Source organism: Phodopus roborovskii, unplaced genomic scaffold (genome assembly GCF_943737965.1).
Source record: "Phodopus roborovskii unplaced genomic scaffold, PHOROB, whole genome shotgun sequence".
Lineage (NCBI taxonomy): Eukaryota > Metazoa > Chordata > Mammalia > Rodentia > Cricetidae > Phodopus > Phodopus roborovskii.
The window spans coordinates 8,688,580-8,760,668 of record NW_026126689.1 but is presented as its reverse complement, the minus strand read 5'-3'; positions in this window follow the sequence as shown (position 1 = coordinate 8,760,668).

Genomic DNA, 72,089 nt, shown 5'->3' with positions numbered 1-72,089 from the left:
CATGATGTATACACCACCCACCTACCAGTCTCTTAGTATCTATCTTATCATATGTACAGTTGTGACCTCTTCTTTTAGTTAAAAATGGCCTCGAAGTATAAGAGTGATGTCAACAAGCATCATGGCATAAACTTAACAAGTTGATTTTGGTACTTTGTGGCATGGATTGAGGTATGAGTAAAAAGGTGGTACATGAAGCATATAGTGCTATTAGCCATCCACTTGTGGTTTTATTGCTACCTTGCTAGGGCCTTTACTATGATGCTTTATTGTAAGGAGTATGGGTTTTTCCTCCCGCTGCCAGGTCTAGTCCCGCTGCTGCGCCAGCCCCAAATAATACACAGAGACTCTGTATTTGATACTATGCTGTTGGCCCAGTTACTTGTTTCTTATCGGCTAGCTCTGCCTTAATTATTAACCCATTTCTGCTGATCTATGTATTTCTCTTACCGGGGAGCCAGCGGCATACTGCTTTCTTCAGACTCTCCATCTTGACTCCTCCTTACTACTTCCTATTTCCTCCTTGTCTCCTAGTCCCTCCTATCTTCCTTTCCTATTGGCCAACAGTGCTTTATTATTAACCAGTATGAGAAACATATACAGAATGACATCTCCCATCACTTTATTTAATTCTAAAACATACTATGCATAAAATTATGATTCTTGTTTTTCACAAAGAAATATAGACATGAGAGCTTAAATTGCCTCTTAGGTTTAAACCAGATTTGTCTGTCTTCAGAGTAGGTGATAAATTTAACCTATTGCCTAAAATATGGTATTATTACAATTGAATGAAATGTTCTCTTCTTACTTCTAACATTGCTTCAAATGTAAGCTATTCTCAGTGACTGTGAGGTACTCTGTAGGGGATGGAGGCACACCTTTGTTCTCTCCCTCTCTTTGTTTCTGTGAATACTCAGTGCCATCCCACACCACAATATCTTTCTCTCAATGATCAGTTCCTATTTTATAACTTACAGACACAGGGTTGTTTTTTAATATCTAACATATTCCAACAAGTTGCTGTGCAACACTTCAAAATGATATAACTTTGTATTCTTACATGAGCCTATCCAATTCCCTCTTTTAATGTTTTTGTTTTTATAACTAAACCAACATTTTCCCTCCCTCCTCTTCTTAAAGTTCTCCTCCCCACCAACCCCATCCACTCCTGTTCCTCTGTTTCTCTTTGGATATGGGAGGGCCTCCCATGGATATCAAATGTCCATGGTGTATCCAGTTGCAGTGAGACTAGCCAACTCCTCTTCTATTAAGGTTGCCTGAGGGAATCTGGTAGGAGAAATAGGTCCTAAGAGCAGGCAACAGAGTCAGAGACAGCACCAGCTCCCACTGTTAGGAGTCTCATGAGAAGACCATGTTGCACAATTGCAGGACCTAGGTGAGTTCAGTGCAGGCTTCCTGTTAGCCCTGTGAGCCCAGGTGAGTTGGTTTTGTGGGTTTTCTTGTGGTGCCCTTGACACCAGTGGCTCCTGAAATCCTTCCTCCCACTCTTCAACAGGATTCCTTGAGCTTTGCCTAATGTTTGGATGTGGGTCTTGTCTTGCCTCTAAGATGTGCTGAGGTGACAATGGCACAGGAATTGTGGGAATAATCAACGAATGACTGGCCTAGATGGAGACCAATACCCTGAGAGGGAACTCACTCTTGAAGGCTGGTGCCCAGAGTCAGGACACACCACAGACCTAAGAAAGAACAAAACACGATTGGAAAATAAAATAAAATAAAATAAAATCAATGGAACGATTCCCAATAATATTCTATCATACTCACAGATTGGTACCTACCCCAACTCTCATCAGAGAGGGTTCATTCAACATTTGATAGAAACAGATGCAGAGACCCACAAGCTTATTTGACTTGCTAACACCAGCAATTTAGACACTGACACTATCCAACTTAGTACATGATATCTTTAACTGTATTTTACAAACAAGATCTTTTTATGGATTACCTACCAAAAGCTTGAGATTGATGTAGCCATTACTCGGGTGACAGGATTAATGTTCATCTAAGACATTTTTAGTTCAAATATAAAAGCAGCCAGGCATGTTAGTGCCCCTAAAACATTACAATGACTACTAAAACGTGAATTGTGATCTTGGTTCATTCAGTGAAAGCCCATTTGGTTTTGAAGGTTCTGAGTGAAGGTCCTATAAACCATGGGCCATGCAGGTTTCCTTGGTCCACAGTAAGGCACACTTCCATGGGATGCCTTCTTAGAACTCATCTCATTTTAAAATAGTTTTGAAGGTACAAAGAAAAGGATATGTTTGGAAACACAGTGACACATTTATAGCTTTGTCCAAAAGGCAGTCTAAGCCAATATTTTCTGCATGTGGCAACATACAACATTAAGTGTCTTCTCAGTTTCTGTTCGCGAAAGTAATTTTGCTTTTCTTCTAGAAGCTTAGTGTTTCTCAGTGATAATCATAAATGGTAAAGGGTAAATTCAAGGAACATTATTCAAAGGCATTTTGACCCATGTCCCATAATCCCTAGTAAGACTGTCTCTAAGAAAGTAATTTAAAAATCATCATTGTGCTGGTTGTGGTAGCACATGCCAGTAGGATTTGCTGAAGGAGGCAGAGGCAGAAAAGGGGTCAAGACCAGGATACAGAAACCCACAGAGACAGCTGACCTGAACAAGGGGGAGTTCATGGGTCTCCAGACTGTTAGCTGGGAAACCAGCATTATATTGACTCAGACCCCCTGAACATGGGTCTCAGCTAGAAGGCCTGGGCAGTCTAAGGGACCTCAGACAGTGGAACCAGGATATATCCTTGGTGCATGAAAGGACTTTGGAAGCACATTCCCCATGGAGGGATACTCCCTTAGCCTAGAGGCAGGAGGGAGGGCCTAGACCCTACTCCAAATGACTTGATAGGTTTTGATGATCCCTCCTGGAAAGCATCATCCTCCCTGTGGAGTGGGTGGGGGATGGGATGGGAGGGGGAGTCAGGGAGCTTGGGAGGGAGGGTGAAGTAACTGGGATTAATATGTAAAATGAGAAAAAACAATAAATTAAAAAAAGGAAAGTGTAAAAATCATCATTGATAGTATTATTACTGTGTGTGTGTAGCGCCATGGTGTGAATGTGGACATGAAAGGGTAACCTCCAGAAATCGGTTCTTTCCTTCCACTGTGGGTTCTGTGGAATAAGCTTGGGTCCTCAGCCATGTATGGCAACTGCCTTTACCCTCTGAGCTGTCTTAGCAACTCCCATCAACTAACTAAATAAACAAATGACCAGGGTATAATTCAGTGATAAAGTGTTTGCTTAAAATATGCAATGCCAGATGTTCGGTTCCCAGTATGGAAGAAAACAGTTAGGAACATAATTACTTCCTTTAGAGCAGTGGTTCTCAACCTTTCTATCACCAGGGCCCTTTAACAAAGTTCCTCGTGTCCTGGTGATCCCCCCAAATATAAAATTATTTCATTGCTACTTCATACCTCTAACTTTACTACTGTTGTGAATCCTAATGTATATACCTGATATGTGATCCAATGGGGTCATGACTACAGTTGTGGACCACAGCTTTGGGGAAAGTTTCATGAAAGTGTTAGCTTGTATGCCCTGAGCAAGAAGAGATGGGATTTTGCTGGGATATTGATGACAGACATACTTCACTGAGTAAATAACCAATTTGGAGGCAGAGCTAAACCTTTCTTTTTTACTGGCAAGGATTGAGTGTATAACTGAATGCAAGGTTTATGTATGTTAAGAAAATAAGTGATGAATATTTTCTCTCTTAAGGAAAATAAAGAGATATGAAATAGAAACAGTAAGTGAAAATATAAGGCTAGTTCCTGTTGCTTATCAGAGCAAGCTAATGAAATGGAAAAGATTATAAAAATTCTGTAAGAAGCAGGCTGGGCATCACAGACTTTCAAGTAAAGCAAGATTTGACATGTACGGGACTCAACACACAGCAAGCCAAAGGCCAAGTCTTACAAGTCATTTTTTCCCCAGACCCTGTAATAAGAGAAAAACCAAAGTTTCAGTAGACATAGAAGAGGAGATAAGGTTCAGATAAGGAATTGTTTATAAATGACAGCCAGTTGACACTTTGTGCTTCTTTCAATCTTTCTCCAAATGTCATTTCCTTTAGTGCTTTTAAAGGTCAGTACAAATGTCCAATGACAACATTTATGCAGCAGATGTGAGAATTTACATTTATAGAAAAAAATGTGTCAAAGGTGGAGTTATTTATCATTGTCCATGCTTCCATGGGGTTGGGGCATTCGGGAAAGTCTCAGATTATATTGGCATCTCCCAGCACTGTAGACTCAGCCCTGAGCAGGTACATGGCCAGTGTGTATGGAGGTAGCCCTACATTTCCAAACCTCCTAACTGAGAAAACTCATCTGAGTCTCACTTCGGTAGGAACATTTCTCCCTTGCTGTTATTTAGAAGAACAGTGCTAACCAGAGCCTGCTGCTCTTTCAAGGACAATCTCATTTCCTTGAAGGCAATGAGTCTGAAATCAGTGTGATGGCTAGCGTAGGCTCATCTGCCTGAGAAACCCAGCACAGCTGTGTCCAGGGTGCATTGTCAGACTTGTTTGATTTTTCAAAGAACCGGCAGAGCCAAGATTCATGTAATCCTTTTCATATCAGTTTATTCTTAGTGCTCAAACACGCCACACCGCTCTTCTTTCCTGCTAGGCAATTAGAATAGTGCTTCAGCTTTTCAAAACAGCGTACAGATAGTTTTACCTTTATGTCCTGATTGCACAATGCTCAGTCTTCTCAGGAGGTTAAAATGCAATGATCTCTTTTAAAGTTCGTGGTAGGGCATCAGACTAAGTCTTCTACAGGGCAGACAAAGGAACGAAAGCCAGGTAGACAATTTAGCAAAATGATAATCAGAGTAAATTTTCTGCTCTCTCCCACCTGTAATAGCTGCCTCTGTTTCTGGCGTTGGCCTCTGCTTTCCTGAATTATTTTATTTGATCTTACAATGAGCCAGTGAGGAGGGTGTTTGTTGGTTTCTGAGGCAGAGCATGCAGCATTCCTTTGTGATCCTTTTGTTTCCCACCCTCAATCTTCAGTCTTTTCCGAAAGGGGTGGAGGTACCCCATCTTCTGAAGGAAGTACCTAGATATGAACCAATCAAGTTTCAGGTTTCAGCCTGGACCTCAGTCCTCGTGCCCAGGTTCTGCACACAACACAGCAACACTGAATAGCCAAGTGCTTTCTGCTTTTGACGTTGACAAGGAGTCTTTAGCCATGGCCTGGATTGGCTTTCTGCAGATCACCTTATTTCCCTCCAGTGTTCCTTTGTCACTAGAGAATGTAGTCTTATTTTATTTTTTTCATGATCAAAATGCTATATTTGATTGACATTCATATTTTGGGATAAAGATGAAGCAGACCTGTCTTACATTGCTCTGACATAAAAAAGGAACACATGTTTTCAAGGTTGAAGATGTTGAGTGAACCAAAGAAGGTTCAAGTGTTTGCTTCATGGTCTTTGTGGGCACTGGATTTGGCTTCAGATTCTAGGCAAACATCATAATGCCATCTTAATTGCCCTACAGTTCACACAGCCTTAACATCATCGCCATCGCAATTTTACACTTGAAGAAACTCAACAGCAGGGAGTTTAAATAACTTGCCCCAGCTCACAGAAGGCTAATATGTGATGGAGGGCAGGCTTTCAGCTTAGGGTCATCTGACTTCAAAGTCTACTTATAATGTCTACTCTAAAGTAGTTTTTTTTTTTTTTTCAAAAAAAAAAATCTAAAAGAACCATCCAGAACACTTACAGACACCCAGCTGATGGGATAGTTCCTGATACAAGAAGGAAGACGAGAAGTAGCTGCTGTGGTAGATGATATGTTTTCATTAAGGAGCTAGCAGTCCATAATGAGGCGCAAGCACTGGAAAGGAGTGAAAATAATGAGGGCACAAAACACGAAAGGGGAAAGGCAGACAAACAAAACGTAGTGTGCTCTCGGTGGGCGTCTTGTGCCCTGACACAATTATGTTATTGCCCTGAGCAAAACCAACAAGAATCAGGAGTTGGGAGCTCCATTCACAGCTCCATCTTCTTCAGTTCCTCCTGATTGACCCACCCAGCTCTCCATCTAGACAGAGCACAAGGTTCCACTTCCCTTCATTTCTTCAGCCAAACAAAAAGGGGAGAAAGACAGAATAAAAGCATGGCTGCTCATGTACGATATACTTAAGAAAGCCACGAAGTGATTAAAATTTAGAAAACTCAGGCATTATAGTCAATGCACCCTAATAGCCATACACTTCAGGAATTTGTCCCCAAATCATAGCCTACTTCTGTATCTCTGCCAATTTGTGAGCCTTCTTTCTGAGTATTTGGCTTCTCAGTTGGCATGCAACTAAGTAGGGGAAAGTTGAAATAAAATGAATTCTGTAGGAGCTACACGGCCATATATTAATTTGTGTCGAATTCAGATATAACAATATATGGTAGTTTTTTGTTTGACCCAAATTTCCTGGAACACTTTAAACAGTAGATGTTATGACAGACCATGATGCTATAACATTTTTACATTTAGATAAATGTGAAATATCTAACGTGTATCCTGGCAGGCAGTTGGTTAAATATATATAAAGCTTTCCTGTTTAAATAGCCTTTTGCCATGTTCCAGTATACAATGTCTTGCAAAATCCTAAGCACCATCCATTATTAGGCAATAAGTTCAAATGCAGAGAACCCTGGCGTGGCAGTGAGGAGTGAAATACTCAGTCTGTGTGTCCAGTGCTGGGTTGACGATGGTTCAGTGGAATGGAGTATGTCAGAAATGCTGTTTGGAAAAGTATCGTATCTTTGTCATTTTAATTTTTGTTCAACTACGGGCCATTTCCTGCAAACCCTGTCACTCACTCCCCTCTTCACTCTCACGCCGAGGTCTCCCTAAAGCTGTACTTTTCCAGGGAGATCTGAACAGTGATGAAGGGGATGCCAGTGCCACTTCCCTCGCTTGTTGGGGGTGTTTGAAACAGAGTGCGCATACCTACCTGTCACTGTTATAAAATATGCCTGTACTCTCTGAGACTGGCAGGTGTATTAATCCTCTTATGCCTCATGCACATTCCCTTGTTGGACTTCTTTTCTTTTCAAACCCCTGTGAGATGAAGTCTTAGGTTCCTCCAGTTGCTCCCTACCCCAGGGCATGAGTTTTCAGCAGTGCATTGAAAACAGATACAGTTGGCTTGCTCCACCATGCCCCAGTGGTTTCTCTTGGACCAGTTACTGAAGATCTCCAGTCTGCCTGTCTCTGCTTCAGGGTTTGCTACATCCAGGCCTCCAAAACCCCATGGTTTTGTTTCATGGACACAGGGAAGTTTCTTCCTTGACAATCAGCTCTATTTCTTTAGTATCGATTTACCATTTTTGTAGGGTTAGTTTATGTGTCTATGGCACTCACTGACAAATAAAGTCCTCAAATTCCATGGGAAATTTGTCTTTGGCTTTAATTAGTTGAAAAACAGGCAGGCACACAACTTCATTCTTGTTATGAGTCTGAATCACAGTCCAAGTTGGTTTTTAAACAAATTGTTATCATGGAATCAACTCTATGAGAAACTACCCTTATTTGGAGTTGATTTTGAAACCAGTTTCCAATCCATATTAGTAAAAATACATATTCTAGCATTTCCTTAAAATTGATCCAAGTGATCTTGAAACATCGTTAATAGTTGATTGGCTTTGCTACGAAATAAAAGGAATTTCACCCCAAATTAACAACCTGGACATAGATAAATAATGCATTAGAATTAGATAGGCCTTGGCATTGGAGTGAAGCTTGAGGATGGAGATATTTTTTAAATTAGCTTAAAGTCACACGACAGGGCAATATTGGAACTTGATTCCAATTTGGGCATTCTAGTTAAGGAGTCAGTGTTTCTAAGCAGTGATCTAAGCAGTCTAAACAGTCACAATGTTTTCTAGCAGCGTTTTTCTTTTATACTTTGTGAGTGTGTGTCTGGTAATGCTAACAGATTCTAAGCCTCTGTGAAGTAGGAATTACAGTTTTGGTAGGTTTTTTTCATATAATCAAAAAGGAAAAGTACATCAAAATGGTGTTTGGCTTTTTGTCACCAGCATGGACGGCTGGCATGACACATCCAAGCAGTTTACATCGCTCCTACAAGCACTTAGAAAATCTGGACATAATTTAAATAATTATGCAAGTGTAAAACCTTGAATGGGAATGATCAGCTTTTGAGTTAAGAAGGGGAATGAAGGTCACAGAGGAAGAGGGAGAGAGATTAGATGAAACAATTTAATAAAGCATTCTAATCACATAATCCTTTTGTAGGTAGCTAGGATCAAGGCTTAAAACACTTCCAAGGAAAGTAACAATGTTGGCTTAGAAGCAGACTTCACGTTTTCTGATCTAACCTGGGTGAGTGGGCCCTAAACATGAGATGGACCAAAGTCTCACGTAATAGTCAACTTTATTCAGAGCATCGGACAGTTTATACTCTGAGGGTTAAGAAGACTCACCTAAGTAAAGTGTGCAATCACAAGGACAAGACTCACATGGCAAAAACATGTGTTTCTGTAGAGACACATGAGTAACAGCAGCTGAAGTAAACCTACTCCTATCTGCTACACCTGGGAGGAGCATGAAATTGCGTTCTGAGAACATTGCTGTGTTTTGACGAAAGTGAGGTCACAAGACTCTTGTCATGTTTTCTTGGAGTTTTCTCGAAAGCACTCAAAATTCCCCTTCCAGAACTCCATTCTTGGACCATGTCTCAACAGTGAAGAAATAAAAACTGTATAAAATCCAGTCACACAGATGAATAAGATTTCCTCACCAGATAGATGAAGGAAAGTTTTCAATGAACTCATGTAAGAGTTGGAAAGAAAATTCCATTTTTTGAAGGGTCAGAGGAGTACATTGACTCCTTCACATAAATAAAATGGAATTATAACTAGATTCATACTAGTGAAAATCAGTGAACATGATATAAAATACTGAGATTAAAAAGAGGGGACATTTTATTCCCCTTCCAAAGAATGTCTATTAAACAAATGAGAGTATTCAGTACATGGCAATAGATACTCCAAAACAGTATTTGAATTTTGAAAAGAAATAGATTTTCCATACCCAGGTAAAGTATCATTTAATTAATTTGTGTACACTGAACGTTTTCGATAGCCAATGTTAGGCCTTTCGTATTCTCAAACATTTGCTAATGAAAAGTTATTAAGTGATAGAATTGAAAGAAAAGTTATTAAGTTATAGATTTAAAGGAAAGAGGGTATCCCAACAATATAGACAAAGAAGTAAAACACAATAAATATTTTTGTTACTTTGGCTCTGATGATATATCATAGGTTTCATTAAAATATATTGCTTCATATTATTTCTGAGTCTTTAAGTATATATAAAAGCCATCATCCTGTCAGTCATTTTGAAATTCACTTCTTTTCACTCAACATTAATTTTTCATCCCTCTGTCACTGCAATGGCTAAAAAGAAAATGAAACTTGTAGAGTAGCATATATCAACTCAATGGGTAATATTCATTTAAAAATCACCGAAACAAAACTGAATTTTAAAACTTATTAAAATCTAGGTAGCCAGTATACAAGTTTTGTTACTTTTTTTTTAACTAATTTTTGTGTTTCAAAATAGAGAACAGAGTCTTTTGAAATTATAATGAACAGAAGAGGGAAAGAAAAATATGACAGCTTCACTGTGGAGAAGGTTGGCAAAAGCAATCTTGTCAAGATGATGACATTGAACACGTGATAACTTGTGCACATTAAGTTCTCCCTAATGTGATGTGACAAGACTGAATGTATCAGTTTCTTTTCTTAAACCTATGACTTTATTCTAATTGAGATACCATGGGGGACATTTCCTAAGACATCCAGCTGGCCAGTCATCCTCCAGTGTGCCAGACTCATTATAACAAGGCTGAGAAACTACCAGAGAGGAGGAGATTGTAGAGGCATGGTGACTCAGGCTGGTGTAGACCCAGACAAGATCTATGACAATGACTGAAGTGAAGATCCTACTCTAGAGTCAGTTTTCTTTGTAGTAATGAATAAATATGAATTTATAATTTGATAGATGTGACAAGATATTGTAATACATTGAGAGTATTAGGTAAGAAGTATGGGAAACTTTTTATTTTCTTTGCAATTACCCAAACTCAACTGTGTTTAAAAGACTGAAAAAATAATTCCTTAAAAGTAGTCCAAATGCAGAGAAGGAGGAGTGTAAAGAAAATGGGGACAAGACCAGTCTACAGAAACCCACAGAGACAGCTGACCTGAACAAGGGGGAGCAAATGGACCCCCAGACATATAGCTGGAAATCCAGCGTTGGACTGATTCAGACCCCGTGAACATGGGTCTCAGTTATTAAAAGGCCTGGGCAGTGTAAGGGACCTCTGACAATAGAACTAGAATGTATCCCTGGTGCACAAAAGGACTTAGGGAGCACATTCCCCACGGAGGGATACTCCTTTAGCCTAGAGGCCAGAGGGAGGGCCTAGACCCTACTCCAAATGACTTGACAGATTTTGTTGATCCCTCCTGGAAGTTATCACCCTCCCTGTGGAGTGTGTGTGTGTGTGTGGGGGGGGCAATGGGATGAGAGGGAGGGAGGAAAGGAGGGAGGGAGAGGGAACTGGGATAGATATGTAAAATAAGAAAAATAAATAAATAAATCAAACAAGTAAACATTTCATTGTTGCAGAGTTGCAAGGACTGTTTTGACACACAATGTAAACACAGTTTAAACACAAAAGCACAGGATCAAGTTTTTCTGTTTTGACTGTGCACATATCAGCTAGTTAGCCTCCATCATCTAAATAATTAATCCCTGGGAAGCTGTAGTCCCTGGGATATTTAACAGCCTGCAGAGGTGCCATATTAGCTCCTCATGGACTAGCTCTTCATCTTGACTCGAGTTAGGGAATTACTTTTCCTTCCAGCAAGCTGGAGGCCATTAAACTATTGTCATGTCCTCAGTGTTGGACCGAGCACAAGGAAAAAAGCCAAGTTTTGATTGTGGAGAAGAACAGTGTTGCAGTAGGCTGACAGATGCCTCTCCAGCATCAAGCATGAAGCTGGCTTTTACACAGCACCCCGGGGAGAGTACTCTTCTTAGGAGCCCTGTCGAAAACTGTTTAAATTCTTCACTCTGGGTTAACTGTTGCTTCAGAGAACAAGAATTCTGATAAAGGGATGCGTTGAATCAGCACAACCTTGCCAGGTTTGCAGGAGCATGGGGACATGCATTTCAAAAATACTCAGGCAAGACTGGAGTCAATGCTAAAGAGAATCAGCTTAGGGGAAGGGAAACATGGCAACTTCAGTCTATGCACCATGAGTTTTGTGAAAAAGGATGATAAGGGTCTAAACCTTATTCTGTGTGTCAGAAACTGCCTTTGGGAAAACTTCATGTTGCTCTTACTCGGCTGCCTTTTTACAAGTCTTAACTAGTGAGGACCATCAGGTGTAACTTCTGTTGTTGTTTTTGATTTTCACTGGTGTACACAGGTACCAGACTCATACCAAACTCATGCTGAGTCATCTGCATTCATGCTGTGTCTCTCAGCAATGGCAGGCCAGGACACTCACTCACAGCAGCAGGGAAGGGATGGTCCTGGACATCAGTAGAAATGGTTCTGATGAATCCACTCACTAGACTGCCAGGCTCCTCTCGATTGTTAACAGAGATCATTTGGGCCCCACAGGGAAGAACTGTTTGGGGCTACTGTTTTAATCCAAACCACTCTAACAATCTATGTCAGCAAAACTTGTTGGTTTTGACCAAAGGTGTTTGGCTTCTGCAGTCATGTGCTAGACATCAGGTGATGGTGTCACCATGAGGGGGTCCCAGTGAGAGCTCTTTTCCTGGATTGATGATGGCCGCCTTCTCCTGGTGTCCTCTATGCATTCAGGAGGAGATGCTTCAATGACTCTTCCTCTTCTTGTGCAAACATAGGCTTACTGTGAGAGTTCCTCTCATGACCTTACCCAACTTACTCACCTCCTAAGGACCCAGTTCCAGATAATACAGGACCAGGCTAGGGCTTCGGCATATAGACTCAGGGAGTTGTTCATAATAATCATCTGCTGTCAGTTGAAGTCTCAATACATATTCATAAGATTCTCATTGCCTTCTTCCTTTCAGTAGAAAGGCGTGGACTCTGATGTTGACCCAGATCTGGGGTTCCTAAACAATTTGTTGTCCTTGATCCAATTTTCAGTTCTCACCTTTGACTATTTCCTGGGTCAGTTTCTAAGACTTTTAGTGGTATCTTGCAAGGAGCATTAGGGAGGAATGAATATATGCTCCTTTGTTCTCACTGGAAATTGCCTTTCGCTGTGAGGGCTGCAGAAAACTAAGCTAAGTGCACTGTGCTTTCATGAGCTCCCTGCAATCACAGTCACAGTTCAAGTCTGGTAGTTTCCACACTGTGATCCCAGGCAGCCACAGCCAGCTCTATCACCTACCAAGCCCTTGAGCTTAATATTATCTGCTTATAAAATTGACTTCTACATTGTGCTTTTAAGCTATTTGATTAGTTACGAATGGGCTCACTCGATCATGGTACAAAAGGTGGAAAATTGCTTTTGAAGGTCAAATTTTGTCTTTTTTTTTTTTTTTTTTTTTTGTCTCACTCATAGGCATTCAACTGTGACTGGCGTTTGTTTCCTCACTAGCAGAGAGCTGTTCTTTGCTCTTCCTCGAATGAGTCACTTCATTCTGTTATCTTTTGATTTATTCAGTGAATTAAGACATCATTTGTGTACATATGCAAATGTTTTAACTGGATTTATTATCCTTGGAAAGACGTGACAATGACTATTTTGACTTATTACTTTCTGTCTGGTTATGATAATCAAACATTCTGTAAAGAAGAATTAAAGCACTGTAGGTGGTTCAAATGAGCAGGAGACAGAGCTTCCAGAAAAGTCTCTTCCAAAGAGAGAACGCTTCCCTCCCTTCCTACCCATGCCACCCACAACCTTCCTCTACTTTTAGACTGTTCCTAAACCAGGAAGTAGAAGTTGTGAGTGGGAAGGGGTGGAGTGTGTGTGTGTGTGTGTATGTAACCAACAAGGGAACTTATTCTCTTGATGAATCATAATGATCGTACTATAATCACATCTTCCCACGTACAGCCCTGAATTCCTGTGCCGGGTTTCGACTCTCCTTGCAAATGAGCGAGCTAAACCCTTCTGTTGCCTTCCCCAGCTTTGTAAGCAAAACGGGATCATCAGAAAATTAAGAGTTCGAAAGAGCCTGAAGACGTTAACTTTTAGCCTGTCTCTGACAGAAAAGAAAGGCCTAGAGGATGATGGGAACCGCTCAAGTTCACACACTTAATGGAGACAGGGAGAGGGCTAGGGATGACAAAAAGCCATGCTCAGGGATTCATTTTACAGCACCAGGCAGTTTCGTTTCCATTGTGGCCACAGTGAGCTCACACGCGTCAATGAACTGCGTTCAGTGTGAGCAGGAGTAGATGAGAAGGGTCTTCTTGCTGGATCTGAGGGTGCGGCAGATGCCAGCCAGGGAGGCAAATGGATGCATGAATGGCTGCACACCTGCGACGAGTCATATCATAGAGCATACTCTGAATTCTTAAGTCACCCCCACTCTGTCTTAGCTTTCTTCTACCTCTCGTGGTAGAGAGTTTGTAGAAGATTTTTGCTTTTATCCTGAAAAACCATTCCATTAAAATAGTACAGGATGTCTTAGCTGAAAGACCAGAGCCCGTCAGGCAGTCAAGGGAGGTTCTCATTTTCTTCTGTGTCCAGCTCTAGAAGGCACCTTGCTATTTATAACTCGGAAAACACTTTTGAATGACTCCTTCATTTAATGTTTTGTTTCATCAGGACACATTCATCCAAGGCATTGTTTATTAGAGCAAAGCTACCCATCAGGTATTACCAGGGTGATTGGCTACAGTAAGGACAGTGGCTCCCTAGTATGTTAAATTAATCATAGCCAAATCTATTCAATTACCTATACATTAGAAGATGGCTGGAACCAGAGACCAGAAAAGGTGAAAAGCCCATGTGAGAAACCAGGAATGACCACTGGCTGAGAGACAAGATTAGTAGCAGATAAATTAACCGGGAAAAACATATCTCTCATGAAGTAAAGGAAGGATAAAAATGCAGAAGACCTACCAGTACCCTCTGGTTTTCATATAGACCTGGTTATAATTTGGGTCTTATTTAGTAAAGGAGGATTGGAGGCTAAATAAACTCATGTCAGATTGGGAAATGTTTGATTTGTAGTTGTCAGGTGTAGATTGATCTCGGCAATGCGGGAGGTGAAGGGAGCTGGTGGGAAAACATCAGAAGCTCTGAACAGCAGAGCAGAGAGCAGGAGATAGTCCAAGTCACAAAGGCATAGGTGTGTCTGTTTATACATGAGTATTAGAAACTAGAAAGCCTGGTGATAGGGAAATTTCTAATGGTAGAGAAGAAATGGGAAAATAAACTTCATATGAGCTGTCTGATCAGACATGGGAGGGTTTGGTTAGTTGAAAAAGGCAGTTGAAAAGATTAACTCAGTGAGATAATATTAGCTAGAGTCAAATGTTTGAAAGTTGATTGTTAACCGTGAGGTCAGACATGAGAACTATGACACTGAAGTGTTCACTGGGAGAGGGTTATAGTCAAGATTGATAGGAATGAGTGGGAAACATTTTCAGAAGCTGAAAATGTTCAGAATTTTAATGTCCTGAGCAGCTACTTCATTCTTATTACTGCTCAGAGTTTGAGAACTTAATGAATTCAAAGCTATGAAATCAAAATCTTTTGGTATTGAGTAAATATATTTTGGTACCCACTATTTTCCATCTACCTGGCTGTATTGTCTCGTGTTTAGTGGTACTTGGATATATGCAGAATTACATTAATTTTTTTAAATTTTTCAGTAGAAAACAGAACAGGGGCCCTCACTAACCGGTATAACAAATACCTCTCATTTAAGCCAGGCTCCTTATAATAAATGAAATTCACTCTGAGGGGAACAAAATTAGAGGCTTTAATTAAGGGGAAACTTACTGAATTGTGGGAAGGGTTAAGATAGCTAATAAAATTTCATAGGTTAGCTACAATGGGAAATAATTGTCTATACTAAGTTTGGGAAGTCACGAGAAACCAGGACTTCAGGGTGCAGTGAGGACAGGAACAATACCAGAAGAACTTGCCTGTTCCTTTGTGGTCACAGGTACAGTGCTACTGCCCTGCAGATTCAGGTGAGAAATAAAGTAGACCTCTGTTCTTTGATCTCCCAAGCTTCTGAGGGAAGGTGCAGAGGGCCCCAGGGACAGGGAGACCCGTGGCATGCAGGGTGGGAAGTGGCAGATGTGGGTCTGGGTGGAGAAAGAGAAAGCCTACCCTTAGCTTCCAGTGGACACAGATGGCAGTGCAATTCTCAGCCATGACTATACTGCCAGACGCCAACGATAGTTGTTTTGTTCTGACATTACTTGTGTGTTTTCATTGTTATCGTAAAACTTTTAAGGTTTTAGACCATGGTTCCTTTTGTAGCTTATGAACAGTTCTTTTCAAAACGGCTTGTAGTTTGCCTCTGGATTCCTCCCCCGTTTTGTTTTTCACGCAGGATTCCGTTTTTTAGTACTTCTCCTTCCCTTTGTCCCCAAATGCAGAGAATCTAGTGAAATTTTCTTTATCACATCTATTGTTTGCATGATTAATATAATGATTGACAAATATGACTGCTGAACAAAGGATACAAAGAGACAATAGACAAGAGCTCCGATCTGTAATGGCAGCTGTTTAAATCAATGCAATCTTTACAATGGAGTTAATGGATAAAAGAGAGTCGCAGTAATTTGAAGAATCGAACATCTATTCAGGAGCACATCAAGTGTCCTATCACATGCCTTTGATGATGGCTTGATAAACTTCATTCTTGCAAAAAGCATAAGTAGACATCCAAGTCTTTTGAAGTTTCCATCACTATAGAGGTGATTTATGCCACGGGTGAGAAACATCTTTAATTTTACCCCACTCTGCTTCCCTCTGTTCAATGATCCTCAGTTGCATCTTGCTTTTCAAGACACATACTCATCAACGGCTTGCTCACAGTATCCATACTCACAGGTTTCTGTAATACTGCAAACATAAGTGTGGCTTAAAGGAAAATGCTACTGTAGAATTTAGAGAGGGAAGTCAAATTTGTGAAGGAAATAAAAGAAGACCACATATTTGTTTATTTGCCCCAAATTCCAACACATGAAATGTTAGAAGATTGTTGACCCAAGACTTCATTGCATCTCATACTACTCTGGCCTAAATCTGGCAAGAAAACATTCTGAATTCTACATGGGAAATCCTAGTATCTTCCTTAATGATTTTAATGCTTAGTTGTCTGAGAAAAAGAGTATATGTACATATATATATGGTAATATATTTTACAGTTTTACATATGTGTGTGTGTATATACTATAAACACAAAAGTAAAATTAAAATGAGTTAATGTTCCCTGATAAGAGTACCTGAAAGAAGAATCTTGACAATTTTGGTGCTTTTTATTGTATGTATATATGTTACTATATGTGTGCAGTCATGCATGTACATGTGTAAACATGTATGTGGGGGGCAGAGGACAATGTCAGCTATCATTAGACACAGCCGACTTTCTCTTTTGACACAGGATTTCTCATTGGCCTGGCTCTGACTGAATAACTTAGGCTGATTGGCTGGTGAACCATAGGGATCTGCCTGTCCCTACATCCTAAAGGTAGGTTCAGAAACATGCACTATCAAACCTCATTTTATAAATGGGTTCTGGGGATTGAATTCTGGTCATCACAGTTGCAAGGCAAGCACTTCCCTGACTGAGCTTTTTCCCCTGACCCAGGAACTTTTGTGTTAATATGATTTCCTTCTATACTACTTGATTAAAATCTATAAACTCATGGCTTCCATAATAGATAAATAATGCCAGAACTCAAAATAAAATCAGTAAGATATGTAGCAGAAAATATTTCTTTGGGTAAAAACACACTTTAAAAATGACTACAGCAAGATACCAAAAAAAAAAAAAAAAAAAAAAACAAAAACAAAAACAAAAACAAAAACAAAAAAAAAAAAAGGTGTCAGGCACCTGATCTGCCTCTACAGATGAAGTCACACCTGGAATTCCTGATTTCATGGCAATATGCTTACAAATGATGGCTTCTTATTTATCATGGGACTCTTGGAAACTTGTGTAATTCTCCGAGATTTTGTATTTGCTGAAAAAGAAAACATCAAAGAAAACATAAGTAGAAAGTTTCATTTCCTGTGAGTGACCACTGGCTTTTATCATATTTCCATTATACCCCTGTTTTCACTGTCAAAAAATAAAAACAAACAAAAAATGCAGTTCCTCATTTCAAGTCTGCAACAGGTTCTTCTTCAGAGAACTTATAATTAGTTTGATGAAATTTTGCTTATATGGGCCCACTCTGAATCCTTTTAAAATTCATCATTTTTGTATGTAGCTTCATTGTGGTTAGAATGTATATTGTTTTCTCATATCTAAATTAATACTTTATGTCCACATGTATTAAGCAAAAATGCAGAACTTAAAATGTTTGCTACCTATAGAGTTGCAATTTTCTTGTGTTTACACCTTTGTTACAGGTAGTATGAACTACCGTATCTAGTCAATATTCTCCAATGAATTGATTGTGGTCCATTTCAAAGTAAAATATATGCCATGTTTGCTGCCTGAGAAATATCTTTTTGATACCTCCATAGGAGAGGAAGCACCATCTTTTAATATGCATGTTGATAAAGCATGACCTCTTCCATTATACATAAAAAATAAAATTCTGTAAGAAACATAGATCATGCCTTGGAGAATCAAGTCATAATCAAAGCTATGGGCTGCCATAGGTAGATAAAGTACATGCCAAGGAAGATACTGGAGATGCTCATGCCATTACAGGGAATGTGAAGCCACAGGCAGATAACGCACGAGGAAATGAGCCTACTGCACATGCCGATGCTGTGACAGAGAAGGTAAGATCCTTACTCTTCTCCTGCCAGGGACAACTGAAGGATGTGCATCCCAGAGACTGCCAGCTATTGAGATCGTACAGGGTTAGGGCCCTTCAGAGAGAAGCAGGGGCAGTTTTAGAGATGCATCTGGTTTCTATGTGAAGTCACTGTATAGAGAGTGGAGATGATGCCGTAAAGAGCAATAGGGTCTTGCTAAGTGTAGGAAAGACGCCATGATTGCAGAAAAATAAGGCTCCTGGGAATTTCCCACTTGATTATTGCCTAACAGGCCCTTTACTGAATCTGCACAGGAGGCCCGGGGTCTGCTGCAAATGAGAAGTTCTCTGTGCATAAGGGAGACTTCTGTGCATCCAGGCAAAGAATGATAGATAAATAGAAATCCTAACCATTCCCAATTGTTCTTGACACTAGGACACATTTGAGTTATCAATACTTGAAAAATCCCCCATGAACACTGTGGAATTCATAAAAAAAAATCCTGGAAGGGTAGAAATTCAGAATATGGCTAGAATAACCTATGAGGTATTTGTTTTTATTTTCTTCCCTAGAGGTTTTTCCAAATAATTAGAGGTTTTTCCAAATAAACCTTGGAAATATTAAATAATGTGTAAGTCACATTATTGTAACCAAGATAACATTTTATAAACTAGAAAGGAATAAAGTCCATAATCTCAGATATGTTTATGTGGGAAAGTCAGCATCAAGTGAAATGAACACTCAAGACACAACTAAGGAGTTACCCCTAACCAGAAGCAAAGCAATAAGAAAGGGTAGGAGGGAGAGAGAGAGAGAGAGAGACAGAGACAGAGACAGAGACAGAGAGAGACAGAGAGAGAGGGAGAGAGGGAGAGAGGGAGAGACAGGAATTGGTTTAGTTGGCTCAGAACCAAGAGGAATAAGTCTATTAGTGGTGGTAGTTTCATTATAATTAATATGATTAAGAAATAAAGGAAAATACAACAATAAAAAGCAAAGAAATACAATATATAAAAAGACAGGTGCCACTTAAGTGATCAGAGATACAGTTTTCAAAATGAAGAAAGACATGGGAAGAGGTTCATAGTAGAATGCATGACGCTTAGGAACACATCTATAAAACCAAAGTCACGGTGATAATGGAGCAAACCCCAGGCAGTCCAGCAAAAATATCAGTATTGGGTAGTTGAGTGGAAAATCAGTTTGAGAAATTGACAACCAAAACCTTAGAGTTACATGGAAATGTTAAGGGCTACACAGAAATTCTAATGGAACAGACAGAATCACACTACTCACACTACCGTGTTCTTAAAATGAAATTATTGAAAACCCAGAGACCAAGAAAAAGTATAGGTATCTGGCTAGGGAAAATGGACACAAGAGGTCACACAGCTTCCCACCAGGAATGTAAGTCTTAAAACAATGGACTGATATCTTTAAGATAATGAAAGGAAACAAAACAAAGCAAAACTGTCCTTTGAAATCTGTAAATCCAAATAGTGCTCCTCAAAAATAAAATACAGACAAAATACTTTGAACTCATAAGTCACTGAAGTGTGTGTTGTCAGCAGACGTAATAGGACACTATGAGTAAGTCCACCAGTGTAGTGGATGCAGGGAAGGCAGCCTTTGCTTTGGGAGGGTGGCGTGTGTTGATCATGGAGGAAACCAAGCTTTTAGAAAAGGATCTTAGCAGATGGTGTACAGCACTTGGAACAGATGTCACTTACAAGTAAGAAAATGATCAACAGTTAGCAGAAACGAAGCAAGATAGCCAGCTCTGCTGCTTCTTTCTGGTTTACTGCAGAGGTGGATGAACAATGCAACAAGAATAGTGTGTTACCAAACTCATACCAACAAAATATTTCCTCCTAACAGCTCTCCTCATAAAAGAGGCAATATGCTTGAGTGTTTCTCAGCCAACCGAAGATTACAACCTAAAATTATTGTTAGGATCCAAGGAAAAGAAAAGAGCAAGGGAATTTTCTGATTATTAACCTGTAGTAGATACAAAAACTGTTAATGCTAGTTTTATATTTATTTATTTATGATTTTAGTCTTATATACCACACATTAGCCTCAAACTCCTGTGTAACTGAACCTTCAATTCCTGACCTTTGTGTCTCTACCTCCCCAGTGCCATGACATCTGTCTCAATATTTTTTTCAGAATATAAGCTTTTCTCCTCACCAGAATAATTTCCATGAAAATTATACCAAAACACTAACTAGAGAGTTAGTTCTTTTCTTCAATAACGTAGGACTAAAATTTTCATTAATGTTTGTGTGGATTTATTTCTATTTGTGGGAGATGGTAGAAAATGCATTTAAAAAATCTCTAGACTATAATAATTTAATCATAGTTTTTCTTTTATTTCTGAAAGCAGTCACAAATCTATGTAGTCACTCCTATGCTCTAACATAATGAAAGATGATATATTGTTGGGTCTGTGTTTAATCCAGCATGGTCTATCTGAATTAGTACACACTGTCTGGAAAATTAGGGAGCTTTTAAATATTTGTGAGACAGGAATATAAATAGGCCTGAGAATATTATAAGACAAGAATAATGAAGAATAGTTAAAAATATATTTTTATTATTTCTCTCTTCTCATAAAATAGTAGACATAATACCCCAGGATGGAAAGTTCAATGAGTGACTAGTGTTTGATTGATTCGCCCAATACATTCCTTCTTCCCAAGAAAATGCCTTCAATGAATCTTTGACTATTGGTGAAAAATAAAACCTTGGTCTGACCAGGCACATCATCACGTGGTCTCATGTCTGTGTATATGAGGCCTATAATTATCCTTATTACTCTGTTGTGGGCTATCTTTACACTGTATGAAAATTATCATGGTGATTGGTGTAATAAAAAGCTGAATGGCCAATAGCTAGGCAGGAGGTATAGATGGGACTTCCAGACACAGACAGAGGAAGAGATAAATTTGGGTAAGCCATTTGGGTAAGAAACTGTTCTTAACTTAACTGCTGACATCATAGTGAACAATTGGACAAGCAGGACACCGACTGGTGAATTTTGTCGAGACATGGTGGGACAGTCCTTCAAAATTCTGTCTTCACAGAAAAGTTTGTTAGTTATTCTAGTCCTGTAGGCTGCAATGATGCCCCATCATTGCAGAGGAACCTTGGATGACTGTCTAGCCCACTGACATCTTCGTCATGTCTATAGTTTTGGAAGTTGTTGGCTCTGCACTTTCTGTTTGCTCATATGATTGTATTCTTTCTGGGTCTCTGATAGAGTTGAAGGTCCAAAAAGATAGTTTTGGGTTGGTAATAGAAATTAGGATAGAAAATAACTTAGGTACAAAGCTTTGAACTCACCAAGATAGAATAGATAATATAGTAGTTTCTCTGAATTTGTCAAATACAAATGGACTGGGCATTGTGAATATATATATTTTTTTTTACTTGACAATCATCTTTATTGTATATAGAATTATATATTATACATTATGTTATTTTATAAAACATTTTATGCATATTGTATATTATCTATATATTTTACTATGTTAGAGTTAAAACATTTCCTTTTCATTCAGACATAAAGGGGGAAGTGTGTGATATCTGTACACTATATTAAAATGTATTGTTGTGATGGGTGTGATCCAACCCTGAACGGTCACTAACTAGGCAGTAGGTACAGGTATAGGTAGGGAAAGAAGGAGATAATTGAAGCTCATGGAGATGCCAAGGAGACACGGAGGGAATGGGACATGCACAATGAAAAAAAGCAAAAGAAGCCATGAGGCAAATTGTACATTAATATAAGTGGATTGATTTAACTTATACGAGCTACTGGAACTAGCCTAAACTAAGACCATGCATTCAAAATTAATAACAAGTCTCCATGTCTTCATTTGGGAGCTTGTTGGGGGCCCAAAGGAAATTCTAACTACATTACTCTGCATGTGTTGTTATAGTTATTATTTGTTTTCTCAAGCCAGAGTTTCATGTAGCCCAGACTGGCCTTGAACTCACTATGTAGCTAAGGCTGTACTTGAACTCTTGATTCTCCTGCATCTAGCTCCCAAGTGGTAATATTCAGGCATGTACCATCTTACGTAGTTACTTATTTTAAGTAACAGTTTCATTAAATGAGCCAAACAAAACAATTATAATTTCATCTATTCTCAATAGCACTTAAGCTCTTAAAAATACTTTATAAAATATCCTTCTGCCAAAGTCATCCTGTAACTTTCTGTAATTGCACATCTGGGTAACACTTGTCTTCATACCTGATTTCACCCAGGGCTATACTGTTACCTTAGAGTAGTAATGGTTCAGCACCCAACAGAGCATATGAAAACATATGAAACAAAAGGAACCTTCAGTTCTATGAACTGGAATATTACATTAAGTTTGTTCCTTTAAGATAGAACTTCTTGAATCTATCCAGAGGCCCCAGGAGAAATAGTCCCATTCTGAAGACTAGCTGTGGGGAAAGAAATGAATATTAATTCCATGTTCAATTACAGCCTATACCCTGGTGTTACTCAAGCGTGGGTTTCAAACCCAAGTCTTTCCTCAGAGGCCCGTCCTGGCTTGGCCTTTGTTTCCCAGTAGTCTCACCTAGGTGTGCTATATGAACCTGGCTTTTGTTGTTGCCAAAACAAAATTTGTTTTATGTCTCACACTTCTTTAATTTGTTCTTCCTAAACATTCTTTGAGGCTTTCATGTGAAAGTATTAAATTTCATCATTAACAATGTTCCCTCTCCGGATCCCTACTCCTCAAGTGCCTGCCAAATCCCTGGCAAATTCATGACATCTTCCTCTTTAAAACATAATACGTTTACATTTGTATATATAAATACCACCTGGTAAGTTCATTACATATGTACCTCTATCTTTAGGCTGACCTCTTTGATAAACTGTCAGGGGTCTGGTCTCCAGAGAGAACTGATACCAATGGCCATTGGCGGCCTATAACATCTTCTAAAAGTGGAATCTTTGAGATTTCCCCTATCTACATTAGCATTTAATAATGATGTCACTGTTCAGGTCTTGTTTAGGCTTTGGTGTTGCTGAGATCTCATGGGTGCAGTGCCCTGTTATGTATTGAAGACACTTATTTCACTGTAGATATCCAGATCCTCTGGTTCTTGTAATCTTCCTGCATCATCTTCTGTAATGTTTCCTGAGCCTTAGGTATTACAGGTGTATTATATAAGTGTGTGTGTGTGTGTGTGTGTGTGTGTGTGTGTGTGTGTGTATGTGTGCATATTGTGGCTGGGTATCCCAGTCAGTTGTTCTCTGCATTTCTGACAGTTTGAGGGTTTCTGCAATGGCCCTCCATCTGCTGCAAAGACAAGTTTCTTTGATCAGTGGTGAGTGTGCTACCCTTACCTGTGAGAATAAAGATTTGCTCTTTAAATGCAGTTAGGAGTTATGCTTGTTTCAGGAAGTTGGTGGCAGTGAAAGCTTCTCCTGTAGGATATTCACCTGAGATGTCTTCAGAGAACAAGCACAGCCTTCAAGTGTTCCTGTTGTATTGTGACCTTAATGTCTGTGGGTTCTGAATGCAAACAAATGGGACAAGCATTTGGTGGGCAGACTGCCACGGGGTAAGGGTGGGAGGAACAATAAGTCTCACAGGGTGGTGACTGATCTACCCAAGTCTGGAGATTATATACTGTTCTAAAAATAGAGCAAAATGTTTCCAAGGTCTGTAGTTAAGTTCCTATAGTATCAAGTCTATCACAATTCTAAAATTGTAAGTGTTATCTCCATTCTTGGATTTGTGATGCTATGTGGTAATATGTGAAGAAGAAGAAAAAAAAAAAAAACCTATGACACAGTGTACAGCATTTTCAGTGATTCTGCGGGTCATTGGCAAGTGTGCTCCTTGATTCTATGATTAACATAACAACATAACCTGTTGGATTCTCCCTGTAGACTTGTAAAACTCTTCCTTTTCCCTTGGCTCCTAGTCCTATCCGTGTTAACCATGAACATCTCAGGATTGAAGACATTTATTCAGAAATATCTGTGATGAAGAATAATAATAGCTGGAACCCCAGAGATACTCTGAATCCATTGACTGGGTAAATGAGTTTTTCTCTCCCTAGAAACTCAGAGAAAGTGCATAAGTGACTGCTTATCTTTTTTTCCTCTAGATTTTTGTTATTTAAATTAGAAATAATTTTATTTTACATATTAACCCCAGTTCCCTCCACCAAGCCCCCATCCCATTCCATCCACCTTCTGCTCTCCAGAGAGGGTGAGGCCTTTCATGAGGGATCATCAAAGTCTGTCATATTATTTGGGTAGGGTCTAGTGTCTAATACCTGCTTACCATATGGGAGAAGAAAAACAAAAGATTAAGGAACACCTTGTCTCTTGCTTAGCCATGCACAAGACCTTGAAATAGTGGCAAGTGATTCCTTCAATGCCTCAAACTTCAGGTAACAAGCCACACCCCTGTCTTAGGAAGACGATAGAAAAATATGTGTGTGAATATAAGTAGAAATTTCTTCCTCCCATAGGGAAGGTAGATGATGTACTTAAAGAGGAGGAGAGCTCCTGCTTACCAACAATTCACACCTTCTGATTGATTGGCATTACTCAAACCTCTCTCTTACTAAGAAACTGAGGAACCTTGGAACGGACTTACAAACCTGTAAGTGCAGCATTCAGGGTACTATGATAGAATGATCTCAAAGGAACAGCCATCCTTGGACACACAGTGGGACTCTGAAGGGAGAGAGTATGCTCTTGTGTGAGTGCATCCTTGATATGATCAAAGCTACATCTAAGAGACCTCAAGGCTAAGGGGATTCATGTCTGAGACTTGGATGTTTGCTGAAGCAGATGTTTGTGTAACAGCTAATCTTTAATAAGACAGCAGCTCAGGAAGAAAGCTCTGACCACAGTTTCCTTGTTCCAGAAGACTGCATGATCTCATGTGCCTCCACTGGGACCCCTTACTAAGATTAGCTGACTCTTTCCTTGTTTTCCTGGTATACAATAAATGTTCTGAGTGTTCAAGGAACTGCCCCATATCTACCCAAGCACGAAGCCCACTGAGTCCAGCTTCACTTTCTACTTTAATTTACCTTTCTTAATCTCTGATGGCTTACAGTTGGGTCATTGGTTTCAGCCTTGGAAAGACTTTGTCAGGAAAAGAGGTTGGGGTGTGTTGAAGTAACCGTGATTGGCAGGGTTCTAGCAATCTCAGTTTAGTAATAGCCCTCTCCAGTCTGTTATCATATTGCAAGCTTTCAATGTGGAGATTTTATGTTAAAACTCAAGTGATGTTCTGGAACAACACCGGTCTAAGCTTTTTGTGTCTTGTGTAGAGTTGTTCCATGCTTTCTGATGGCTCTAAGCAGAAAACCATAGCTCCTGTTAGGACCCACAGGATGCTGCAGTCTACTGCTTCTTTTATCTTCCCTCATTTGGTGGCACTTCTCTTACAATTTGTAAGAGCCACACTGACCTTCTGCCAGTCATGCAAATGCATCCTGTTTCCCGTAGCCTCGGGGAAATGGTACCTCCTGAGAGTGGGGGCAGTCCATCCATCTCTCTGTTGACTCTTGCTCCCACTAATGCTTCTGGTTTCAACTTTACATGCCCCCTTCTCTGGGAAATACCCACCAAATCATTCTGTACAGTTAATACAGGAGTTGTTAGCTTGCTCTTGAGAGGTTTTATTTCTCCCAACCTGATTGCTGTCCTACAAAGTTTAAGAACAAAGAGTATAGGCAACGAAAGTCATTCAAAGCAAAACAGTCTACATTGACTGGATGCCAATCCAGTATGGTCATATTATTACTTGAGAGTGCAATCCTTTAGGAGCATGGGCTACACTAGCTGAAGGTGCTCTTGGATTTAGTGAGAGTAGCCTGTGAATTACCTGTGAATTAAGAGCTTCACAGAGGTCTGGGTGTCCAACCTGGGCAGATGGATCATAGGATAAAGTGCTTGGCATGCACAAGTGTAAAGAGCAGAGATTGGATCCCTAGAATTCATATAAATTCTGGGTGACTGTGGTAGTCTGCTTGTATCCCAGAACTCAGACTACAGAAACAGGGGATTCCTTGAACAAGCAAGGCAGCTAAAATAGCTGAATTTGTGGTCTCTAGAGTCAATTGAGAAACATGCTTCAACGAATAAGGTGGGGGCCAATCAAGGAAGACAGTCAACATCAGCACCAGACTTCCACATGTACACACATTTATACACATTTTACCCACATATGTTTAACATGCATGCAAACTATACACAGACAGATGTGCAAAAAGCCTATGTCCAGGTTTCTCCATAGAGGCTAAAAAGTCATATGATGACAAACAATGAATAGTATTCTTGTCTTTAAAAGTTGTTGATTTTGTCAGGCATTGGTGACACACACCTTGAGTTCCACCACTCGGGAGGCAGAGGCAAGCAGATCTCTGTGAGTTTGAGGCCAGTCTAGTCAACAGCTAGTTCCAGGACAGGCTCCAATGCAATACAGAGAAACCCTGTCTCGAAAAACAAAAAACGGTGTTGATTTCCCTCAGTCTATTTCTTTTTTTCCAGCTACATTAAGCTCATATTTCCAAATTTCATCTTCCCTCTGGCTTTTTGTCTTCGGCCTACATGTACACTCTTGTCACCAATCATAAATCACTTGTTTCAATTCATTACTATTCCAGTTATTCCATGCCATTTCTTTTCCCCTATGTCCGCCGAGAGTACAGAGGACACCAATTTCCCTCCTGCACTTACAATTCATTCTGTTCTCACACAAGAACAATCTGACCCCACTGTTAGCTTGTTATTCCAACTGACTCAGTGGTCATGGGCAGGTGCCGTGGAGCCAGCGAGAGGCAATAGGGAACACAGGGCTAGGAATGATGAGAGAGAATCCCAACCAACACATGGCTGTCAGCTGGACACCACTCCATTGGGCTTGTGTAGGGGAGGCAAGGCAGTCCATCTGCTTTGAAGAACTTGACTTCTTAAGCCAGCTGTGCCTGGATCGAGCAGTCTTCCTGGTGTGATAGCAAAATACCCCAGAGCTTACATACACCCAGTTGCTCCCCGGCCTATGAACTGTAATACGTGTGCATACCTGTGCTACATGTGCACTACATTGTGTAGCCATAAGCATCTACGAGTCAGATTAAGGCATTCTAATGGTCTGTCTTGGCGATGACACTCCTTGCAGGGTGATTGCGCACGTCCTGGGTGGCTGGTGACTAGGGAAACACCGGCGGTGGTCTGCAGCAGCTCTGGAATGAGCAGGTCATGGATCTGATGAAATGCTGTACACCTGTGCAGTTGCATTAGTATGCTGCCTTATTCATGGACTCTCCAATTCACCACAGCTTGAAAATCCAGGAATAGTGGATTAGCCCCAGGCTACAACCAAACAAATGTGAGGCTGCAAGCAGCCAGGGGGATAGAGATGATCTCAGCTGAGGTGTCAAACTCAGCATCAACACTTTCAGGCAGAGACAAGCCCCATGCTCAAGGATGGCTATCCTGTGCTCTGCTAGGTTAAGAAGCAATATGGAAACACAGAAGGTTATGACCTCTGCTGACACAGTAGAGACTTAAGAGAGATACAGGAATAAGACTAGCAAGAAATGTGAATAGAGCTAGATTCTGGTCCTCCTTCCATGATCTACCTCCTCCTCAGCCCCACCCCAGGGGTGTTAGAGGCTTATATAAAACCTTATTATATTTTTATGCTTCTGAAGCTGTTTCTGGCTCTTTTATCTGGACTGCACTGCTATTCTTTTGTTAGACTGTATAATTGATTTGGACTTTCCGAGTTCCTTAAACCCAGCTCTGGTGAGAGGACAAGGTTTTGGATGAAATCATCATGACCCCTGCTGCTAGCATCTATTACATTTGACCCCGGGCATTATTGAGAAACGATTGTGTGCCTCAGCCTCGCCGCTCAGCCTTGCCGTGCAATGGAAATAACAATGCTCTCCAGGAGTAGAGAAATGTGTCTGTCGTCATACAAAAAACCTAGTGCAGCAGAGATCTTACACAACGTGATCTCTCAGTTTAACTACCTCATCTGACACAAGAAATTAACAACAAATCCACCAATACTTGGGATGTTACTCTGGACTGCCAAAGCTATTCACAGAAGGGTCCACTTGTTGTTACTAAAGATACCCAGGAAGGTGACTTAGCAACCATGTCTGTTACTGCACTTAGTATGCAGTGTTAAGCCAGGTCTTTACCCATAATTCTCAACAAGAGCAGTGAGATAAAGTTTGCCTTCCCCTAGCAAGCCATTTAGTGTATGGTATGTGTCTTCAGTCTCAGATACTGACTTACTGACTTATCGCCTCTGCATTTTCACGGTATGAATTGCTTGGAGTCTAAAGGTGGTAATAAAAAATTTGAAATCTTTAAATATCCACAGAATGGGAAGGTCATATATTAAACTACTGTGTATACACACATATGAATTTTTAATATCAGCATTTGTCAAGTCTAACATTCTTGCTTCATGTGTGCTGCCCACATTTTTTTTCCTGGCAGTTATCTTGAAAAATTCCAGATGAATATTTATGCTTTTTCAAAAGAGGCTCCACGAAAGCCTTGACTTGCATTGCTTTGCATGTCATCTAAACACAGCCAGACAAAGACAGATGGACATGAGGACAAAAAATTCAAAGCTTTCTTCAGCCTACATGGGCATGAGTTCAGGTGCCATTTCCCTGCCTACCATGGCAAGCACTGGTCTGGGAGGCTTCACCTAAAACCTTGAACATCAAAGGCAGAGTTTATTCAGGTTTGGATTCACTGTAGCCAAGGTGCAGACAAATAGCCAAATTGAAATGGGAACCCTGAGACAAGACTTCAGGAATACCACAGATCCTAAAACACACAGCCAAATGACCCATGCTGTATGCAATTAGAGTAAGAGCTGTAACTGTTTTCTATGAAGAAGCCTAACGATGATTGGTCAATGACTGTTTGAATAAATGCTGACCCCTGAAATTTTACATTGGAGATATGTCACACAAATCACCATCAGTAGAGTGTTTAAACATTAGCTGCTAACCTGTCTGTAATTGTTACATTTCTGTTGCTGTGGTAAAATACCTTAACAAAAAGCGAGTTATGGGAGAGAGAGTTTATTCCCGCTTAAAGTTCCAGAGGAACAGAGTCCGTTACAATGGGGCAGACATGACAGATAATATCTGAGACAGATAATATCTCAGCAGCACACAAGAAGCAGAGGGCCAGAACAGGAAATTCGATTGTTATGGAACTATCCTCAAACTCCATCCTCTTACCCAGTGATAGTCTTCCTTCAGCAAGGTACTAATCACCTCCCAAGGGTTCTGTAAACAGTACCACAAGCTGGCGACCACATGGTCAAACAAGTGGGTCGAGAGAGGTCATTTCTCATCCAAACCAAGAATCTATCCTAAAGTCGTATTACCTCAATCAAAATGTCAAGATTTCCGGGTTGGGCATGCTCCCTGAAAAGAGGTCCATTTCAAAGTGGCACAGTAGCAAAGGTGCTCCTGAGTGTGACAATGACCACAATTAGGCAGATGCCTGACTTCATATACAAAATTTCATGGAGTTGAGTTCTAATGTCATTTCCCAGTGTTATCCCTAGACTGAATTGCGTCCCTTTAAAATATGTCGGGGAGACATTCTGAGAAATCTGTGATCGAATTTGGACTTTTGAAATAATTGGGTGAAGTTGAGAGTTCAGGAGTAGGAAGCATGTGTTATGAAATTATTCTTTCTGGTGGCTAATTCTCCCAGATCTGGTATTTTTTAATGCCACTCTAAACTTGCTACCTTGACCTTCCCCCCCCCCATAAGACTAAAACACCTATGAATATTTGCTTTTGCTCAAACTAAATCCCCTTCGGTGAATGAGTATCAATTTTAGTTTGTTTCTGCACATCCAAAAGCTATTGGATTTTCTGTGCCTGATTTAAATGTTACCCGGTCCTCTGTGTTCTTATGTAACTTTATATTCATCTTCTCCCATGTTCCTCATGGTATTATAGTCACTGTCATGACAGTTTTCAACAATCATGTGCCAGGAACTGAATTGTTCCTGTGAGGCTGAGCTCTGAAAAAGAAGGATCAGCGAGTCAAAACATTTTGCCTTCTTTACAGCCAGGACTATTAACAGAAATCACAATCACTGAGGGTAAAAGGAGAGACACCCATTCTGTGCTCCCCACGCCTTTTAGGAAATATGGAGTTGTTCCTTTGGCCATGTATATAGGACTTTATAAGAAGCATAATACTGTATATAAAGAGGGAATGGGCATTGCTCAAGGAGGAGTGTTTCACAGATGTTATCAAGGCAAAGGTGGCACAGTCTCCAGTGTCATCCTGCATGCTGCTGACATTGTTGTGAGCAAGCAAGGAAGGGGAAGGATTGTTGCCAAGGGAAGCATTATGTGTATTTAGCATAGAGAATACCCCAAGATCTAAGATGGCTTTCTGAACGGGTGAAGAAAAAAGACAAGGAAGTAAGGAAGTCAAAGGAAAAGCTTGGCTTTCCCAGAGCAGCACACTTTGTGAAAGCTCACGGGAACGAGCCTGGGCTGCCAAAGCTTATTCCTCTGGGATCCATGGCTTGGTAGTTGTACCAAAAGATTCAGAAGACTTAATCTGTAAAAGAAATTTTTTTTTTAATTGAAAATAGATTCTTCTCTCATGAAACACATCCCAAACGCAGTTTCCCTTCCTTCCATTCCTCCCAGCACTCCCCCACCTCCCTCCTCCCTCAGATCCATTGCTCCTCTGTTACTCTTCAAAAAAGAGCAGGTCTCCAAGAGACAACACCCAAAAGTGACAAAACAAAATAGAACAAGACGAGGTGAACACCCTCATATCAAGGCTGCACGGGGCACTCCAATAGAAAGAAAGGAGTCCCAGGAACAGGTAGAGGAGTGAGACCCTCTCTGTTAGGAGACCCTCAAAAAGCAGCCAGCTGAGGACCACACAGCATATGCACAGAGAGCCTGGTACCAAACCCGCGTTCCTCGCTCCTGCCTTGCTGCTTCGGTCCTTCTTGAACCGTGACCTCTTTACCCCAAAAGAAAACTCTGAGCCAAGACAAGAGACTTGCCCACAGGGAAACCATGGGTTAGCTGAGTGGTTAGTTCTGCGACCAGATTGTTCCACAAATAATGGCTGGGGCTCTAACGGGCATAGGGTCAAAGACGCTGCGGGGAAGAGAAGAAAGGTGGCCCTCAGCACTGGCCTTACCACTAAAGGTCTTGGGAGAGGCCATGCCTGAAGAAAGAGGAGAAAACATGGAGGGTGATCACCATCAGAGCCAGGAGAGAGGAGAGGATACCATGTGACACGCCACACTTCCCCTCTTCATTGTGAAGTTGTGAGCTCTCTGAAGCAGGTGTTGTTCTACTCACTGAAAGCTTCAGTGCCGTTGTGGGTCTGATATAAAGCCAAGGTTCAAACAAACATGTAATGTCAAAAGGATAGTTTATGGGTAGGACAGATATACTTGAAATCCAGGTAACTGTAAAAGAAAACAAAAGGGAACCAAGGTAACGTTGGTCCCTTCACCCATGACTCAGGACACCTACGGCTGCGAAAAGCAAGCCTTCCAGGAGTCCGCGGGGCTGAAAGTTGGAGCTTCCCACTCAGGGGTTTAGAGACACCCTTACCTTTACAGGGAGTCACTGAACACTTGGTTTTGTGTGTGTGTGTGTGTGTGTGTGTGTGTGTGTGTGTGTGTGTGTGTGTGTGTGTGTGTGTTCATTTATTCTTTCATATAACTCATATGACCAAAATACCAAACAAACCACAGCTAAATTAATCCCACTTCTGTTCACACCCCTCACTGAAGGGATCCTGACTGCATGGTTCAGTAGAGAGGACCTTTTAAAATTACCTCTAACTCTGCACAGGGCAGTGACTGGACACCCAAATCCTTGGATGATAGATTTCTTTACATAAAGTGGCACACGAGGCATTTATATTTAACCAGTGCATGTACTCTAGTTTACTTAGGATCCTGTTTAGACCACTTGTTCCATTGAATCCAATGAAAATATTATTACAGTAGTTGCCATGTTGACTGATGGGGGCTGAGAGTATGTGACTGCTCAGGGTAGATGAGATTTGTCACCTTCCCCCGACTCTCCCTTTTTCCTTCCCTCCATGCCAAACCCATGGTTGTTTGAATTAATGAATATGAAATTTGGAGTCGGCCGAATCCTATTTGCAGTTTCCTGTCCCTTTGACCACTGCCTTCTTCAAAACTGTTTACCTTGTTTCTATCGTCTGCATTTTTTTTTACACGTTAGTCTTCTCTTGTTTTTGTTTCTTGTTTTCCTACAGTTTTTAAGTTTTATTATATTGCCTGAGTAATTTACCCTTTTGCTATTTACATAAAAAATCAAAAGTATACTTTTGACATATATGTACAACTCTACTTGAATATCTTAATGTCTCTCAAATCAGTGATGAATGAACTTTACCAATGTGTGTGGTTCCTGTCCACTGAATTGATTGGATATGAGGCTTGAAGCATTCCTATTGTTTAATATTTGTGGGAGTTAATTTTCAATGTCAACTTGACTGAATTTGGAGTCATCTAGGAGACACATCTAGGGAATGTCTGTGACAATCTTTGCAGATTTAGTTAAATGGAAAAGACTCAGCCTGAGAGTAATACTAACTAACCATGGGCTGTGTCCCAGATTGGAATAAAGGGGAGAAAGGAGGCAATTGTCCAGACACTAATAGCATCTGCCTCAGCTTCATGGCTGCAGGGGAAAAGTGACCAGCCACCAGATGCCACATGACCAGCTACCAGACACCATATGACCAGCCACCAGATACAGTGCAACCAGCCACCAGATGCAATCCAACCACACACTTCTGCAGCATTGTTCTTCCAGGTATGATAAACTGTGTCTCCCTCAAATGACAAGCTAAAACATGTTTTCTTCTCCCAATTGCTTTTGCTTGCAAGATATTTTGTCTTAACAAGAGAGCGTATAAAATATCTGTGCTCATTTTATTCCCAGTGTACCTTTAACCTTTACAGAGGCTTTCCCTTGCTTTGTCCACTGAATGGTCATATCTACTTCTACCTCTACCTTGCCTCTAAGCTATTCTCCCTCAGGCTGCAAGGGGCTTTGTTTTGTTCTGTGAAAACAAATACAGTTGTGTGCTCCTTCCAAAATGTCTTCACGATCTTCTATGGCCTTCTGGTCAATATAAAACATCCTTGGCATAATTTGAGGATCTCTTATAATTTCACCCTCATAAATGCAATTTAATTCATCATCACTATACTCATGGACCATATGTTCCTGCACCTCTTGTAGGTTAGCTGGTTCCATGACCATGCAGAAATCTATAATGTATACTGATGTGGCTGCCTTGGATGTCCTATGCAGTCCTTCACTAATGCTTCAAATGCTAATTATCTACCTCTTTACAGTCTCATGGTTCATACAGATAAGCTATATTATCTATAGATTTGTGTTTTCTTATGACATTCTATATGGATTGCCTGCTAACAATAGAATATTTTGATATGTTATTTTATAGCCTGCTTTATGCCATATTATTTAATATTATCCCTCTCTTTTGGTTATATCTCTCCTCTAACATTCAGAATTATATCTGACACATAATATGTCTTCTGGGTGAAGAGATCTGTGGCTGATAGGCAGCTCTGCCCTTTATTGAAACTGGGAAAAATAAATATCATACTGCTCCCCACTTGTCAAATAAGAATTATCACAATGGATCCCTCATAGGTATAGTGTTATTAAATAAAACTTTGCACATGAATAGTATATGATGTACTTCTTTCTGAAAATTTCAAATCAAGAACTCAATCCTCATCTAGAGTCCTTAGTCAATACAAGTGTGTTTACATTTCTCCAATATATTTGGATTTCATTAAATTTGCATACCCTGAAGACAGACCCAGCCATCACTTTCACATTCTGGAGACATTAATAAAAACAGAAGGCGCTTAGCTGAGCCATTACATTTGAAGAGAGAAATGCAAACAAAAGTATGATACATTAATCTTTTGATATTAATGCCCAAGTAAGGAACAAACACACACACACACACACACACACACACACACACACACACACACACACACTATGATTTGTCTACTCTCTTCCTGAAAATAAGCAGGAGAGTTCTAACCCTGAAGAACAGCTTTTTACAGCTTCCTTGAGTACATTCTTCTGTTTTTCTTCAGGCTGCATAATCTTAAAGTATAAAATAAGGGAAACACAGTGCGTTTGAAAGCTCTCTCCACAGGATGACTCAGTCTTTGGCCACTGTTCACTCTGTTTCTTTAGCTTATGGAGCCACTAGGAGTTCAATTTAAAGTTTCCAGGAACCCAGTGTCCTCACCACTGGATTATTGCTTAAATAAATAACAACAGGGTTAAATGTTCATCCCCTAACTGCTGCTCTGGTGAGGAAGTGACTAAGCAGAGTGCTCCATCCCTTTTAGCTCTGCATCTTTGTGGGACTGGTATTGTCAAGGTAAAATCTTTCATTATTGATTAAAACAGGGTTCTGTGTTGTTGGAGTCGAAGGGTTGTGGCTGGGAACATCAGATTCTCCTCTGCCTCTTCTGTCACATGGAATTTGTCCCAGACCATCTGAAAGTAGCAGCTTTAGAGTCTCATTTTTAAGAGTCAATCAGCTGAGGTCTCTGAAGTATTTAGGAATTAAATGAAAGAGACTTTATTCTTTTCTTGAAATGATGAGACTTTAAAAAGTAAAGAAATACCAAATTCATTGAAAGAGACCCATAGGGGGCATGACAATCATTTTAAGAAGGATTGTAATGCCCTATGGGGTATAAAAACTTTAGAGAGAATTGGTACAAAGGATATTTCAGATATAGTTTCATATAAAACATTTTCAAATGTGTGCATGTTACATGCATACTTTTCAAACATGCATAAAATATCTTAAGCAATGACAAGAGGTATTATGATGCTATGTCTTGGGAACCATGGGTATATGCATTTAGTTGCCAGTCGAGTTACAGAGTGTAGACTATCTCAATGTTTATAACTGTGGTTGATTATCGGAGGCCTCATTCAATATGCAGGGAAAGATATCCACCAAAACCTGCCTCTGAGCTAATTCTCCTTTGCCTTATACATAATGAGAAAGCTAATCCTCCTATAAAATTATTACCTTACATTTATCTTTAGCTTTGGAGACAGGATCTCACTGAGTACTTCAGGCTGTCCTGAGTGCTAGTATTGCAGGGATGTACTACCTTCAGTGTCTTCAAAAGGAGATTTGACAATAATATTTGTGGTATATCACACCACACACAGAAAGCTACAAGACCTGCCCAGTGTGGAGGAAGCATTGGATCATGGTTTTTCCTCCCACTGAAAATGGGCCATTACCAAGCCTGATAATGCCATCAAACAGAAATCTTTTCCCTGATTCAATAATATATCCTGAAATCACTATATGAAAAACTTTTGCTCCATTGGATGAAATGTTACTTAATGCTATAGCCATTTGGCTGTTATAGGGATGGAGCCTTCTGAGTTTTGTACCTTACTCCAGAAGAAAATCATGCCTTTACTACAGTCACTAAGGACTAAAACCCATGAACAAGTTCTTGCACAGTTTGCCTAGTTCGTGTCCTTTTTAAAAGATCTTACCAATCTCATTATCATGGAAGCACATTAAAGGTAATCTCTCCACTATTGCTTAGATTGTTAGTTGGGTTTATCCTTGTATGCCTTCCTGGAGCCTTAATCTAGTAGCTGTAGCTGATGGAAGCAGAAGCAGATACACACAGCTAAACACTAGCAGAACTCCTGGAATCCAGTTACAGAGAGGGAGGAGTGATAAGCAAAGGGTCAAGACCAGGCTGGAGAAACCCACAGAAACAGCTAACCTGAACAAGAGGGAGCTCATGGCCCACAATTTGATAACTGGAAAATCAGCTTAGGACTTACCCAGGCCCCCTGAATGTGGGTATTAGCTAGGAGGACTGGGCAGTCTATGGGGCCTCTAGTGATGGAACAGTATTTATCCCTAGTATACAAATGGACTTTGGGAACTCATCCCATTTTCTCAGCCTAGATACATTGGGGGGAGGGCCTAGGCCTTGCCCCAAATGATATGAGAGACTTTGAAGGCTCCCCATGGAAGGCCTCACCCTTCCTGGGGAGCAGAAAGGGGATAGGCTGGGGTTTGGTGGGAGTAATAAGGAGGGGGAGGGAACTGGGACTACATGTAAACCAGCTTGTTTCAAATTTAAATAAATAAATAAATAAATAAATAAATAAATAAATAAATGACCATTTCGTCCACAAAATTAAAAACACATATGGTCCATTACAGAAAATGGTTGTCAATTTCTAGTTTCATGACTGTATGAACTAATATCATTAGTTTTCCAAAACTAAGTTTGGAAATCAGAGTTCAAAGGTGTGGTCATGGGGACTATCTTCAGAAAGCTACTCTTTCAGTCTCTTTATACTTCATGATTGGATGATAGCTTTGTGGAAGTCTGTGCATCCATGACAGCTATGTACTGACAACCTCTGCTTCAGCCAGTCAATGTATGTCCTTTTGCTCTGTGTGCAACCCTTCATAAAATTATAGTTTTTAAAAAAAGAGCATACCAGACACTTCAGAACTGCTAAGAACAAGCTTTCATCTTCTCCTTTTTAAACAACATGAATGTGTAGGCATTGTTTTATGTTCACTAAGAAACCCCAGGATTTTATCCCCTGATGCTGCTTATATTCTATTGAAACTTTACTTACATATAATATGTTCTTTGGGGGCTGCACATATGGATTTTCACAAACTGAACATTTACCTTGTTGGTACTCAATTCAAGACATGGGATATCACAGACTTCTTGAGATTCTAGTATGTTCTTTTTACCTCTAGTCCACATCAGGTCATGCACCACCCTAATCTATGATGCTATGGTGCCACGGGGAATACCAACTCGGAAAAATATTATCTTGCCCATTGACACCACACATATATTTAAGTTGTTTTCAAAAAATGAAAGAAAATAACAGAATTTATCAGAACTTTTAGTATTTGATGAGTACTAATACCACTATCATTAAATATACATACTGTTATTTATTGAGTAGTGATATTCTTTAATAATAATGCTGTGTTATATAGTTTTCAATAAATAAAACCCACTAAGTTCTAACGTAGAGTCTTACAAATTTTCATATTCATGTCTATTTGTGTGTTGATGTGCTGGTTAGATTTTGTCACCTTGACACATTTGAAGGTCATCTGGAAAGACTTAGCCCAGTTGAGATGATATCTTCACCAGGTTGAACATTTATGGGGTATTTTCTTTAGTATTGATGTGGGAAGGCATAGCCCATTGTGAGTGTTGCTTCTCTGGACAGATGATCCCAGGGTGAAAAAGCCAGTAAGCAGTGTCCTCCATGGTCTCTGCTTCAGTCCCTGACTCTAGGTTTCTTCCTTGAGCTTTTGTCCTGGGCTTTCTTAACGACAGACTGTAATAGGGATGTGTAAGCCAAGTAAACTGTCACTCCAAGGTTGATGTTGGTCTGCATTTTATCACAGCAGGAGACAGCAAATCAGGACAATTAGTCATTCCAATCAATATGTGGATTCTTTCTACCATCCCACAATGTTCCCTTGTTGTCATTTGTCATCAACCTGCCTTTCCTTAAAGATGTGGAGTAGCAACATTCCATATATATTCCTGTTACTTTGTGCACTTCAGATTTGCTATGACTGCATCATAGAACGACACCTTCTGTGCCCATCTTCTGTTCAGTGTAATGTGTATGAGATGATACACATCATTGCATGCATTAATTCCTAATTCTTCGCTACTTCATTATTGCTGAGTTTTTTATTGTATAGAAATGCTACAATTCCTTTAACTACCATTTAATGGATCTGAAGCATGTTCACTTTTTTTTTGCTGTAATTGTTCAGGTGTTTAGAGATAGATTTTTGGCATACACATTTTTAAAAATGAATTTTTTGTTTCGTTTTACTAGTTTACTTTTGCATATTTGGATATTTCTGATTTTAATATAATTAATATAACCTACTCTTAATATGAGTAAGATACACTGCATATAATTATTGATATGACTATATTTTAAAGTATTTGTTGTTCTGACCAGAGTACTGCTTGAGTTCATTCTGCCAGGTGACAGGGGCAGGCCAGCGTAATGCCCGAATCCTTAGAGTATTACCTGCTCTTTGCTTTTTGTTTTCTATTTAGTCAGTATGTCTTTTGTTCTGTTCTGTTTTGCACTTTGGGATTTCTGTTGTATTGAGTACTTTATGAGTCTATTTTACTTCACTGTTTATTATATACACACCTCTGTGTTATTGGTTTCTTCAGATCTGGTATGTGTCGAATATTTTCTGTACTTGGCTATGCTTTTGCAGAACAAACACAATTCCAGACATCATGTAAACTAATAAACATGACTAAATCTGGCTAGGTCAGATTCTGATGAGAGTTATAGTTTTCCAAAAACTGCCCTACAGTGTAAATTGTATTTTTTTTAATTTTATGATTTACACATAATACATTATTTCTCATCAAGTTCACACAGTAGTGAAATATAACCCTTTCATTCCTCACACTAGGAATATATTCTATGTTGTTATTACCTGTGTTAGGAAAGCCATGTGTCTTGGTCTCTCTTATTAAAAATCAGTGGTCTCTTACATGGTGAGACACTTTAAAATCATCAATCATGTGTTTTTTTCATTTGGATTGTTTGCTTTTGACTCATCGAAGAGTGAAATTCATTTTGTTATGCCATTTTTTGCCTAACAAAGCACTTCCTGTAGTACTGACTTACTCGTCTTCCATTCCCTTGATTTCTGCAACTTTCCGACACTGGCAGGGTATTCCAGGCTGACATACCTTCCTTTCACCACATTGGTGTGCTGCCCTTCTATCCTCTGTATTCACTACTTCTATAACTTCCGCTGGGATTTCTGTATGTCTTTTTACGTGTCAATGAAGGAGGAGGAGGAAGGAGTAGGAAGAAGATGAGGAGAAGGAGGAGGAGGAAAAGAAGAAGAAGAGGAGGAGGAGGAGGAGGAGGAGGAGGAGGAGGAGGAGGAAAGTTTTTCCTTGTCAGTAGTTTATAGAAATTTGGTTATGATTTATCTTGCTCTTTTAAAAATGTGATTCCTTTGGGATTATATCACTCCTTTTCCTAGAAAGTCCATTTTATTCACCTCGTATGAATGAGATGATGAGTGATGAAAGCAACAACTTTATCTAAGCCCAGTGGGGTGAACTATGACTTTGCGTTACTTACAGACACCGTAGGTGATCAGGTAACTCCTTCACCAGTGAGTCCCTGCCAGCAAGAAGACTCATGAATGCTCCATCACAGGAGTCCCCCATGCGGCTTGCAGGTAGCTGCATCACCCGTCTTCTCCTCAGCAGTTATTTATTATTTATCTAGCCTTGAGGAGGAGCCGGGAGAGTCTTGTTGGTTTCGTGAGCCCAGTGGGAAGATAACTTTCCTGTGAGTTCCGTGGGACTCCATTCTTCCTCCAGAGAGAACATCTCAATTCCAAGGAGGCAGCAACTATTCCACAGAGTGCTTTAGGGCTCCGAGTTCATCAATCATTTTCATCCAAGTGGAAAATAAAATGTGGCTGGCTTTTTTTTTTCAAATGCATCATCATCGTCACTGTTTATTTTGGTACTCCAATTATCCATATGTTGATTTTTTTGTTACTATCTAGAGGTCATTTGGGGATGTGTCCTTTATTATTATTATTATTATTATTATTATTATTATTATCTGTCTCATCTGGGACACTTCTAATGTGTGCTTTTCTGTTCTTCTTCCGTTAATTCTATTCAAAATGTTGTTTTCTTGCTTTAAATATTGTATTTTCCACCTTTATGTCTTCGATTTATGGCACTCTAAAAGAAAATTCTCCCAATTTGCCACCTCAATTTAATGTCTTACTTTGTAGCCTTTAAAATATTTGTAGTTTAGACTTTGATAAATTCTTAATTTTTCAGCATTAATTCACCATCTTTTGTTCGATTTCCCTCTGCATAGAGGGTTTGCTTTTATTTTTTGATTGTTATTTTTCTTTTGTTAATGCTTTATTGTGAGTTTACTTTTGAATAATGAATACTATTAAAGAGATTTGGTGTGCTATGATTTTTTTTCTACATCCTCTCTGTAGCAAACATTCTGTAATTCTTTCTGATATTCAAACTATTGCCTGCTGATTGCATGTTTCCTCTCCTTAGGGAGTTTCCTCTAAGACAGGAATCTAGAGAAATCATTAGGCTTACTTACCGTGGATATCTCCCTTTGTTGTGGATCCTAAACTTTTTTCCCCCATTATAAAATTTCTGAAACAGTTAAGATGGTTGTCAGCAGTGGTAAGACATCAGCACATAGCTGTGATGACTGGCTGCAAATGTTCATGGAGGAAGATTTTATTTATTGTCATAGAAAACAAATTAGCACATTATGTCATCACAGATAGATATGTACAAACTCCGTGTATATATAATTATATAATTTTTTAAGCCTTAATGACTCCAATCATTATATAGAGTTTAAAAGGAGACTTGGATGAATCTAGATGCTTAAAAGGAAAACATAGAATTCAAGGTTGCATGGTACCTCTCAAAAATATTTCCTTTAGTGTGTAGTAACCAAGGTTATAGTGCTGTGGTATCATTATCTACCTTCTCAGTGGCAGCCTAGTTTTATGTATTTTCTCACATCTACCACTATAATCTACCATTATGAGATGGATAAGGATTGACACTGGCTGAGAGTTTTCCTCATTATCCATTTCACAGCTTCACAGTCATTCTGATGTTAGCCACAAACCATGAACCCTGGTAGTACAATGTTTCTCTGGATCATGTAAAACTATGAAGTTGCAGATTTTGATTGGCTCTTGCTGTGGTCCAGAATGGCTATTGTCTCTGAGCACTTGAAAACAGTGCACTAAACAACTGAGTAGAAACGGTTGTAACCCACAGCATACAGCATATCTTCAGTCTATTTTGCAGTAACAACCAAAACCAGTGGAAATTCCCCATAACAGAACCATGATATTGGCAACAACATCGGTGGTCACATTTTTACAAGGACATTTTAACTATAATGCATTAGACATGGCCAAATATAAGACTAGCAGAATTATTTTCTTGAAGGAGTAGACAATTTATAAGGCTATAGAATAATGAAACTCATAATTTTATTGGAAAGACTGCATATGTTAACCTTTCAAATTTAACAAAGTTTTAGAGCTAGTAAAAAGCTGTATTTCAGTTAATGATAGTTCAATTTCCCAAAGATAGCTCAGTTCCCCAAAGTTATGATGTACTGTACTAGGCATTAGTGAGCAAAATTCAGCCCATTTGTCTTTTTAGAGTCTCAAAGATCCATTATGTTTTTACAAAGAAAATAGTTTTGAATAATTTTCTTCTGCTTAACCTGAAATAAATCTTTGTCTTCTGCCTTTTCAATATAGACAGAGGGAAATAAGTCACAATATCTCTATAGTGACATTATTATATTTAATATTTATTCAATTTTCATAAGAATACATTTATATCATTTTGCTTGTAATTAGGTTTCTGTAACTATTATGCTAAGGATTTGCTTTCAAGGTGGTTATCCATATTATAATATCAGCTCCAATGAAGTAAGAAAAGAACCATTTGTAATGAAATATTTTGAACTATGATAAGTAGATTACCACCTCAAACTTTATCAAATAGAGTCATTCATAGAAAAATAAAATTATTAATTTCTAAACAAACAAACAAACAACCCCCCAAAACTGTTGTTCAATGACTTCCCATTGATCTCATGAGTCAATTGGAAGGTGTTTAACATTTTAAAACATTGACTCTTCACGTTGCCATCTGTAAATATGGCATATGTCTTCATTTGGAAATGCTATATAGTTTCTCTTTATTATGCTTTGCAGTTTTTATTGTATTGTTAAAAGTCAAAATGTACATATACATATACATATATATATATACGTATATATATACATATATATATATATATATATAAAATTGAAAGCATTATTTTCATTTACCTTCAAATAGATTAAGATTTAGGGATGAGTTATTATAATAGTACAAATATTTCATATATCCTCTGATTTTCTTCCTTTGTTATCAATATCTTGAGTAATCGTAGTAAAATACTAAAATGAAGAAATTAATGCTAACAGAGTACTGTGAACTGAACTATGGACACTGATTTGCTTCTATTAGCTTTTCCCTAACTCTGTTCTCCTGTTTAGGCTCGAATGCAGTATTTGATGCTGTATTCGTGTATCAAGTGTCTGTCACGAACATGGCTTTTAAGGAGAACTAGGCATTTATTTTATTGTAGCTCCCCTCTGGAGAATATAGATAGATATTTTATCATGAGCTTTTGGCATTGTTGTGTTTAGAAATATTGAGCCTTCGGTAGTGAATTATATTGATAGAAAACACCATTCTATCTTATTTCAGTAATTTTTTTTTTACTTTTGGTCTCTTGGTTTAATTAACAAACTCTTATTGGTAAATTTAAAGCTAGTCTTTCTTTCTTCAAGTCTTTGATAATATGAGTATACTGATGTAGCAAACCGTTGCTATACTTGTGGTCTAAACAGTGATTTCTGTTTCCTGAATTCTTTTATATTTGTTAGGTAGAATCTTTGATAACAAAGAGCTTTATACTTAATAACCTATTTGTTCATTCAAATTTACATTATCATGATATCACGTGTGCATACATAACTGTTTGAAGAAAAGACCCTAGAATTATATATATCCTTAATTGTTCACCCTTTGTGTTTCTATTCTCTGTACACTTAAACTTCACACACACACACACACACACACACACACACACAATGACTAAAGAGCATGTAACAGAACACCCAGGGACATTACCTAAAATGAAGAAGCATTCGCCTTGGCTTTGCCTTCAGAGGTTTCAACTGTGGTCAGCTGACCCCACGGTTGTGAACTTTGGGTAAAGCAGAGCATCACTGTGGCAGAAGCTCTTGGAGGAGGAGGGTGCTCACTTTCTGGCAGCCAAGAAGGAAAGACTAAGACAAGTTGCACCCTTCAAAAACAAATGCACAGCAGCCCTTTTCCTCCTACCAGGATCCACTTTCTACATTTCCAACAGCTTCCAATAACCTAGTCTGAATCCATCAGCACGTTAAAACATTAATAAACGCAGAATCTCTGTGGCAGAATCACTGCCCAATGCTCTGTAGATTAGTGCTTGCTTCAATAATCATGCATGCAGTGTAGACGGCTCTGAAGAGACACTTCTATCTAAACCATAGCAGGAAATTGTGGAGAGGGGAAGTCACCAATGAATGGAGTTCCGAGAGAATGTTGATATGGTTGAAGCCATGCCAAGGACTCGGTGCTTCAGCCCCTGGATAGAGGCGAAGCCTTTCCCAAGTGACGCTGAGGGAAATCGCCAAGCCTTCCTGGGGACCAGGGAGAGAGTTGACTGTGTGAAGAAAATGTTCATAATATCTTTCTCTGCCTGGATATTCACAGCATAAAATCTGCCCTCCTTTAGAGACTGCTCCCACCAAGATTATCTAAATCGCCCTCCTTGTTCAGCGATATATAATAACCCTGCCTCCTTATTCATTCACATGCGATGATAGCCCTGCTTCCCTATTCAACTGTATATAGTAAGCACACAGCTTCCAGGGAGTGGTGGTTTCTCCCCCAGACAGCCCAGTCCAGCCCATGCCAGTGTTTCTGTGTGCTGTCTCTGTGCTTGCCTTTTCTCTATGTCCTTGCCAACCCAGTCAGTCCATTGCTGGATTCATACTGGACATGGCAACAACTCAGTTATTTTACAGCAAAATTAAGGAGGGAGATGTGGAGTTTAGTTTTGTTTGCTGCAAGAGTTTATAAGACATCTTCCACATGAAAAAATATTTCCTGGGTCAAGAATTTTGGGTCAACATATTTTCCTTTTTGTACATTACGCATTGTTCTATTCTCTAGGGTTCTTTCTTTCTTCTCTCTTCCTTTTTGACTTATTTCTTTGCTTGTATTGCATGGATCTATTTTGTATTTGGGAGATGGAACCATAGTACCTGTGTGCACATAAAAAGACAATTCACCACAATCTGCTCTCTCCTTCCAGCCATTGAACTTAAGCCATTGGTCATGAAAGCAAGGGCCTCTTGTTCATTGACTTCTCTTACCTGATGACATGTCATTTTACTTCACTGTCTTCAAAATATTCTCATTCCCCACTGTTTGACCTTGATATGCCTAAATGTCTGCTTTCTGGAATTACTTGTTTAATGTGCCTCAAGCCTCTTGGATTTCTTTACTCCAGTCATTTCTCCAAATAAGTCTTCTGGTTCTTCTATTTTTGTTTTCTTTGTTATTCCTTTAGGGTCCCGACAATACCTTCCTGACCACTTAACACATCTCCCCAATTTGTAGAGCTTGTGCTGTTTTTATTTCACCTATGCATTTCCCCCCTTTATTTTGCGGTTTGGCTAGTTTGTTTTAGACTGTACTCATATTCACCTATTTGTTCTTTGGCTGCACAGTCTTCTGTTGAGTATGTCCAAACTTAGTCCATCTCTCATAATACTTTTAGAATATCCAGTTTCCCTAATTTTCTTTCTTTTTGGTATTTTTATATGTTTACTAACTCTTGATAATTTTGTGCAATGCATTTTGATCCTATCCATTTCCAACTCTGAGTCTGCTTTGATAGCTTCTGGAGAAAGGAGGGGTCACATAATTTCTTTCTTTTTTTTAGTTTCTTTTTCTTATTTTACATATCAATCCCAGTTCCCTCTTCTTCCCTCCCTCTCCCTCCCTCCCTCTCTTTCATCCTCCCATCCCCCTGGACCACCCTCCCATCCCATCCCCCCCACTCCACATGTAGGGTGATACCTTCCTGGAGGGGTCATCTAAATCTGTCAAGTCATTTGGATTGGGGACTAGGACCTCCCTCCTGCCTCTAGGTTAAGGGAGTATCCCTCCATGGGGAATGTGCTCCCAAAGTCCTTTTGTGCACTGGGATACCTCCTGGTTCCACTGTCTGAGGTCCCTTAGACTGCTCAGGTCTTCTAACTGAGACCCATGTTCAGGGGGTCTGAGTGGGTCCAATGCTGGATTCCCAGCTATCAGTCTGGGGGCCTGTTAGCTCACCCTTATTCAGGTCAGCTGTCTCTGTGGGTTTCTGAAGCCTGGTCTTGTCCTCCCTCTCTGCATTTGGATTCCAGTTTGGCTCAGTGTTTAGTTGTGGGTGATTGCTTCTGTTTCCATCAGCTACTAGATGAGGGCTCTATGATGGTGGATAAGTTAGTCAGAAATGTCCACATACTTTTCTTACATTTGCATTCTCTCTGTCTTTTTTCATCAGAACGCTTGGTATACTTTTAGTCAAGACTGCTTTTCCTTTAAATGAAATGCCTGCATTTTCTATACCTGTGTCATTCTGCAAAGATGAATTAAACGTGTTTGAAATGACCACTTAGTTGTCAGGTGCAAGCTTAATTTTGCTCATGCTCTAGTGTGCTTGTTCGCTTTGTTTGAGATAAGGGCTCTTCTCGGGATCAGTGGGAGCTTTCCACACTGCACACCTGGGGAGAGGTGGGGGTCTATGACCTATTCAGTACAACAATCATGGCTTTTTTGAAGTTCTCATCACCTCATCCTAATGGCTATCATCATATCATGATTTTTTCTTCTTTACATCCTTTTTTTCCGCTTTTGTTAAAACATTTTACATAAGATAATCTGGTATGACATAAATAGTTTTTATTCTACCCATTTGATATCTATTTACTTTTCGTTTGCAAGGGCTTAGTGTAGTTTTCTAGTAATCTACTAGGATTTGCTCTGGGACTGAGGTCTGATATTATTTTGTTAACCTTGGATGTGTAATAGTCCTCAAATTCTCATACTAGTTTTTATTTAATGGAGTCTGGAGACTGGAGAGCCTAGGCTCATCTTTATTTCTTATCTTTATAGTTTCTCTAAACACAATGTTTCTTACAAATACATAGTAGTGTGCAAATACTGCTTTCATCCAATATTTGTCCCACTGTTGGTCAGTGATTGTGATGGGAACTTCAGCCACACTGTCTCCCCGAGACTCACGGTAGAGCTACTTGTCAGCGTTTGAAACTGCAGCGTTTTGTCATGAATATTTCATCTATTCCCAGAAAGATTGCAGAGGAAGTTTCCCAGTTTGTTTCCTTCACAAACCATAATTTCTTTTAACAAAAAGTATGAATAAGTGGAAGGGAAAATTCTACAATTTTCCCACATTATGGTAGGTAAGGATGTAATAATAGGCCATTTAAATCAAGTAAGTTGGGGATTATAAATAGTAGCATAATAAATGTTTATGTGTATGCTACCTTTATATTATTGTTCTTATTTCCCACTTCTTAAAGTTTGATCCTTAGATATAGTTATATTTTGTCAGTATATCAGGAGACTTAATAGTTTTTTTTTTTTTAAACAGCTTTGGAAGTTAACCTGAGTGTATAAATTATTTTCTTAATGGCTCTGTCTTTGCCAATGGGAACTCTTATGCACTGGAAAAGAATCAGTGAAGAAAATAAAACAGATATATAGGTGCTGTTAAACATTAAACAGCTTAGCTCAGTGTCACTGTGTACAGGGTGCAAGAGACTTTGGAGATTATCTAGTTTGGTATTCTACAAGAGTAGAACACAAAGTTACACTGTACTGGAAAGATAACCATCTATTTAGATTATTGTTATTATTGATGTTGTTTCTATGTTGAAAAAGCTACTGTTGTAGCTAGGTCCTGATGCAATGTTCTTCTTCTCCAGAACAGATCCCAGACAGACTCTTATTCACAGTTATTAAATATAATAAACATGAGCCAGCTAGTGACTCCTTTTCCTGGTCATAGGCTGCTCCTGCCTGCACGGGGCTTTTACCGACTGTGCTGTTGTTTCCGCTCATCTTAGATCGAGACTCAGATTATTTGCTCATTCCTGAGGAGTGAAGATGCTGACAGATGAGATGATGCCAGTACTCTCTGTCAGCCTAGTGATGAAGGGAGTGCCGGAAGCAGGACTGGAGCTTTGGCAGCTGCTTGTCACTTTGCAGTCCAGGGCTTGTGTGCCACACTACCTGTCTTTCAAAGAAGTCAGTTTCCTGCGTGGAAGGAAGATCCATAAATTCCAAAGAATACAAAGGTGAGCGAGAGCCATCTTCGTGATAAATGAGCTTGATTCTTCAGTCTGGGCTCGAGCCTGCGGCGAGCACTTATTTATTCCGCCCATTCCCCTGTGTGCATCCAAATTGCTTGAGTTTCAGCTACAGACTCTTATGCCAGACAGAACCCATCACACATCTATTGTAAAACTACGCACGATATATCTTGCAGTGATGGCGCAGTTGTATAATAGCAGAAAAGATGACAGTCCCGAATCTAAGTCATGTTGGTTACAGCCCTGGACCTGAAGTGGATTATCTCTGTGACCTTGGGCAAAGGCTTTCTGTCTAGACCTTAGTTTTGTTTTGTTTTCTAATTCCCAAATCAGATAATCATTTATGTCCCTTTAGCCCCAATTTTGTGATTTCTAAACAAGAGATTATAATAATTGCTATAATCTATTGCACATGCATTTTGTATCAGACAATAAGACTAAGTCTTTCTACATGGATGAGAATGTTCACTCCAAAAAAACCAGGTCTCCCCTGAGCTAAGAGCTGCCATAGATTAATTCATACAGAAGGAGAGCACTGTAATTCCTTTCTTGGTCTCATATATTCAAGTGAAACTGGTACCTAAATCCCTTCAGTCTTACAGGGCAGTCAGTGCATTGACCCATATGTATGAAAGGCACAGCACAGGACTAGTCCTCAAAGGCTCCAGAATTCTGGAGAATTCTTTGGGTTAGAAATCGCCATGATATTTGAAGTTTTAGCTAAATAGTTACTATGAGAATCCCTCCCCTTCGATGATCTAGATAGGCATTTTCTCCCTGGGAACTTTAGATACACTTTTATTATTTCCTTATGTTTTTATGTGAGACAATTACTCCCCATTTTCAGAATGTCTCAGTTCAGAATTCTGTCTGACAGAGAGAGTGGCAATCAAAATTAATCACATTGATACATATACTTACATATTTACAATATGCTAGGTGAGGATGATCCCATCGCTTTAAAATGATCAGAAGCATAAATATGAGACACTAGAATAAATATTTTAAAATAATTCTGTAATCTTCAGTGTTTGTTGAAGGAAGATTGGCCAATAAAATTTCAACTTACTATGTTCATTCTTTCTACTAAGAATAAAAAAGAGGCCACAGTTATTAAAAATGAAACTGTAAAACCTAGTGGTAAATCCCAACATGGCCCCGATTTATTTTATCTTCCTTACTAATTTAGATCTCTGTGTATATTATATATACATGGCTGTCATGTATGCATATCACGTGTAGAGCCAGCATAAGGCATTGGCTGCCTTCCTCTGTCATTCCCACTTTTTTTTTTTTTTTTTTTTTTTTTTTTTTTGAGACAGCATTTCTCATCAGAATCTCACCATTTGGCAAGTCTGACTACCAAATGCTGAGAAGCTGCCTATCTCTGTACCCCGATGCTAGGAGCTCAGGAACTCAAGGCAATCCAGTTCTCTATGTGATCCTAGGGGTTCAAACTCAGATCTTTACACCTGCAGGGCAAGTGACAGAACAATGACCCTACCCCATTTTCTTAATTAGCTAAGTTATTGATACCCAAATCTCCTCCAAGTGAAAATTTAAAACACTATTCAGGACACTCATTTCTCAAGCATGAAAGTTGAGGTCTAGAGCCATGCAGTGCCCACTGCAATACTAATAGGCTTCACATAAGACATGTTATTCATATTTCTTTTCCCCTTAGTGATGTCAAATGATTATCATAATCTTGTTATTTCTACGTGTAAAATGTCCATTGTTACCCCTTGCTAAGGAAAGAAGACCCGAGCTTTGTGGGCTGGCTTCTAACCCCCAATACAACATAGTTGAGAAACCCTCTTCCGGCCTCGCTGTCCTCATGGGGCGATCTGGCTTTTCCTGTCTCTCCTGCCTTGACAAGGCTGATGGCCGATTCAATGAGAATCTAGGATCGTTGTGGGTCTTCACGTGGCATTTTCTGTCTGCCAGAATTTCTTCTCCTGCCAAGAGTCTAGGTCTCCTTTGTTGCTCAAGCCGTTACTACCTGTCACCTCCCTTGGCCTTTGCAGACATGCCTGTGTGGGGTCACTGTAGTCCAGCTGTCATAGGCCCCATTAGACTCCTAATAGCTGGAGCTGTCTTCAAGTTCCCATATTGTCTTTTGCCCCCTAGTGGAAAAGGGATAAATTGCAGCAATCTGTCAAAAAAAAAAAAAAAAAAATGAACTCAAAAGAATTTATTTCTATCCATTTCTCTAAATTCTAAAGTCTAGAAGCTGTGTTAGAGACCTTTTAATACTTTAGCTATCTTTCATTTATAATAGATGAAATAGATGAACTGATACTAGAAACAGAAAATAGTGATAATTTGAATATTTGTCTTGAAAGCTCTTTACAGGGATCTGAAAGAACCAATACAAGCCTGTCTTGGTATTGCATGGATAAAGCAAGCCAGTTTCCATAAAAATAGAAAGTCTTGCATAAGCTGCAAGTTCATGGTACATTAAGAATAACATACCTGGGACCTGGAGAGATGGTCTCAGTGTTTAAGGTCCATCTCCAAAAGAACCCAGCTTCACTCCCAAGCATACACATGCCCACTTTACACTTTCCTGCATGCAACTCCCATTCCAGAAGATCTGGTACCTTCTTCTGTGGATGCAGTTCCTGCCAGCCAGGCCAGTTGCTTTAACAGGTGCTCAGGGACCTTGGATGTCTCTTCTATTCATGTTTTACTATGTGATCTCCATGTCTCCTACACGTGTTCCCAACATAGTGGCAGCTGCCATGGGGTTATGTGTGCCATGGTGCAGCCAGGGGCCCTCACTGCAGCTAACCAGATATCAGTAGCATGTCCTTGGAGTTATAAAATCATGAGAGGAATGAAACTTTTTTTTTTCTGTGTAAAGTAACCAAATTCAGGTGTAGTAGTATAATAAAAAAAAAAAAAAAAGGCAGACTATGATAATTGGCAAAAGTGTATCATGCTATAGTTAACAGAAAGGGATTTACCAGAAAACAAAGATGGAGTTTCATCCACGGAGATTTTCACAATTAGAAAGACCAAATGTAAGAACGTCATTCAAGTGCTTTCGAAGAGATTCCTTGTATTGTCTCACTTTTGTTAAGCCATATGTTTGAAGTCAGTTGCCAATCTGTACATAGCATTTCCTAGTGTAGGACAAGTGATCACCATTCCTCTACAGCTGTGATATTTTCCCTACACAGTGTCAACTCTGACAGAAGAATTTCCCAGCCTTAGTTCTGCCCATGTTGCAAATATCGGACCTTTAACATATAGCCAACCATTATTTCATGACTCAACACTTTCCATCACCAAGAGCTAAATTTTATCAAATATTGTTCTTCAATGCTTTTGTACTACATCATTACTTAAAAAAATAAAAACAAGAATGATTCAATTGTGTAGATACCTTCAAATTTCCATGTAAATGAATATTAGTTATATTTTGTGTTTCCTGGAACCAGTATTCCTATGGTTATCATAATATCACCAATAATTAAGATAGTGTATATTTTAGTGTTCCTATTTGTAAATTACCAGCAGAACCATGCCAAGGAAGCCGAGTAGACATGGAAGAGTCAGGAATGGAGGACCTTGGAGGTTCCAAGGATGAAGCCCATCTGAAAAACTCAAAAGAACCTGAATAGAATGGAACCAAGAAAGTGCTGCAGTGATTTCGTTCTCACAGGATCCCACTGATTCATCGGTGTGTCAGCCCTCCATCTCTTCATCCCTGACATGATTTACTCAGCATCTTCTTGACTCATCCTTACAAACCGGGAGAAAAGTAATGAGACGCCATCTCATTCCCACCTTGCATGCCTCTGCTGTGAAACACTACCCACCTGTTAAAATAAAGAAATGTGCGGAATCCCCGTGTTTGGAAGGTAAAGACTAGAGGATCAGGAGTTCAAGGTCATCCTTGGTCACATAGTAAGTGTGAGGCTAGCCGGGACTATCCGAGACTCGAAAAAACCAACTGATTAGCTTATTGATCAAAGAGCTTTGATAGATAAAGCTAATAAATGTAATCCCTATAATTAATAAATACACATTGCATAGGCAATGCTGGCTGTGTTTCTTCTGTGTTTGCTCCTAAATGATTAAAGTATCCAAACATTTTTGTTTAATTAGTTTGAATTTCAACAACAACAACATATAACCATGGTGCTATTTTGGAAAATCAGATTTTAAAAATGCTCTCTCTGCGACACAAGTGTATTTTAAAAATCAGTCACTCTGTGGGCTACAATTAAAATCTGGACGGAATGGATGTTTAATTTGTCTAATGTGTCTGCCCAGTGGTACTCCTGGCAGACAGTGATTTTGTCTCCAGAGTTGCTGACAGAGATGTGGCAGGATGTGAGATGTGCTGAAGTGGAAATATTCTCTCAACCATGTTCCTCTTTCTCTGCTTCAGCAATATTAGACTACGGGGTAGCCATGGTATCCTTACAGAACCTTCCCGAGATTCTTCTCCTTCCACCAGGGTTATTTCCGGTGCATAGATGGCCTGTTGCACAAATTCACTCAAGTAAATGTATCCAAACTTTAGTGTCTTGATGCTCTGAGAGGAAGTCTCTGCTCATCAGCACATACCAAATCCCCTGTAGAACCTTGATTTTTTTTTTCTCTACAGAACAGCCTGACTCATGTGTCAATGGTACTATTTACTTCCTGCGTAGCTAGACATATGTGTACATAAGTATAGGCATACGTGATATGTTTACACTAATGATCCACTAAATGGCCTTATGCATGATTAGAAACCATTGATCTAAGCCGACAATATGGTACCCAGGCAGGAAGAAGGCAGTATTGGGATGCTTAGAGCTAAAGGGAACCACTGGGCTGAAGGATACAGTTGGGAAGTAAAGGAAAAGGCCTTCCTCAGCTAGTGAGGAAGAGTGTTTAAAAAAAATGAAATAAGAACTCTGAGAAATGGATCGATTTTGTTTAAATCAAATGCTCTTTACAGCTTGACTAACTTTCACTATGAACATATTCAAAACTATTCAGCCCACATATTTGAGTCCCTTTAAGAACACATGATAGAATCCTTTACAGGGGTTAAAAAGAATAGGCCATATGCACAAATTCAGTGCAGATGAGATTTTCCATTTGCTTATGTAGGAAATTATTAAAACCCTGAATCTAACATTTCTTAGGATGTGCTTTCTGCCTCTGCTACTGATGGCTTTTTCTTCTCCTGACTGTATCAGTTTGGTGAGGTCCCTGTACCTGTGTCTCTGAAACACACATGGAAGGTCTGCAGAGGGGCTAGGCTCATTTTATGCCTCCCTGTCTGAGTCTTTGTGTCTCAGGCCAATTTGGTGCACTGTGATTAATTCGCAATACAAGTGTCAGCTGTGCAAGCAACATTTGATCCTGGCTGGCAGGATGACTTGTCTGTGCAGGTGACAATCTCCATTTTCTTGAGTTTGTGTAAGTATCCCTCCACCCCAGAAGAAGAGGTGTCTTTGGGCACCTCCAGTATGTTTATTTCCCCAGACTATGAGGGTTTGGAGAACAGTAGTCCAGCTCCAGCCTACAAGAGTTCTTGCAATGTTTCTAGCATGAGGACTTGCCTAATGACCACAGATGCAAATGATTGCCCTTTCACAGTTACTCCAACAGATGGATTTCCAATAGGAGAAGTGATTCATCCATGATATTCAAAGTGAATGCATACTTGGTTTTCAAACCTGCACCTGATATTTAATATCTTGCTACCTTTATGTTAAGGTTAATGGTTACCTGAACCGCACTCGTATGTCTATGATGTGAGTGTGCTAATACTGTCGAGACATTTAAATGATGTAATTTACAGTAGTCTGTGTGTCACACAGTGGTGGCATCTCAGCTCCTTCGTGATTCTCTTTTTTACGTTGAATTGACAGCATAAACATGTCCAAATGACAATAAGAGATTCCTTATTTTATTTCAGAATGGGTTAGTACTTTATCTCTGTGTATATAGATGATGATAATGATGATGATGATTTGTCTGATTCCATGATAAAGACAAGTTCAGTTTTATTTAACCACAGTGCCAGTGTCTGCTCAGAGTAGATCTGAAACTGCTGTTATGTCTTCCTATAGACAGTCCTTATCATGATGTTTAACATCAAATGACATTTTAGGAAACTGTTTATAACTTACCTATTATTCTTACCAACACATGACATGTAGATAGTAAAATTAATACTTACACAAATAAACACAAGTGTACATAATGTTTAGTAACATCGTAATTCCAAACTTGTTGTCTGAAGCGTTACCACTGTTTCTGTCCTGTAGAATCTGACAGCTGCAAGCCAGGGCCTCCTGGTTTACAGGTTTATAGTTCAGTTTGTTCAAAGGTATAAAGTAGTGCATTTTCAGCTCTGTCATCTTATCCTAGAAGACTGGGCAATTTCCCAAAAAGCTAGAGCAAGGCACCATGCCCACTATATGTTATAGTCAACGTGAAAGAGCTTTTACTTCCAAACAAGACTGAAAATGAAAATCTGGTTAAAGAGGGGAATAGAAAATCTTGAGGAATCATGTACATCTTTATTTATCAACAGTTTTCAGTAAAGAAAGGAAGTGCCTTTTCATCAATGGTGACCTCTATTATCTTTATTTACTCACAACTGTGTTCATTGCTTCTTTGTCTACTGTCCTCTTCTGGACCCCAAACTTTTATCAGTTAGTTGATTATAGTCTTACTTGTAAGTTGCCACCTCCTCCCACAAAACAAAACAAAAACAAATAACAGCAGCAATAATAACAAACTTGTGGTTAAGAATTTTCTACTCCAATAAGCATCCCTTTAGAACACACACACACACACACACACACACACACACACACACACGTGAGCATGCCTGCACATGCACGTGCTCACGCATTCACACACCCATACACACGTGCATGCATGCGTCCACACACATTCCTAAAAGCAGAGCTAGGACTTGTCATCAGTGGACTTGCCTCATGGTAAATGCTGAGAAGTTTAAGCACATAATGAAAGGACTCTGACGAACAGTGAAAAGATAAAACCACACCATACAGGCAAGAATGCTGTCAAATTTACAATACTCTAATGCAATAATGGTTGTAGCTTAATCATTTTTTAGCTACAACATAAAAGCTAAGGAGGCTTTAGTATTAAAAATAACTGTACCTGTGATAAGCAGTTCATCATATACAATAAGAAAAAAGCAAATTGTGGTATCAGTAACATAAATTGCAGGGGGAAGCAGCTGAAGGGTTGTTTTTCAAATATGTGGTTGAAGTTATCAGTTTCAAATAGACTGTTGTTAACTAAGTCACAGTATATATAAGACTCATAATTACCACAAAGGAAAAAAAAACCTATAGTCAATACACAAAAGAAGAAAAAAATAATACCAGGTAAAGGATCATCATATTACACAGACAAAGGAGGGAGAAAAGAGAAACCATAAATTAACCATAAATTAGAAAATAGCAAATGATAATATGAAACATAAATTAACCATAAATTAGAAAATAGCAAATGATAATATGAAACCCTGAACGTCACTGATCACTAAATATATACAGGGGTTAAATTCTCAAATAAACAGAAGTTTCTTTACTGAATAGTTTTTTTATGAATATTGATTTGTACATTACACCCAGGAGACTTGTGTGGACTTCAAGAACATATTCATGCTGAAGTTAAAGGGATGAGTTTTATGCAGCCATGAAGAAGCAAATTTGTATAAACTTCAGGCAAATAGAACTGGATGGAGACCATCATATAACATGATAGGTAGAAGCCAGATTCAGAAAATCAGATATTACATTTTCTCTCATGTGACACAAAAAGAAAAAGGAACGTATTTGCAGAGAAGACCACCTGGAGAGGAGGTAGGTAAGCTAAAGGTGGGTAATAGGGTGGGCATATAAGAACAAAGTACAATAATAGATACTTTTGAAAATATACTGAAACCTCTTATTTCGTATGCAAATTAAAAATAAATATGATTTTCAAATAAATGGCCCAACCTAAAGCAATAGTTAGTAAAAGGATTGAAATAATGGAGATCAAAGTAGAGATAGAAGGAATAGATACCAGGAAAACAATATAAACATCAAAGAAACTTTTTTTTCTGTGTGAAAAGGCAAAATTAACATCTCTTTTTCTAGATGGAGAAAAAAATGGAAAAGGCTCATATAAGACAACAGAAAAAAAAAGAGGAGATAGTATAGCTTTTACCACACAATGCAAAATTTTCTTGTCTGGACAACTACACACTAATTATTGATTTAGGATAGGCTGAAAGAAATGGATATATTTTTAGAAACAGAACCTACTGGGACAGAATAATGAAGAAAGAAAATACAAAGAGAGTAATAATGAATAAGGAAAGTCTGTTGGTATTAAACAGCATTTCAGCACAGAAAACACCAGGACCTAATGGCTTCATGGAGGAATTCTAACTAAACATTTTCAGAATCAGTGAAGATCTTTCTTACTCTGTGAAAAGAAGAGAAATATTTCCAAACTTGCTGTTCTGATATCAGGGACAGATAAAGGCACTGTGAGAAAAAGAAAATCATGGGTCAACATCTGATAAAAATAAATGCATGTATCCTCAATAAAACCTCATGAAATTTAACTACAAAGATGATCAAATGAAATTTACCCCTAAGATATAAAAGTGGCTCATGATACTCAAATCCTGTTAACAAAATAAAGACTAGAGAGTATGTGTACATATCAATAGCCAGAGAAAGATGTTTTGAAATTCAGCATCCTTTTACATTAGTAGCCTTCAACAAAATAGGTAAATTTACGTGTTGAAGGCCATTCATTGGAAGTCGGAAAGTGGGAAGGTTTACCTCCAAGATCCTGCATGACAAAGGTGAACAAATCGCAACACTATTTGCCACCTAGTACTTTAAGACCTAGGCAGAACAAGTAGGCAAGATGAAAACAATAACAATAGACTTCCTAATTAGTAGGAAGAAGCAAAATTGCCTTTGCTTAAAGTTGACATGATATTTTTTACATTAAAATACTGAGAGACACCACCAAAAACAAGAGGATGAACAATCAATATGTTGAAGCTTACAAAACCAACATAAAAAAATCAGTTGTTTTTATACATGAATAAACAAACACCTATGTGACTAAAAACAATCACAAAAGTAGTCTCATTTTAATAGATATAAATAGACTAGTTAGGGAGAGATTTAATTAAAGGGGTAAAAGGTTTTTGTGTCTTAAGCTATAAAACACTCATAAGTGGAAGTGAGGACAGAAAAGAAAAGAAAGACACTCAATAGACATTGAAATAACTAATATTGCAATGTCCAGGCTACCCCAAATGATGTTCAGATGCCGAAGGGCTTACCAAACTTTCAATGGCATTTTAATAAATAAATAAATAAATAAATAAATAAATAAATAAATAAATGAAAATTGACTTGATGGTGCCAACTAGGAGCACAGAACAGCTAACGTAGTCTTTGGCAAGAACAAATCTAGCCATCATATTACTGGATCAAAGTCTACTAAAAATTGTAGTCTAATACTGGCATAAGAATAGACACACACTAATAGGATGGGATACTGAGCTTGGAAATAACTAATTCATTTCCACTGATTTCCAACAAAGACATCCAGAACATACACTAGGGAAAGGAAAGTCCATTTCATAAACTGGGAAAACTTGATGTCCATATGCAAGGGAAAGTGGACCCTCACCTCATGCCTCAGGAAAAAGTCTCAAAAGTGATTATAAACTTAACTTTAACTCTGGAAACTGTAAAACTTCCAAAAAAAAAAAAAAAAAAAAAAAAAAAAAACATGATGGAGGAAAAGTTCTGTGACATTCACCTGGACAATGATGTCATAGATTTGTCCCAAACACATCATTGTAGGCTGCAATGGGTGAGCTAGCCTAGAAAGTGCTGCAGAGCTCGCCTGGGTAGTGATAATGAGGGAAAACTATCAAGCTGATCAACTCAGCTCCCACCCAGGCCCAGCACAAGGACTATGAGTTGGCCCACTGCAGCACCCACCAAACATATCAACATGTGAAGGGGATGAACCTATAGACCCCAAACAGCAGAATCTCCATGACACAAGACAACAGAATTTCCAAGAGGAGCCCCAGCAAGAGTCCATTATCAATGGTGTAGCAGAAATTGGAGGCATTGAGCCAGACCAATGACTCCTGTCGATGACACTTGCAAGTGAAGATGAACAGACCAAAAGGTAAACTGTGTGTCTCAATGGGCCACACTATAGCTTCCATGACACGATTCTTTGATTCTTCTTAGTTACTGATTGATTTATTTGGTTTTGGTTTGTCTCTTTGCTTTGTTTTGTTGTGCTTTTTAAATTTGGTTTTGTTTGTAAGTGGGAGGTTGTGAGGGCAGAGGCCAGATTCTAGAGACAGCGAGATAAGTGGGATCAGAATGCGTGATGTGAAATCCACAAAGAATCAAAGAAAGTAAAAAATAAAATAAAATCACATCAACTTCAAAAAAAAAGCAAAATCAAGAAGATTAAATTGTAATAGTAATGATGTACAGCATATTAACCTTTAAAAGGAATGTCTGAATACACGTAATGCAGTATAGAACTTAACGTAGAGAACACATTTTTCATTTTGTTTTGCTTAAGACTTACTCTGAAGCCCAGAGCTAACCTGGAACTTGCATATCCCAGGCTGTCCTCAAGTTCACACTTCTTCTTGCCTCAATTCCTGGGTGTTAGGATTGTACCTGTGAACCATATGCGTCTCAAGAGACTATTTTGATAATTAAACAAGCTACTGTTTGTAGTAGGTGCACAGAAGCTTTTGGTAAATATTGTTAGTTATCAACAAGTTTAAAAATTCTACCCAGAAAATGAGACAATTACAGTCTCAAGTAACTATAAATAAAATGGGAAAATACTTGGAAAGCTGTATATCTTAGAAGATTACTATCTAAAATGTGTAGAAACACAAACAACTCAATGCCAGAGGGACTTTCAAAATGTGCAAAGGAAAGACTTTCCATACAGGAGCCCATCCTCATGCATGTCTTACTTTCTCCCCCAGACCTTTCTTTCAGCTCTATGTCTCAAATCTTTATTATATTAAAAGCTTGTAACAAAATTCAACTCTGCTTCAAAAAATAAGTCAAGAAAACCAAGTAGACATTTAGCAAAAGAAGGCATACCATTAATCAATAAACATGTGGAAAAAATGTTGAACACCATTAATTCTCAGAAAAGTACAAACCAAACACCTGATTAGCTATCATCTCAGACCTGTAAGGCAAGTACTATTGAGATGATCAACTGTAGTGACTGATGGATAAGGGGTAACAATGTGGAGACAGTTTGAGTAGGGATGTAAATTGATATCTCTATTACAGAAAAAAGACATGGAAGTTCTTCAAAAATTAAAATTAGAAGGAAAGTAGGGGTGGGTCGGTGTTTGGGAGCACTAAGGGTCTCTTCACACTTGTTTGCAATACACAATATAAAAGATCAGTTTAGAATATGCTGAAGTTCAGGAAGAAGAATGAAAATGTTATCCTAAGTCACATGTTGAGATTTTATAGTCAGCATGACATAGCCAAAACATGGATACATTCACAAATTTTCAGCTTGAGTCTGCCGTATGTTTGAAAAGTCTGAGCTCCAGTCTCTGTTGAGTTTGTTCCAGTCATTTGACTTCTAGTAAGTTAATAACACAGAGCTTCAGCACAAGCGATATGCAAGAAATGTGCTGGGATCTGCCATGAAAAAAAAAAAAGCACCAGTGGCCTGCTGATAAATCTTTACCATGAAATGAAGGGAGGGATGGAGGGAGGGAGGGAGAAAGGGAGGGAAGGAGAAGAGGAGGAAGAGAAGGAAAGACAGAGAGAAAGAAGGAAATAAAAAGAATAAGAAAAATGCTCTTTCATTCTTTGATGATTGAAATAATTTATCTTAAAATTCCTTCCAGTATCTTTAATGTTCTTTATTCTAAGAGAGGAAAACTACAGGGGAGAATAACTTTTCGTTTATTTTGTATGCCCTTTTTGAAATTTTTTAAGCCTTCTCTACCTCTTCATTCCCCACTCCCTATCCACCATCTTCTCTATGTTTGGCCTTATAGCCCACAGTACTCTGTCTCTACTTTGATTTTTACCTGTATTTTATTCTCTCTTCATTACTGTGTCTGCTGCCAGGAGCCCATTTCTAATTACCTGTCTTGTACAAATACTCATAGTTAGACATTAATAAAAAACAAAAAACAAAAAATTCAGAGCCAGAACCCACATATGAATCAAGAATTATATGGCTTTGTTTTTCTGAGCTTGGGTATCCTCCCTCTGTATAATTTTTGCAGTTCTACACATTTACTTGCAAATTTCATTTTTACTTCTGCATAACATTCAACGTGTACATGTACCATATTTTGTTATTAATTTATCAGTTGATGGACATTTAGGTTGATTCCATTTTCTAGCTATTGCAAATACAGCGGCAATAAACACAGATGTGGAAATATCTCTGGAGAGGGATATAAAATCGCTTGGGTACAGTTCCAGGAATGAGAGAGTTGGGTCGTACAGTAGTTCTCTTTTGAGTTTCTGAGAACCCTCCAGGCTGATTTCCAAAGCGGTTTCACTAGTTAAGGCTCACACTAACTAGGGACTCCCCCTTCTAGTTATGCCAGCTTTTATTATCATTTGTGTTCCTGATTAGGACTATTCTCACTGGAGTGATTTGGATTCAGAGTGGTTTTAATATGTATTTCTCTAATTGGTAAAGATGCTGAGCACTTGTTAAAATGTTTACTAATCATTTATATTCCTTGTTTTGACAATTTTCTGTTTGGTTCCACAGCTCATTTTTTTTTTTATTGATTTTATGTTTAGCTTTTGCCTTTGTAATACATTCTATCTATTCTGGATTTATAGCTGTCAAAGATTTTCTCCCATTGTGTGGGCTACCTTGTCAGTCAATTGGCAGTTTTATTCGCTGTAACATAAGCCTTTTAATTTGGTGACATCACATTTCAAGTATTGGTCTTGTTTCCTGTGATGTCGGAGGCCTGTGCAGAAAGACCTTATTCTTGTGTTAGGAGCAGTTTTCCCACTAACCTGGTCCCAGAGCTGTGTCAGCCTCAAATAATACACAGAGACGCTGTATTAGATATAAAGCTGTTGGCCTGTTACCAACGTTTCCTATTGGTTAGCTCTGTCTTAAATATTAACCCATTTCTATCAATCTAAGTATTTCCACATGGTCTTATCTTCCCAGAGAGAGGGTGCAGATCTCTGCTCTCTCAAGTCTCTACATCTTGACTCTCCTCCTACCTTTCCCTGAGTCCTCCTTGTCTCCTAGTCCCTCCTATCTTGCTTTCCTATTGGCCAACAGGGCTTTATTCATTAACCAATAAGAGAAACATATTTACAGAATGACATCTCCCAGCATTTGTTGAAGTCTTCCCTCCTTTAGCCTGCAGCAGTTGCCCAACATTGACTTCTCCATGGAAGTCTCTGGGCCATTTGGAGCTCAGGCTAATGCAGAGTGAGAGGTAATAATGGTCCAGTTTCACTCTTCCTTGTTTTAAGAGCTAGACTGGACACCTTTCTAAAGGCACTGCATTTGCTTCCGTTTGTTTTTGGTGACTTTGCTTGTGTGTTTTCTGGCTGCAGGTTCAGTGCACATCAGTTAACTTTACAGAGAAGCACAGCCTCCCTGAACCTAGTTCAGCCTCGGATACTGCTACTCACTACAGAGGGTTTCATGTGAAGGAAAATAGAACCCGCTTCAAGCCCATCTTCCTTCACCCATCCCCACTGCAGAAAAGCACACGCCCTTGGTTACTAATGGCACATTTCCAGAGATAGCTGCTTTTGCCCAAGGTGGGTGGAGCCAAGGCTGTATTTCACATCTGATTCAGAGGGACAGGGATAGAGTTAAACAGCATCCTGCATGCCAGAGAGTAAACACACTTCCTTCTCTTCCCTGTTGAAGAGTTAAAAGTAACATCTCATGCCCGCTCCTCAGCTACTTCTCAGTTACTTCCTGACACTCTATTTTAAAATACTGGGACTGTAAAGTAATGCTAATTCCAAAAGTGCTGCTCTGACTTCAGAAATTGTCTCTCTGCGTTCTTAAATTATACAACGTACAAGAAGGAAACTTGTGCTAAGAGACACGCTGGAGTTTGCGGAGGCAGGGGCGGGGTAGCAGAGCAAAGCTTCCTTTCTTCCCAGTTCGGATGTTGGCCACCACTCTTCCCGGGAGCCCACATGAGACAACATTCTCCCCTTCATCACCAGCCTCTGAGACTACTGGTGAGAAGGGAGGTTTGCCAAAGCCCAGACACCTCCTCAGACTGCTCTGTGGCTTTTCCTGCCTGGTGGAAATCTACATCCCTGTCAGCAGTTGCAACCTTGGAAGGAAGATTCATGGAGGCAGCCATCTGTCAGGGAAATGGATGCCCTATGTTTACCCTAAAACTGCTTCTTGTCTGCCTTACAGTGCAATGATCCCCCACGCAGAGAGCTGTGCAGTTCATTCCTGTGGGCTGCACTCAAAATCACCGACTTAACAGCAAGTAGGATTCAACTCTGGAAGGCTCGCTTGCTTCTTTGTTTATCATCAAGGTGTACTGACAGTATTATTAGCCTTTCAGGGGCCCAGGACTGTCTTCATAAAATGAATCTCAGAATCGTGACCTGCGTTAGGGCTCAATGACATGCTACATTGAAATGACCCACACCTTACCTAATTGGCACTTTTACATGTTGTTTGCTTCCAGGCATTTTGTCGATGCTGCAACTGGCATGGGTCACCATTGAAGTCACCTAAGGCCTAGCAGTGTAGGAAGCAGCAGGAAAATACAATCTTATATCTGTGATTTCACCTGTGCCATAGGGACACTTCAGGCCAACCTTGCAGTGAGGACAATCCCTCATGCAACGCCAGTCCTTTTGCTGCTGCCCAGCAGCACAGGCTGACTGAGAACTCTTCACATAGGCAGAGGCAGTTCTCAGGAGGCTGGGTCATTTGGCAGAGCTCTTGGGCTATTGGACCAGTGTATTTATCTTAAGAAAATCCTTGAAAATGCAGTGATTTGGATGGAGGCCAGCAATCTGTCAGCTGTCAGCTATAGAATAATTTCCTGTAAAGCAGAGTATACCCGTAAGTGCTGCGAGGTCTGTATTAAAGATAGACAAGATAGACAGTTTGGTACATTTGTGTGTGTGTGTGTGTGTGTGTGTGTGTGTGTGTGTTGTATGTGTGCATACATGTGTGTGTGAGTGAGTGAGTGTATGTGTGTGTGTGTGTTTTGTGTGTTTACAATGGCAAGGTCCTCATTTTCTTATCCATAGTCTTCTTCATGTACCATGAATCTTCTGTCAAGTGAGAACACACACAAAATTCTGCCTTCTGGATAACACTCTTTTGAGCATGTGAGTTCTAAATAGTTACATCATTTAATTTCACAAATTATAACTTCACCAAGGGGAAATCTACACAGCAGTTTGAATATTGTCTATGGAGTTCAACTTTAATTGGAAGAATATAGCCCACAGTTTATTTCGCATGGGATGCTCACATGTGATATATGTGGACATTAAAGTAGGATATCAGATGGCACTTTGAGTAACCGGTGGTGAGAGGCAGCCACAGCACTTGGATGATGAATGTGGTTTATTGCTTTCCAGATACTACTATTTGAAGACTTGAAACTTTCACTGTTGGATACAGGAGAAATATATTTTTGTTAACCAGCATACTTGTTTATTAGCATATGTCAGTGGGTTTGTATGTGCCTAAGCAATTATAAATGTCAGTGGACTTAGATGTCCATCACTAGATGAATGGACAGTGAAAGTATAGTATGCATATAAATGTAGTTTTTACTTACCTGTAAAGAAAAATGAAATTGTAAGATTTGTAGTAAAATGGATGGAAAACAATATTAATCAAAGTTGCCTAAACTCATAAAGAAAAACCACATTCACTCTCTCTCATACACAATCCTAACCTGAAATGCATACAACTATGTATACTAATTGTGGTAGGTACAAGCCCAAATAACTACAAAAGAAAACAAGACAGGGCTAAGAAGGATGTTGAGATGTGGGGTTATGTAATAGGGCACTTTTGACATAAATATACAAAGGGAGGTGGAAGTTACATTGCAGGGGGAAGATAATTCAGTGGGGGAATTGAATAGAAAGGCAATTTACTAAAACACTTTTCTTTAAATGGCATAATGAGGGCCTTCAGAGATGAAGAGTACTTGTTGCTTTTGCAGATGACCCTGAGTTTGTAACATGGAGGCTCATAACCCTCAGTTCCAGAAGATGATATATATATTTGTTTATCTCCACTAGCACCAGGCACACATGTGGTGCATAGATACACATGTAGACAAAGCGTGCTTACTTCCTCTCATAAGATAAAACAAAATCTTCCTATATACCATAATGATAGCTAATACTTTTGCATGCTAATTTGAAGAAAAATAACATTTAAAACTGGACATCATGGCACAGACAGGAGTAGCTGCCATAATTTTGCCTTTCGTGTCTTTATTCACACATTTCCTACAATTCATCACACCAGGCAGAGTTGTAACTCCCTTCTGGGAGATTTTGGAATGAGGGTTTTCCTTCCCTCTGTTTCCCTTTACCTTTCTTAGCAAAGGACAAAATGAGAAGAACATTTAGGGACAAAGTCCTATCCACATTTTTATTTCTGTAATTAATTGTTTATAGAACTGAAGAATTCTGCACGTAACAGATGTATAAATGTTAGTATTAGAACTGAGAGGTAATTCAGCCCTTTCTTACCTTCACCATGACCCAAAGCTAGACATGGAAGACCCTGGCCATGGAGGAAGGAGCCACTGTTCTGCTTGAGCTTTTCCCAAGTGGGAGGTTGCTCTCTACACCTCTTCCTGGTGCCAGCTGCTTAGACAGATGATGCAGGTTGCACACATGTTGGTTGTTTTTACCAATGTGAGGACATAAAAAGATATTTGAATCCCTACACATCCTAAGTGTTTCTAGTAATTCAAGAGGTCTACTGCTGGTCAGGATTAAAAGATCTAGACCACTACTTGCAAACTTATAGTGAGGACCTACCATGGACTAGTCATTTGATTGATTTTTTATTTTCAGTGTTATATCTTTACAATCATTGTGTGTGTCTGTATTATTGCAGGAAATCTGGGGAGGTGTATGTAATTTGTCTAATGTTATCTGCTACTAATTGGTAGAAAGTGACCAGTAATCATAATATAGTTCCCTCAGGGGTCACCTATTAAACCAGAAGTAAACTATTATGTAAGGGTGCTTTCTGGAACTTTCTTCTATAACTTCTCCTGGAACCATGTTAATAGAAATGAGATAATTTATTCTTTTATTGTTAAAACTGTGAATATCAATCCTTAGATTGAGAAACCACATTGATATTCACTTGATGTCAAGCACAGTATATGTATGGTTCACTGAAGATGCTTAATAAATGGTGTCTCAGCCAGCCAGTGTTCTATTGCTGTGACAAGACATCATGACCTCAGAAAACATTTAATTGGGGCTTGTTTACAGTATCAGAGGCTTAGTCTATGATCACCATGGTGGGAAACATGGTAGTGTCAGGCAGACATTGTGCTGGAAGAGGAGCTGAGAGTTCTCCATCCAAATCCACAGGGAACAGGAAGAAAGTGAGCTCCTGGGCCTAGCTTAGGCTTCTGAAGCCTCAAAGTACACCTGTAGTGGAATCCTTCCTCCAACAAGGCTACACACCTCCCAGTTCTTCTGATCACTTCCCGATGTCTAAGCCTTCAAATATATGAACCTATGGGCCATTCATGTTCTAACCACAGCACATGCTGATACTGTGAACTTCAAGTTCCAGATGGATTGCTCCTCTTCTTCATGAAGTTGTTTTCTGCTGCAGTTTGTTCTTAGAATATCTTCTTTTTGCTAACTTAATGAATTAAGCCTACTCAATTGTATGAAGTTTATAAAGTTTTCATCCAATTCAATGACCATCAAGGATATCGAAACAGCTGTAAGTTTAAAATACTTTGAAATGTGTTCTTTTCCATGTTTCTCAGGAAGACCATCATAAAATAAAGTATTTGAATGATAAAAACTATGTTGTTAAAATACTTGCTTAAACCCGGGCGTTGGTACTGCATGCTTTTAGTCCCAGCACTTGGGAGGCAGAGGTGGGTGGATCTCTGTGAGTTCAAGGCCAGCCTGGTCTACAGAGCTAGTTCCAGGACAGCCTCCAAAGTAACACAGAAAAACCCTATCTCGAAAAACCAACGAAAAACTTGTTTAATGAACTATATAAGATAATTTTAGAAATAAAGTCTGTTGTCACCAGGACAGTATAGTAGAGCAAGTTATATGCCCCACACATCCACAAGTATCTCCTCTCTGCCATGACATTCAAACTAAATTTTATGACCCCGGGGAAAGTGGATGGGGAATGCCTACACATGTAAATAGGTTCACATGCTACAATGAAGGGAATGCTTTATTGATGACTGTACCAGTATTTCGCAGTAACAGTACAATGTCGTCAGTCCTTGGTCAGGAAATGTTTCCTAGAGAAGGGATTCTGGAAACCCAGCAGTAGCTCCCTGGAGAAGAAGGCAAGAAGGAGCAAGCAGCTTCATGACTTTGGAGCATCTGTATCTCTTCTGCAATTTGCAAGGTTAGCTTAAACTTGCTAACGATTCAACTGGCTCTTTTCTTCCCAACTAGCTTCTTGGAAGCCACGCCCACCTATGTACTTTTCTTTTCATTGGATAAGGACACATGATTTTACACCATGAACTTTCAAATTCATATCCCAGTATCGTGTCTCTCTCCCCAAAGGAAATGCTGGTAGGTTCTGAATTTGTAATGTCTTTTTTGTTCATTCATTGGTCTGTTCTTACATTTTTAATCAAAGAAAGTTCTTCTGACACAGAGCTTGAATCAATTAACAATATTTTTCCCACTGACTATCTTTGACACCACTTTAAAAAAGTCTAGCTGTGTACTAAAAATGTTGGCTATTGAAAGCAGATGATTTGTGAGCAGCAGAAATGATTACTCTTTTAAGTGGTTAGGGGCATTTCCTGAAGCTTGAATAATGCCATATTTTGTACAAAAGCGCCCTCCCTATAATGTTATGTGGGAACTTCAGCCTGAGGTATCCTGGATGGAATGTTACAAGTGGTTATGTTCCAGATTCCTGTCCTTTTGCAATACTTTTCAGATTTTAACTCTAGCAAGATTGAGATTTCTAATCTTTAAAATGGAAAAAAAAAAAAAAAAAAAGGAAAGAAAAAGTAAAAGAAAAGCAAGGAACATTGGCATTAGCTTCATCTGATTTAATTCCATAACAAGTACAATTAGAATCTACACATCCATATTAATGTGAAGCCTGGGGTTGGTAATGGATTAAGAGCCAGGAAGAGAACAGAAAACATAATAATAATTGATCCTTTTAGCCACAGATTTGAGCATGCTCAGTGAAATCCTGTGTGCTTTATCTAATACCTACCGAAGTCTTTGTCTACACACTACAAACGGAAATGTGCATAATCTTGGATATATAATCTCCTCATGTTTGTGCTCCTCTGAGTGATCTCCTAAATATCTTGCTGTATATTTCATTCTGATCTCAATCTCCTATTTGGGCAGGTTTTATAAACAGCCAGCTGTGATTTCCTAATGAACCACAGGATCTTACACAACGTAATCAATTGAGAATTTGCCTTTATAAACCACAAATGCACAGCAACAGTGGCAAACTGATTTCTGTTTCCATCCCGAGTGTATGACACTGGCTGCACAGGACATTGAACTTCCTGCATTAAATCTCAGATATGATGAGTGAGTCTTGGATAAACCAGACCCAGACTTATCCTTTTGTATTGAGTGCAGACAGGAAGAGGAGAGCTAAACGATGCCAAGGCCATTAAAAAGCCCCCTCATCTAGCACTTTAGGAAAGCAAAATCAGTGGCTTGAATATTTCCAGAGCTACCATGTGTGAAATGACACAGGCCAAGAAACAGATAAGGAAATGCCACACAAGTAAGACTTAGTAAAACAACACTCACAAGGGTTGCATATTTTGATTGTCAGTCAGTTGTGTCCGTTTCCATTACGTTAACAAGGCGACTAACTGGAAGATAAAAATAGTTTGAATGCACAGCTTGAAGGTGCAGTTAATGAGGTAATGGCCTCATCATCATGAGCCTCTGACAGTGCAGTGCATCTTAGGAGTAAGGTATGGGGCATACAGATTGTTCATCTCATGGTCAGAAAGAGAAACAGACTGTGAGGAGGCAGGTCCTCACATGCCTCTAGGGCCATGTCCTCAAGGCTCTGAAGCCATCCAGCTAGACTGTATCCTTCAAAGGCTTCACTGTTATTGTATATTCCACCCTGAGGACTCCGCTCTTAACATGTGGACCTTGGAGACGATTTAAGATCTAAGCTGAAACATTATTTTAATCCCAACATTTTAAGAAATTGAAGTGTAATTATATCATCTCCCCCTCATACCTGTCCTTACTATACCTCCCATACGTGTCTGCCTCCCTCCCATTTCTGTGACCTCCTTTTACCATTCTCGTTACAAGAACAAATAAAAGAATAAACGTACAGACACGACCTGCTGAGTTCATTCTGGTGTTGCCTCCTTAAATGTTTTAGGGCTGACAATTTGGTATTATGAGGTCAGGAGTTTATGACTAGAAAAGATTAAACCCCCCTTCCTGGACAGTCCTATTCACATGGGAACTTATTAGATGACCCTATCTATGCTGGGGTGGAGACTATTGTTAAGATTGCTAATGTCTTGTTCAGGCAGGCATGTTGTCAGGCAGGCATAGCTTCCTCATCATAGCTACAAGTCCCAATCCCATTGTAGACTTACTAGGCCTCTGGCTCTTTTAATCTTTCAGAGCATCTTCCTCTACGCCCTGGATCTCGGGTGCAAGAGTTACATTGCAGATGTATCCACCGGGGCTAGACACCCATAGTCAGTTGTTTTCTGTATCCTGTCTGATTATTTGTGGCCTTCTTCAATGGTCTCTTCCTCATACAAAAAGCAAACAAACAAACAAAAATACCTCAAGAAGCTTTCTTTTGCCAAGGCATGAGATCTACCCTTCTCTAAGTCTGTAAGGATACATATATCTAATATATGTAGAAATTATTCTGGTTTATGAAAGTGGCGGTATTAGGTTCCCCTCTAATATCTGTGCCTCCACTAACCCCAGATATTTGTGTGTGTTTGCAGTACCAGGCATGATTTCCCTCCAGTAAACTAGGCCTTGAATCCAATTGACAGCTGCTGTTTACCACCAAAGCATAAGTGCTCTTGTTGTACCTTTAGGGATATCTTGACACACTGGCCCTAATCTCCAAGGACTCCTGTCCATCTCAAAACGTAAAATGCCCTCAATCTGTCTCCAAGCCTGTGAAAGTCTTCACTGTTGCAGAATTACTCAAAAGTAAAAGTCCAAAGTTTTTACCAGCGACTCAAGGAGTTCTTATAAATGCAAAGATAAAATATATATTTCCATGATCAAGTGGTGGGAATAGACACAGGACAAATGTTCCTATTTTAGAAAGAAGGAATTAAACCAATTAATTATGAGGAGGGACAGCCTACGGCAAGACTTGAAGCCAGCAGGGCAAGCATTAAATCCTAATCTCCATGGCTAACATTTAGGACACACTGTGATGAGCTGCAGGCTCCTAATATTTTGGATTAGCCATTTTCTGTGGTTTGGCTGGTTGCAGCCCATATGCCCACATATGTGAGCTGCCTTTGCCAACTCCCTGTAGCTTCCCATAAGCGTAAGATTCTTCTGCTACCTCCTACTCACACTTGATAGCATTTTGAACTTTCACCTTGTGTCTCCAAACAGGTTTCCACATATTGCCAGATATACTGCAATAATAAGTAACTATTGCCACTTTTTAAAGCAACCCTCTTTTAAAATGATCTATGATCCACGACATGCAATTTAAAAAAAAAAAAGAGTGAGCAAAGAAACAGATAAATATATCTTTATATTATAAAAAGTCTATAAAACAGCATTTGCAATTTGTAGGGATAACAAAAGAGGAAAGGGAAAGTATTTTCTTTTTTTACATTAACAAAGTGACATTGGAGTTTGTTGAACACACTCCCTGAGAACTGTTGGTGCTTTTGAAACCATGTGGAAAATAAAAAAGATGTGGTGCTTGTACCAACCGTGTGGGGAGATAGAGTAGATGATGAATAAAGTTAGACATTTGACGAACTACACAGGGAAGGCAGGATCGAGTGAAATAAATACTCTTGACTTAAGTGAGACACCAGTGGAAATTTATTTTTCTAGGGCTCCCCTAAGAAATAAAAATCACAGTGTATTTTTATATTAAAAAAGAACTCAAGTAAATAAACTTAGCTTTCAGTATCCCTGAATTGGTAGCATCCTGGGGTTCCTATCAAAACCAAACTAGAATAAGACTTTTGAAAGGGATAGGGAACACGAAGCACAATTAGATCTCAGACTATAACTATACAGGTGAGAACACACCGGAGAGAAGATGACTACATTAAAAATGTTAAAACAACGAAACCAGAAAGGAAGAGCAAGGCCTCAGAAAACAAACAAACAAAAAACCTATCAGGTACAGATGAAGCAAGTAAGCAATCAGTAACAACTTCAGTCAGTGACAACTGTGGCTTCTGAAATTAAGAATAAAGTAAATGCAGTAAGAAAATTAATCAAATAATTAACCCAAGAAGCTCTGCTGTTAGAATTATGAATAATATCACTAAGTTTAAACAGTTTACTGGTGACTTAGAGAATAAAATATAATCTCATTTACATCCTAGTGATCCCATGGTGAGATGCATACCATGGAAAATTAAATAAACAGGTCAGTGTGATTACATGGCATGATGAAGTGGTTATGAATACAGTGACTGTACTTATAAGCAACATTGTGAAATAATATACACTAGTGGTATGATCATACCTGCAATGGAAGATTACTGAGTAAGAGGAAGCCACAAATGATACATGCAAAATTATGAATGGATATCAAATGACTTAAATGAAATGAAGAATACAGACTCACATGATAATATGGTATATTTTCATATATATGTAATATATGAAAGTGTGTGTGTGTGTGTGTGTGTGTGTGTGTTAGATAGCGTTGCCTATCAATGGAGACAGTCTAGACTCACTGGACAAGTGAGTATCAGTGGTGAGATTTTCCTGATCTGTTTGGCCTTTGGGAGTGTCAGTAGATAGCTGTCTTGACTGTCCCTTGATGTATAAGGGCCAGGGTCACTGAGGGTGAAGACATGCTCTGTGCAGGTGGTCCTGGGTTGCCTAAGGCAGTTAGGTAATCAATAGCCTGCAAGTGAACTAGCATAAAATATTCCTTCACAGTTTATTCTTCAAGTTCCTACTCGAGTTCCTGCCTTACCTCCTCATTTTAATAGGCTGTTTCCTGGAAGTATAAGCCAAATATACCCTTTACCCATTTATGTTGCTTTCAGTCAGAAACCTTTGTCACAACAATAGAAGGAAAACTAGGACAGGCAACATCCTTGGAGGTGACTATCATTAGTGATGAGAAAAGCTGACTAGAAAAGAAACAAAGGACATTGGGAAGGTAGGGGCAGAAGTTCTACACAAATTGATGGTAGTTATTGCTGTATAACTGTATTTGTCAGTAAAAAATTATATGCTTTGAAATTCGGAGTCAAAATAAAGTTTATAATATAAAATAAAACAATCAAAGCAATTTGTTATATATTATATATAATGCATAGAAACCATATGTTATAATTATAAGTTAAATTATACACCAACCCATCTGGTGAGACTTCTCCAAGACATTTAGTTGGAAGATTAATCTATCATTAATGTATCTAACAATTAAGCCACTTGGGTTACTAACTGATCTTACTCCAAAAATGATGGATATAAAAATGTTATGATACAATAAACAATTTTAATCAAACAGACATTGATAGAGCTATATCAATTAAACCATCTCATTTAACTGAGTGGTACTGTTAGCAGAGTTGAAGGACACCAATCAGAGAAGATGAGTATTCTTGAAATTGGCTACAGTAGCTAACCATTACCACATCTAACAGTTAAGACATGTACAGGGGTGGTGGGATGACTTGGTAAATTACTTGACCCAAACACCCATGTTATATTCCCATAACCCCGTATCCCCACAACTCATATAAAAGTATCAACTGTGACACTGACGATCTCAACATTGGGGAGGGCAGAAACTGCTGGATCCCTGGAATGCCCAAACCATCCAGTCTTGCCAAATTAGTGTGCTTCAGACCAATAAGAAAGCATTTGTCAAAAGAAGTTGGCAGGGTTTCTAAGGATGACACCCAAGGTTATCCTCTGGCTTACACACACATACACATACACACACACACACACACACACACTCACCCTGAACATATTGAAATATATTGAAATATGCAGTTATACTTGTAGATACGAAAAGAGCACCTGCCAAAAGTTGTAGCTTTCAAGAGGAAAAAAAAGCAACCAGTGCCTGTTGGTAGCTTCACAGCAAGGAAAATGAGAGTGCGTTTGACTCTCTCTCCCTCTTCTTGGTATACTACAAAGATACCAGTTTTCTTGGACATAGAATGTAGCAAAGGGAGGGATCACAGTAAGGAAAGATAAATGCTATGCAACCTAGATAGTGCTCATTGACGGACACACAGAAAACAGTGGCTGTCCCTCTTCTCAAATTCAGGAATATCTAATAGTTTTACAAGGAGGAGTAGAACCCCATGAGCCCTTCTCCAATAAACA